This window comes from Sciurus vulgaris (genome assembly GCF_902686455.1).
Source record: "Sciurus vulgaris genome assembly, chromosome: 17".
In the NCBI taxonomy this organism is placed as follows: Eukaryota; Metazoa; Chordata; class Mammalia; order Rodentia; family Sciuridae; genus Sciurus; species Sciurus vulgaris.
Window position 1 is genome coordinate 53,480,639 of NC_136478.1, and position 58,524 is coordinate 53,539,162.

A 58,524-nucleotide genomic window follows, 5' to 3' on the forward strand; every position below is an offset into this window, starting at 1 on the left:
CAAGACTCCAGTCTTGAAGTCCCAGGCCTCTCTTAGTTCTGACCAACTAGCTCTCTTCTTGGATGCAATAATTTCCTAGAATGATTTGCAGAACTCAAGAAAAGTTTATTTTCTATTGTGAATCTATTACAACAGCTGCATGGAAGAGGTGCATAAGGTGAGGTCCTTGGGAGTTGGGGAGTCAGTGTGGAGTTTCCACACCCCCTCCAGGTGCATCACCCTCCCAGCACCTATCAAAGTGTACTGTATTCACCATCTTGGAAACTCTGAAGTATTAAAGTGATTTTTATGGAAATTTCACTATGTATGTGTGGTTGATGAAATTTACCCTTAGACTGATCTCCATCTGCTGCCCCTTCAGAAGACCCAGGGTGAGTTGGGCTGATGGTTCCAATTCTGCTGGAAATGTTGTAGAACAAGAAGTGTTGCTTTCACAACCTTGTGAATTTACCAGATGTTACTGCTATTGTACACTTAAAGGCTGATTTTATGAACTACACATCAAAAATATATATATATATATATATTTTTTTTTTTTTTTTTTTCTTGTAGTGGCGAATGAACCCAAGACCTGGCATATGCTAGGCAAGCATGCTACCCCTGAGATACATCCCCAGCCCCTTAAAGTGTTTTCTAAACATTGTGTTAAAATTATTTTTCATGGGCTGGGGTTGTGGTTCAAGGAGTGCTTGTTTAGCACGTGTAAGGCACTGGGTTCGATCCTCAGCACAATATAAAGTAAAAAAATTCATAACCTTTAAAAATAATTTTTATGGCCAAAAAAGAAAAGAAACAACCAGAAAGTGAAAAAGAAAACATATTAAAATATGAGCAAGAAAAAAGAATCAGGAATACATAAATAATACTTACATGAGGAGAAAAGACGGAAAAATCCAATAAAAGTGGGCAAAGAAAATTAGGACAATTTACCAAAAATGTAACAATGATCCTTGAAAACAAGTGTCCTATTCGATTTACAACATACAAAATTTACGAGGCAGATACCGTTCTGCCTCGTCCATTCTGTAAATTATGCTTTAGTCTCAACGTCTGATTATATTAAATAACTTCTGAGTCCCAAATTGTCATTGCCTATTAATTCCTTGAAGATCGTATCTTATTTATTCCAACAATAACCCTTCCAGGCTTGAGGTGTTTACACTTCCAGAAGTCCTGTCTATGGAGTAGTTTTGAGGACTCGGATAAGTGTGAGGACATCACTCAGTTCACATACTCAGCTGCTCAGGACTGAACCGCAACCCGGAGCTCCGGAGGGGCAACGCTTCTTAAAGTATTCTGGGAAATTCTTAGAGTACTCCAGAGCAGTCACGCCTGCCTCCCCTCGTAAAGGTGGGTCCCGGGAATTCTGGGAAATGTAGTCCAGGAGCTCGGTGGGGCCGCGGGCGTCTCTGCGTAGAAGACCGTTGCCGGGAATTCTGGGACATGTATTCCGGAAGATGGGCTGAGTCACAGTCGCTTCGGTTCCTTGAGTGAGAAGGAACTCACTGCCATTTCTTTCACGTGGTGGTTCAAATCAGTTTCTTGGGTCTTGAGAACCCTTCCGAATTTCCTGGACCCACGCCGGCACCTCAGTGACCCAGCCTTTGGTTTAGGGGAAAGGAAGCCTCTGCGGAGAGCGGAGGTTTGGAGCGGCGAGGGCCGCAATTTTCGTTCCCCCCGGCGGAGCCGGTTCGCGTTTGGGGCAGTCGGGTGGAGTCCCCGGGTTCGTGACCAGGTCAGGTCGCCTGTCGCCTGGTCTAAGGGTTTCCGGGGCGCTTGGCTCGCTTGACCAGCTCCCCTCCATCTCGCGCGCGGCCACTTCCCGGGTGGCCGACGTTGGGTTGTTACTCGACCTCCGTGGGTCTCATCGTCGGTCTTGAAAATGTACCATGCTAACGTCCTTGTTTGGGAATCGAAAGGTCGTGCAAAGCAAGACCTAAGGCCGTGCCTCGCACCGGGCGAATGGTGCCTTTTCTAGATAGTATTTATTTCCCGATGAGCGGTTGGGTCAGAGCGCCAGCCTCAGGTGTGCTGGCTCTTCTCAGGGATGCTTGCAGGACCGGTGACTTCTGGGCGCCACTTTCTTCCCTTTTAGGAGGGGTGAGGTTGTCTGCAGCTTGAGCAGAGGGAGGCGGTGATTGAGCTCTTCACGGTGTTTAACAGCATTCTTTTTCTCCCCAGGCTAAGTGGAGGTGGAGGTGGAGAATCCTTAACTGCTGGCAGCACCGCTCCCCGTGAGTGCGCCTTGACTTTTTTCTTTTACAGGGATACGCGAGTCTATTACAGGACATGCAGTGTGGCCTGACTTCTGACTATAATCCAGCCTTAATTGCCAGCTTCGTTTTAAGGACTCTAGACAAATAAATATATTTACGCTATCCTGTGACTCTGTAGAGGTAGTTTTGTTCTTACTTTAAAGACGAGGAGGCTTTAGGGCAGAGAGAATGTTATTTGATCATAGTCACCCAACCAAAATGAGTGGAAGTTAGGCAAGCTAGGTCTGCAGCTTGAGTTCATAACCTCTTGGATACATTCTCATTGAGCCATACAACTTGCTGGAATTAAGTAGACAGAGTAAATTGGGACTTGATGGTAGAGACCTTGGGAACAAGGCTCATGAGCTTTTTTTTTTTTTTTTTTTTTTCTTCATAAATACACAATTTTATTTGCTATTTTCAGGGGAAACTTGGGCATTAAATGGTAAGCTGATAAAATAGGGATACCTAAAAAAGTACAAAAGTATAAATATCCCTTAGAATGAATTTTAGTGAATTGTCTTTTTTTTTTTTTTTTTTTTTTTTGTTTTGGGACATTTTTATTGTTAAAACTAGTAGAGAAAAGTGCTGTGGTGTCTAAGGGTTAGGGATGTTCCTCAGCATCCAACAGTGCATATGACTCTGGAGCCCTAGCTCATCCCCAAGGAAAGATTGTCCACCCCATTTTGATAAGGTTGAGAAACCTTTCTCTAGGGATGGTAGAGCAATACCCTTCCCCCCATGACAATGAGGCTGTCTCACACATGTAGAATACTCACTTTAGTATTATGGGAGAAACACTTCCATATTCTATTTTTTTTTCTTCAGAATTTTTTTTTTAATTTTTAAGAAATTTTTGTAGTTTGTTTTATTTAGTTATACATGACAGCAGAATGCATTTTGATTCCTTGTACACAAATGCAGTACAGGTTTTCCTTTCTCTGGTTGTGCACGATGTAGAATCATACCATTTGTGTAATCATACACGTGAATAGGGTAATGATGTTTGTTTCATTTCACCATCTTTCCTTCTCCCCACCCCCACCCTCATTTTCATCTACACAATCCACCGATCCTTCAAACCCCTCCCCCCACTGTGTATAAGCATCCACTTATCAGAGAAAACATTCAGCTTTGTTTTTTTGGGATTGGATTATTCACTTAGTATGATATTCTCCAACTCCATCTGTTTACTACAAATGCCATAATTGTATTCTTTATGGCTGAGCTGTATTCCATTGTGTATATATACCACAGTTTCTTTATCCATTCATCTATTGAAGGGCATCTGGGTTGGTTCCACAATCCAGCTATTGTGAATTGAGCAGCTATAAACATTGATGTGGCTATGTTACTATACTATGCTGATTTTAAGTCCTTTGGATATACACCAAGGAGTGGGATAACTGGTCAAATGGTGGTTCAGTTCCAAGTTTTCTTTATTTATTGACTTTCTATTCTTTTGAGCTCAATGCAATGAACTTTCCTCTTAGCACTGCTTTCATAGTGTCCCAGATATTTTGATATTTCGGTGTTCTCATTTACATGTATTTTTTTTATTTCCTCCTTGATTTCTTCTTTTATCCATTCATCATTCAATTCTCCAGGTGTTGAAGTAGCTTTTTTTAAATTTTATCATTGATTTCTAGTTTCATTCCATTATGATCTGATAGAATGCAGTATGTTATCTCTGTTTTTTTGTATTTGCTGAGAGTTGCTTTGTGGCATAGCATATGGTCTGTTCTGGAGAAGGATCCATGTGCTGCTGAGAAAAAAGTGTTTTTGCTCGATGATGGATGATGATCGATGAAATACTCTATATATGTCTGTTAAGTCTAAATAATTGATTATTTAATTCTATAGTTTCTTTGTTTAGTTTTTGTTTGGAAGGTCTATCCAATGATGATTGAGGTGTGTTAAAGTCACATGGTATTGTGTTGTGGTCTATTTGATTCTTGAAGTTGAGAAGCATTGGTTTGATGTACATAGATGCTCCATTGGGGCATATATATTTATGATTGTTATGTCTTGTTGATATATGATTCCCTTAAGCAGTGTGAAATGTCATTCTTTATCCCTTCTGACTAACTGTGGTTTGAAGTCCACTTTGATATGAGGATGGAAACCCCTGCTTGTTTACACAGTCCCTTGTGAGTGATACGTTTTTTTCCCAACCTTTCACCTTCAGTCTGTGGATGTCTTTTTCTGGGAGGTGAGTCTCTTGAAGACAGCAAATTGTTGCAGCTTTTTATTAATCCAGTCTGCCATTCTGTGTCTTTTGATTGATGAGTTTAGGCCATTAACATTCAGGGTTATTATTGAGATATGATTTGTATTCCTGGTCATTTTGGTTTAGTTTTGGTTTTTAACTTGACTTAGTTTCTCCTTTAACTGACCTTTCCTTTAGTGTGGTTCCTCCCTTTGCTGGTTTTCATTGTTCTTTGTTTTTTGTTTTTTTTTTTTTTCCATTTCCTTCTCATGGAATATTTTGCTGAGAATGTTCTGTAGTGCAGGTTTCCTACTTGTGAGTTATTTTAACTTTTGTTTATCATGGAAGGTTTTTATTTCTTCTTCAAGTCTGAAGTTTAATTTTGCTGGATATAAATTCTTGGTTGGCATCCATTTTCTTTCAGAGCTAGATATGTTATTCTAGGACCTCCTGGCTTTGAGGGTCTGGTTGCAAAATCAGCTGAGATTGGATTGGGTTTTCCCCCTAAATGTAATTTGTTTTTTTTCTCTTGCAGCCATTAAAATTCTATCTTTATTCTGTATGTAAGTCATTCTCAATATAATGTGCCTTTTTGTGGGTCTGCTGTAATTTTGTACATCTGGAGTTCTGGAAGCCTCTTATAGTTGATATTCCATTTCATTCTTTAGATTTGGGAAGTTTTCTGATACTACATCATTGAAAAGATTGTGCATTCCTTTGGTTTGTATCTCCACACCATTGCCTATTCTGATAAATCTTAAATTTGGTCTTTTCTTGTTATCTCCTATTTCTTGGAAGTTCTGTTCATGGTTTCTTACCATCTTACCTGTGTGGTTGTCTTTTTTTTTTTTTTTTTTTTTCAAGACTATGTATTTTGTCTTTATTGTCTGAGGTTCTGTCTTCTAAGTGGTCTAGTCTGTTGGTGATACTTTCCATTGAATTTTTAATTTGGTTTATTTTTTCCTTCATTTCGAGGATTTCTGCTTGATTCCTTTTTATAACCTCTGCCTCTTTATTGAATTGATCTTTTACTCCTGTATTTTCTCTTCAATACCTTTCTTTATTTTGAAGATCAATCTATGTATTTTCTAAACTCCTTCTTTTACATTTCTTCTACTGTGTTGTCTATGGATTCAATCATTGGAACATCTTGGTTTGTTTGAGGCACTTTGTTCCCTTGTTTTTTTCATGTTGTTTGTGTGTCTTCTCAGCTAGTGGTATGGAGCTGAGGTATTCCAAATTCTACCCCGTAGTCTTTTTGTGTCCCTGAGGCTTCCATTATCTCACCTTTAAGGGGGAGACCAATATTAATAGTACCCAGTGCAAATGATAGACCACCTTAAACCAAATGGCTCCTATTAAGGCGTTTACAGTTTGTCACAATAGACAGAAATGAAATGTTCAATTACTGTCTATAATATAAATAGTAAGTTGGCTAAAAGGTTTTACTGTTTCAAATGATGATGGACAGGGAGGGAACAGAAGTAGTTAGATGTGATGTTTATGAGGGAGAAGGAGAGAAGATAGAGGTAAAAATTTATAGTAAGAGCAAGGGAGGAATTAATAGAGGTTGGCTGTTAGTATGAGAGAAGTGAGAGAATTTAGGGGGATAGGTAGATGAGAGAAAAAAGTATATACAGATTTTTTTTAAAAAAAAGTAAAAATATAGGGCTGGGGAGATAACTTAGTTGGTGGAGTGATTGACTTCTAAGTACAAGGCCCTGGGTTCAATCCCCAGCACTGCAAAAAAAAAAAGAAAGAAAGAAAGAAAAAGACATAAGCGTACAAAACAAAACTGTTATATACTATTCAGACATCCCTTTCCTCAGTAAGTTGACAATTATTAAAGGGCATCTGTGCGTGTACCTTGGTACTGTTTTGTGGAAAGAGCATCCAAAAATTGCACATAGGCTCTCACTGCTGTTCCACACAAGTGTCCTTGGAGGTTTTCGCCCAGGAAGAGCTGCATTCTGTGGTCCCCATGCCTGGGTCATTTGTGTTCAAGTGTTGCTTCAACAGCAAAACTGTGCACAGTGGCACCCTTGAGGGTTGTTTGTCAGTAGTCCTCTTGAGTACATGAAGTAGTTATGGGACTTTGTCATCATCACCATACTTCTGGTGAGTCACAGGAAAATCTGTGTCATTGTGGGGGTACAGATGGAGTGAGTTGACCAAGTTCAAAATCCAGAACAGCTTCCCACCCGTCCTCTGTGCCTCCCAGTAAACACTGAGAAGATTGAGGTCATGTGTGTTTGATGTTGTAGGAGATGGTGACATTTAAGGACGTGGCTGTGGTCTTCAGTGAGGAGGAGCTGGAGCTGCTGGATTCTGCCCAGAGGAAGCTGTACCGAGATGTGATGCTGGAGAACTTAAGGAACGTGCTCTTAATCGGTGAGTTTAGTGCCCCTTTCTGATGGTATGTCAGCTCCCAGGAGTGGTTTTGTATCTTTGGGTGTTCGAGTTGAGTATGCAATGAGAACCTCAATTCCTAGTAAATTTTATCTAGCTTTTAGCTAGCGTATGGTAAGCCTGTGTCTTTGTACGTTCCCAGGGCACCAGCCATTCCAAGAAGACACATTCCACTCCATAAGGAAAGACAAGTTTTGGACGGTGAAGACAGCAACCCAAAGGGAAGGGAATTCAGGTATGAAGCAAGCAAATGTGAGTTCTTGAACTAGACTCTTCCATCTGTTTTACTCTCTCAAGATGCTGGGCGGCAGCAATAAAGCCCAGGGCCCCATCGGCCATGCAATCATGAGAGTAAACAACCGAAACTGTTCAGTGTACTGTATTCAGTAAAGGATGTGAGGTAGTCAGTAGGTGATTTCTCCGGGGTGTAGATTAATGTTGGTTTTTCTGAGAATGTTCAATGTAGGCTAGGCTAAGCTCTGATGTTGAGTAAGGTAAGTAGATTAACACCATTTTTAACTTAACCATGGGCTTACCAAGCTTTAATTCCATTTTAAGTTCTGGAGCACCTGTATTTTTCTTTTCCCAATTCTTCTTCTTCTTATTATTATAATAATTCTTATTATTGGAATGTGATCTTGGGGAGGAGGAATTGTATCTGTTTTCTTTATGGCTATATCCTCAATTTCTAGAGTACTTTTGGTATTTTGCAGGTATTGGTAAATACTTAACCTGATGAATGAACTAATGGATTGGAGGACTTCACTGTCTCTAGGACTCATGGAAATAGTTAATAAGTTATACACAAACCATGTGAATGAGAATAGCTTGGGAAATATTTTTCTTTTCTTTTTTAATCTTTTCAGTTTTTGAATGACTGCTAATCCAATTTCTGTTTCCTTGGTTTTCCTTGACATGATTGTGTTGTACATGTGTTCACTTGACCTACTTCCCAGGGAAGCTTCTTGGCATTCTTTCAGTGACCACACTGAGTAACATGCTTTCACTGTGACTTTTCTGGAGCCTCCTATAGTTCATTTCTGGGAAGAAATCCTTCCTGATGTCCACTGTGAGGCAGCTCCCCTGTGTAAGAGAAAAGAAGTCTTGATTTTCTGAGGCCGTAGACCACAACCGGCTTTCTGGCTACCTTTCTCCTTTGAAAGGTTTCTCTTTCCACAGCCCCTTTGCTGCTCCAAACTCTAATGCCCTTCACTGCTCCCAGATTTTGCCTGCCTTTTGCAGGAAAGTGAGAAGAGGCACTCGACTGAATATTGCTATATTTCTGGTCAAATTGTTAAATACATGGTGTATATATCTGCATCTTTATTATATACAAATTAAGTTATTAAAAATGTGAAAGAATATAGAGTTCACACAATTTTTCCTTTATTTTATAGAAAACTATCGCTATATTTTGAACTGGTGAACTTTATAACCTGGAAGGAATTGAAATACTGCCCTCTCAAAACATAAACTTCCTGAAAGAGATTCTCCCTTCTACCCATACAATGCCTATTTCTATGTGTCAGTATATTAAATATAGTAGAGTTCTAGTGTATTTCAGTTGTTACATACTTACCTGTCAATATTTTCCAAGGTTCGCCATTGGAAGTTAACTTTCAGTTTTAATCACTTAATTCAGGTCTTGGTATCATCCTGACCAAAGTTTCCAGTGTTTTGTGAACATGAGGAATAGGTCTCTCACAGTAACCAGGTTGGACGTTTTCCACGTGTGTAGCTCTCCCTTGGGTAACTTCAGAAGGCATTTCGTATAATAACATTTTCCTGCTCGTCATGAAGCTCTGATTGTTTCTATTGTTGTTCTTTTTTCTAAGTGCTTACTGAAAGGTTTTAAATTGATTTCATAGCTCCCTAAAGGTTTGTAGTTTTCAGTTTGATTATAAAGGCCTAATTCCATTCTCAATGTTCTGCACTCTGTTTTGAGAGTCCAGTAGTTGCTGGCAGAACCAACCAGGGCATACCCCCTCATGCTTTGTTTCACCCCAGGTAATTCTCACCACTTTTGATATTTTTTCATTAGGAACATCACCTTTCTTACCTGTCTGGTATGGGATTTTATATTCTTGTCACAACTGATTTGCTGCACACCCCCCCACTCTGCCTTTCGTGTGTTTGTGTGTGTGTGTGTGTGTGTGTGTGTGTGTGTGTGTTGCCAGGGATTGAACCTGGGGGTGCTCTAACACTCAGCTACTTCCTCAGCCCTTTTTATTTTTTATTTTGAGGCAGGGTCTCCCTTAGTTGCCGAGGTGGTCTGGAACTTGTGATCTTCCTGCTTCAGTTTCCTGTGTTGGTGGGATTGTGGGTGTGCACAACTAAGCACGGTTTTTCTGTCCCTTTCTTATTTTAGAAAACCAAGTTATCATCTGTGTCAATATGGGAAGATAAGATTAAGTATACATGTTATATAAAATTCTTGTGTAGGGCTGGGGTTATAGCTCATTTAGTAGGGTGCTTGTCTCACAAGCACAAGGCCCTGGGTTTAATCCCCAGCACTGAAAAAAAAAAAAATCTTGTGCAGAAATACTTTGAAGATCTGAACACTCTCAGGTATTTGATATTTAGGATTGTGGTGAGTTTAACCGACTATAAAGTTCAGAGGGATGGTTTATACAAGATGCCACTCACTTTATATCAAACAAAAATTTGTAGTTTTCCATTAGTACCTTCACATTCAGTAATTCACACAACTTTCCTTTATTTTCGTAGACAACATAGGACTGTATTTTGATGTAGAAAGAATCAAAACTCACTGAGTGGTTTTACTTTTATGGTTATAGAATTTTACAGGGAAAAGATGTATATTATATTCTGCCTACAGGAGAATTCTGCACTGAGGCCAGAGAAGTACTGAATGAACTTTCCATCATCCTCTCCCCATAGAGTCTAGACATGTTGTTCTTGCAGGATAAAAGTATGACATTGTACAGAGACCTGGTATTCAGAGTAGTTGTTGTGGTTCCATTCCACAGGCTTGGTTATGTAAATATGATTGGTTGATAATTTCCCATGTGGTTAGTTTGTCTCCTGGCGAGCTGATTGCACTGACCTAAAGCCCCAGGTTTTAGTCTTTTTGACATGGGGAAGGACTGGGGTATAGCTCAATTGGTAGAGTGCTTGCCATGAAAGCTCAAGGTCCTGGGTTCAATCCCCAGTGCTGCAAAAAATGAATAAATAAATAAATAAATAAATAAATAAATAAGTAAATAAAAAGATATGGCACCATATCCTCCCAAATGTGTGGCTGTCACAACAGTAAATCATATTGTTAGATTATCTAGAGTGATCCATGATCCCCAGGCCAAGAAAAGATCCTTCTCAAGCTTGCTATTAGAAGGGCCTAGCGATTACCTCTCTGAATGAAGTCTAGGCCTCTTTTGGTAAGGTTTATTTCTTTCATTCATGAGAATATACAACAAAAATCCAAATACACAAAGTATTAGTGTGTCATTTCTTTTTCTTAATGTTTTGTTGACCAGTATTTCATGATATACATGATTTATTCTGATAATTTATAATTTAAGATTTTAGACTAACTAGGAAATTCAGTAGAAATGTCAACAGGTTAATTCTTTATCACATTACCATTTTTTTAAAGTCTTCCATTTCTTACTCATAAGTCACATGTGGAACTTGATGTATTCTAGTCTTGTACATACCAGATATCATGGTGTATAATGGAAAATGCAACATTTCTCTGTACATTACCTGTATTCATTAAAGTCTCATGCCCTATTTTCATGTTGAAAACTCTCAGCAGAGCCTTCCATTGTCCAAATCTCTGAATTCTCTGTCCTGATAGGAGGCAGGAGCCAAACTGAACTGGAGACTATTCCAGAAGCAGGACCATATGAAGAACTGTCCTGCCAGCGAACCTGTGAACAAATTGCAAGTGATTCAACCTTAGATAAAGGGTCAAGGATTCGAACCTCTGAGTTCCCTAAACAAGGTGATTCACCCTGCCAGGATGGGCCAGGATTATCTCCAATTCGCACAAGAAAGAAACTTAACCTCAGTGATGAACGTAAGCAGTCCCTCAGTGATATCTCCAATTTTGACCGTCAACGGTTACGCTCAGGAAAGAAGTCTCATAGATGTCTTGAGTGTGGAAAAAGCTTCAGTAATAGCTCAGGTCTTCATAATCATCAGAGAGTTCACATGAGAGAGAAACACTGCAAGTGTGATGTATGTGGAAAGAAATTCAATCAGAGGTCCCACCTGCAAACTCATCAAAAAGTACACACTGTAGAGAAACCATTCAAATGTGAGCAGTGTGGGAAAGGCTTCCGTCACAGATCAACACTCAGTGCTCATTGCAAAGTCCACACAGGGGAGAAACCTCACATTTGTCAGGAATGTGGGCAGGCCTTCATTAAGGCTTCCAACCTTCAGGAACATCAGAGAATCCACACAGGGGAAAAACCATTTAAATGTGATATATGCGGTAAGAACTTCTGTTTGAGATCAACACTTAGAGGGCACCTCATGGTGCACACAGGAAAGAAACCGTTCAGATGTGACACCTGTGGTAAGAGCTTTTATCGGAAATCAGCCCTAAATACTCACTGCATGGACCACACAGGAAGAAGCCATACAAATGTGAGGAGTGTGGGAAGAGCTTCACATGGTCCTCATTTCTTTTGAGACATCAGCGAGTCCACAGTGGAGAAAAACCTTTCAAATGTGAGAAGTGTGGGAAGAGCTTTGGCTGGGCCTCTGATCTTTTGAGACATCAGAGACTTCACAGTGGAGAAAAACCATCCAAATGTTAGGCGTATGGAATGGGATTTATTCAGAATTCACAGCTTCGTTACCATAGGAGAGTCAAAAAAAAAAAAAACAAGAGCCTTGAAAGTGTGAGGAGTGGGGAGAGCTTTAGCCGGACATCAGTTCATTGAAGCAGAGACTTCACACCAGAGAAGAACCATTCAAATGCGAAGAGTGAGGGAAGAGCTTGGGACACAGTTCAACATGGAAGTCCACCGTGGAAAAATACCTTACAAATCAAGGCCCGTGGGAGGACTGCAAGTGGAGCTCAAATCTTGATCTGTGTTTGAAGGTTCACATAGGAGATAAGCCATGCAGGTATGGAGAGGGTGGAATTGCTTCAGTCAACCTCGAATTTCAACTGCATTAAACTGCCCCCACCCCCAGAATTACCTTGGAAATGTGATACATGTGGTAAAGACGTTAGTTGATCTTCACAACTGGTCTTTTTTTTTATTCATCAATCAATTTTATATTTCCATTTGTTTTTATGATACTAGTTACTATTATTTGATTAGACTTGATTATCTCTGTTTAAGTCAATGATTTTTGATTTAAATAATGTTTAAAAACTACTAGAATCATAATTCTTCAAGCCATGCATTTAAATTTTGATGTGTACAAATTTATCTCAGTAAAATTTTTTTTTCACTTTTTAAATTTATTCTTTTTGTTATACATAACAATATAATGTATTTTGACATATAAAACACACATAAGGACTGGGGATATAGCTCAGTTCGTAGGATATTTGCCTGTCAAGCACATGGCCCTGGGTTCAATCCCCAGCATCACAAAAAAAGAATAAAACATACATACTTCCAATTCTTGTGATTGTACATGATGTGGAATTACACTGGTAGTGTATTCATATATGAACATAGGGAAGGAATATTATGTTTGATTCATTCTACCACCTTTCCAATTCCCGTCCCCCCTCCCTTTTCTCCCATTCCTCCCTGTTCAATCTACCTAATGTCCACTCCTCTGTCCACCCCCACCCCTTCTGTTTTGAGTCAGCATCCACATATCAGAGAGACCATACAGTTTTTGGTTTTTTGGGATTGGCTTATTTCACTTAGCATGGTGGTCTCCAGTTCCATCCATCACTAGCAAATGCCATAATATCATTTTTCTTTATGGCTGAATAATAGTGCATTGTGTATATGTACCATGTTTTCTTTATCCATTCATCTATTGAAGGGCACCTACGTTGGTTCCATAGCATAGCTATTGTGAATTGAGCTTGATGAACATTGATGTGGCATGCTGATTTTAATTCTTTTGGGTATATGCCAAGGAGTCGGATAACTGGGTCAAATGGTGGTTCCATTCCAAGTTTTCTATGGAATCTCCATACTGTTTTCCAGAGTGGTCACAGTCTGGAAAATTTGCAGTCTCACCAAGAATATATGAGTGTACCTTTTTTTCCATAACCTTGCCAACATTTGTTATTCCTTGATAATTGGCATTCTGACTGAGGTGAGATGAAATCTCAGTGTAGTTTTAATTTGCATTTCTCTAAGTGCCTAGAAGTGTTGGACATTTTTCATATATTTATTGAACATTTGTATTTCTTCTGTGAAGTATCTTTTGTCCATTTATTGTTTGGGTTATTTGGTATTTTTGGTGTTAACTTTTTTTGTTTTTTGTTTTTGGTACCAGGGATTGAACTCAGGGACACTCAACCACTGAGCCACATCTCCAGCCTTTTTTGTATTTTATCTAGAGACAGGGTCTCACTGAGTACCTTAGTGCTTCACATTGTTACTGGGGATGGCTTTGAACTCATGATCCGCCCACCACAGCCTCCTGAGTTGCTGGAATTACAGGTGTGCACCACCATACCTAGCTTGAGTTCTTTATATATCCTGGAGATTAATGCTCTAAGGTGCATGTGGCAAAGATTTGCTCCCTTTCTGTAGGTTCTCCATGTTCTTGATTGTTTCCTTTTGATGAGTTTAGGCCATTCACATTCAGTGTTATTATTGAGATATAATTTTCATTCCCTGTCATTTTTATTTATTCCTGGTTTTAATTTGAATTAGTTTTTCCATTGATTCACTGTTCTTTTAGTGTAGTTCTTCCCTTTGCTGATTTTTACTTTTATTTTTCATTTCTTCTTCATGAACTATCTTATTGAGTATGTTTTGTAGGGCAGGCTTTCTAGTTGTAAATTCTTTTAACTTTTGTTTATTATGGAAGGTTTTTAATTTCATCATCAATTCTGAAGCTTAATTTTGTTGGGTATAGTATTTTTGGATGGCATCCATTTTCTTTCAAAGCTTGGTATATATTATTCCAAGACCACCTAGCTTTGAGGTTCTGGGTTGAGAGATCAGCTGCGATCTGGATTGGTTTCCCTCTAAAAGTTACCTATTATTTTTCTCTGGCAGCTTTTAAAATTCTACCCTTGTTCTGTTTGTTAGGCATTTTCATCATAATGTGCCTTGGTGTGAGTGTGTTCTCACTTTTTAAATTTGTGACCCTGTAAACCTCCTGTATTTGATTTTCCATTTCATTCTTTAGGTTTGGGAAATTTCTATTTCTTTGAAAAGATTTTTCATTTCCTTTGTATCTCTGTGCTTTCAGCTCTCCCAATAAATCTTAAATTTGGTCTTTTCAGGTTATCCTATTTTTTTTTAGAACTTCTGTTGATAGTCTCTTACCATCTTTTCTCCTTGGTCAACTTTGTTTTCAAGATTATATATTTTGTTTTCATTGCCTGAAACTCTGTCTCCCAAGTGCTCTAGTCTATTGGTGATACTTTCAGTTGAATTTTTATTTTATTTTATCTTTCAAGGGTTTCTTTTCTTTTCTTTTCCAGAATCTTTCTTTATTCAAGTGATCTTTCACTTCCTGTATTTTCTTTCTGATTTCATTCCTTATACTGTCCTTTGCTTCACAGGTCAGTTTGACTATGTACAGTCCAAATTCATTCTCTGGTATTTCTTTCACGTGGTGTTGATGGAGTCTATTATTAGAGTATCTTGGTTTGTTTGGGGTGATTTGTTCCCTTCCTTTTTCATGTTGGTTGTGTGTCTGCCTAACAGTATGGATCTGAGAAAGTCGAGTTTCTACCCTGTGAACTGATAGTATCTCTAAGGCTTCTAGTACCTCACTCTCTAGGGGGAGACAAATAACAATCACCACCAATGCAAACAATATACAGCATTAAACCAAATAGTTACTACTGTGACATATGCAATATTAATGATCACAATAAGCAGCAGTGCACACAAAAACAGCAAGTTTGCAGAAGGTTTATAATTTTGAATGATGGACATGGAGAAAACAGCAGTGATGTTGGATGTGATGATTATGAGGGAGGAGGAGAGAAATAGAACAACAGTTTGTTAGCAGGAAAAAAGAGAAAAACCATCAAGGGAAACATAGATAAAAGAAAAATATATAAAGTAAAATTTAAATTAAAAAGAATACAAAACAAAATTAAAATATACTAATCAAACATCCTAACCCTCAAAAAGATGATCCATGAAAAATACTGGCTTCAATAATGCAAGAAGTGAGAAGAGAAAAAAACAAAAAAACAGGAGTATATACAAATGTCCATGTACCATTATGGTCACAAAGAGAGCAAAGAAAAAAGTCTTGAGGAAAAGTTAGAGAATTCTTTCCATTGGAGTTCAAGAGATTCTCAGCTGCTCTTCCCAGCAGTTTTCAGTGGGGTCATCTGGAGTGTGATGCTTCACCTTCCAGATTGCTGGAGTGACAAGTAATTCTGTAGACAGAATTCCTGGAGGCAAGGGTTAGGCTTAGGTGGGCTCCAGCCTCTTTACTGGATGCCAGTTGGTCTGGAGGTTTTAAACCAGCACACCTCCTGGGCCCAGTAATTGCTGGTCCACGCTGGTCCCCAGCGTGGACCAGCAATTACTGGGTTCCACTAGCATTGAGGAGTCAGTTCTTACCCTCTGTGTCACCTGTGGACCCCATGTTTAGTGTCTTGGGTTCAATCTCCAAAATCAATCTCTCTTATCCCCGCCTTTCCGAGTTCCTGGCTAGACACACCTTTTCCAGCTGGCAACTGGATTGGAAATGGAGGGGTAAAGCCAGGTGGATTTCCACGACCAGTTGTCCCCTGTGTACTCTCTCCATGTTTGATTTTCTACTGACCACGTAAGCACCCTCTATGTTGTGCTTTGTGCTGTATACTGTGCCTGTATTTTAGGGGAAACTGAGATTTTCAAAGAATTGGCTCCTTCAGCTGCCAGTCCCCGTGCTGCTGCTACAGAATAGTTCCTTCCTTTATCCTTTACACACCGCCTGGAGAAATGGTGGCTTCTTTCCTGCACAAGGATATTGTGCAGCACATTTTCAGTGTAGTCGGCAATGTTTGTGATCGCTAAACCCTCAGTACCCAGACACCCCTCAGGCCTCCTAAAAATGTGGATTCCTTTAATTCCCTTATCTCTCCACTTTGCTTGTGGAGGGACTGCTCTGGCTAATACTGACAGCACATCCCTGGCAGTGGCTGTGCTGCTGGGGGTTTTTTCCTTTTTATATCCAACCTCCTAACTCCTTGATCTGCTTTGAATGTCCAGTTTTAAATTCCAATAAAATCCCCATTTTTAAAATATTTTTGTTTACCCACCTTGCTGAGAAACTGCACTCTTTCTTTTTCATGCCATAGAGCAGCCAGGAAAGCAACCTCACACCTAGTCTTTAGTCTTTAATAAAACCTCACACCTAGTCTTATTAGAAACTTTAGAGAGGTGGATGTGTGGGGAACACTCAGTTGAAATTCCTACCTTATAATTGTTCACAGAATCCATGTTGGTGAAAAATGTCATCCTAGGAAGTTTACAAGGGAAAACATTCATTGAGGAAGGTTTCACCATAGTTTAATAAGTCCCAGTGGTCTCAGGACCATATAGCAGAGCACCCTTGTAAGTGGTGAAGTAAGGGTTCTATTCAGAAGTATTAAGAAGAGGAAACTTGCAGAAAATGACTTGGGGAACAAACATGAATTAAAATGCAGAGTGCACTCAGTGCTGCAATCCAGACCAGACCACTATTTTGAATGTTAACTTATTACACTTGACCCCTGGCCTCTCCCCAATCTGTGAATTTTGAACTTTTCTCATACTAAGATTGAGGCTTTGTTAACTGCAATAGCATACACTGCATATTCACAATTAAAATTTTCAACAGTGCTAATAAAAGAATTACAGTAACACTTTGAAAGTGTCTGATGTAGTTACTTAATCCTGAATTGGTCATGACTTTTAATTCTCTGCACTTCCAGGTAGGGTTTGATGTGATTGTCTTTTAGTTGCTGTACATTTTTTTGTTTTAATCCAACTTCTCAGGTGAGAACTATGCAAAATTGGAAGGACATTTGTCAAACTCCCTACCCCGTATTCTTTCTCAAGCTTTATGAAATAAATACTTCAAAAATGGAATTTGGTAATTTCATCAAATCTATTCATTATTGGGGCAGGATTAAAATGAATGTGGGCTTTGTTGCTGGCATTAAAGCATGTCTTTTGGAAAGCAGTATGTGTCAGAAAGTATAATCAGAAGTCAAAGAATGGGAGGTTATGATTATAAAGTTAAAATACCAAAAGGTAGAACACTGTATTGATGATGTCACCCCCTTTTTTCCCCCAAGTACTAGGAATTGAACCCAGTGGCACTCTACCACTGAGCTACATCCCCTATCTTTTTTTTTTTTTTTTTTTTTTTGTGGGGCTGGGGAGTGAACCCAGGGTCTTTTGCATGTGAGGCAAACACTCTTACCAACTGAGCCCCCCATCCCTTTTTAAGAGCTAAGACACCACTTAGGCTGAACTCCAACTTCTGATTCTCCTGCCTGAGCCTTCTGAATAGCTGGTATTAGAGGTGTATCCCACTGAACCTGGCTTGTAACTTCATTTTTATTTTTATTTTTCACTTTTTGGTAATGGGGATTGAACCCAGGGTGCTTAACCACTGAGTCACATCCCCAACCCTTTTTATTTTGAGACAGAGTCTCACTAAGTTGCTTAGGTCCTTGCTGAGTTACTGAGGCTGGCTTTGAACTTGTGATCTCAGCCTCAGCCTCAGCCTCCTGAGTCACTGGGATTATAGTAATATACCACCACACCTGGTGTTAAGTCCATTTTTATAAACAGAATAAGTATTAAACAATACAAATTTGTAGAGTTGTATTTATCTTATAATCAAATGAGGCCAATAAAATGCTGATACTGACATACAGTAAGAAGAATATAACAGGCTTTGTAAAATGATTGTATCCTCTATAGTATTTTCAAATTAGAAATATTTATAAAAAATGTTTGCATATACATAATTTATTGGTAAAGGAATAGTCATTGATTTTCTCTGGCAATGAGTATTTGCTGGCATTTTAAAATTTTATAATTCCATAAATTATTTTTAATTTCTCAATGAACATCAGTTTTACCAAAACAAAATTATGTACAGTGGAATTTGAAAAATAAGATTAATCATTTTACCAATAAGGTTGCTCTATAATATCAAGTGGCAGAAGTTCAGAATTAAGGAATAGAACTGTTGAAGTCCTTCCAGCATTTAATTGTGACAATACATGTAAACTATTGCAGAGGAAGCCCCTTAGTGATCAGCACCTAAGGTTCTCATTGGGACCGATCGTGCGGGTGCCATCTGCCTATCTTGTACCAAGGTCCAGCTATGAGAAGGTGTCCAGGATAAATCACACTACGCTTTCTGGCTCAGTGAACCACTCCTACCAGTTAATGTAATGGAGGGAACCCTCCAAAGTCCCATCTTCCTGAAACCAGCTGAAAACCAAGCTGGCAACTAGGCCTTTTTCTGTTTAGCAGTCTTAGGCCTGCTATGCTAAGTCTCTTCCGTGCATGTGATTTTCCAGCTGCCTCCATATCCCAGAATTGTTCATCTACAAGTTAATTTGTGATAGAAAACTCAGCAGATTAAACTGGAAATATTTGTCTGATATAACTGAAAAGACCTCTGCTAGGGCCTACATTTATCTCCCTGTGTTGCCCTGCATCATTGAATTAGAAATGGCATTAACATCTGGGACCAACTGGTTTGTGTGTTTTCTTTTTTTTTTTTGGCGGTGCTGAGGATTGAACCCAGGGCCTTGTGGTTGTGAGGCAAGCACTCTACCAACTAAGCTATATCCCCAGCCCTAGTTTCTGTTTTTTGTTCATACTGCTGTCTCCCACCATATGTGAAGCCATGATACCCACACTGAATATTGTACCCAGTTTCTGACCTTTGTGGGACCCATTTCCTGTCCTATTTTAACCATGGGCTTGACTTCCCTTTTCTATTGTAGACCTAGGTGACTTCCTTATCTTGATTTTGAACTTGGCTACATGGTAACTGGTGGGGATTATTACAGATGATCATCCTTTCTCTTGTGCTAATCATCCTTTCTCTTGTGCTGATACCACAGTGTCTGTCTACCTCCACCCCCAACACACTGAATTGATTCTAAAATAATTTTCATCTCTGAACCTCTGTTTTAATCATCTAGAGACTTGATATTTGTTGCATATTCAATACAAATATTTAATTCCTTTGGGTTTGATTTGTCATCCTGACTGGACACGAACTTACTAGAGAGCTGCGTTCGTTTTTGCTGATCATAGTAAAAAGTACTTTCACATTCTTTCAATTAATAATGTCTCCGCACGTTGAAAATACATTGGGCTGGGGTTGTAGCTCAGTGGTAGAGCATTTACCTAGCACATATGAAACACTGGGTTTGATACTCAGCACAATATAAAAATAAATAAATAAAATAAAGATATTGTGTCCATTTACAACTAAGCACATATATATTGTAAAAGAAAATACATACATTGATAGAGAAAAATCTTAGGAAGAAAGTGGAAGGAAGTAGAAATTCACTACTGTGAATATATGGGTAAGACTGCTTTAGTGTACCTATGCTCATAGGAAATAGTTATATAGAATTTTGGGAGACTAGAAACATACTATGCATACTAGTTTCTATGTAGATTATTATGCTAATTGAAACTATTGTTAAATGTATTTTTCAATAAATATATTTACAGCCTCTTTTCTAATGCCTCCATAGTATTCTGATGTACTGAATATTATTTTTCCACTAAACAGTTTTGTATTGATGATCTGTGTGATGACAAATTTATGTGCTCCAGTGTCTATAGTCCCCATTTATTTTTTAATTTTTTTTAAATTTATTTTTATTGTAAACAAATGGGATACATGTTGTTTCTGTTGGTACATGGAGTAATAGCATACCATTTGCATATTCATACATTTACATAGAGTAATGATGTTTGATTCATTCCGTTATTTTTTTCCTCCCCCCCACCCCTCCCACCTCTCTTTTCCCTCTATACAGTCCCTCCTTCCTCCATTCTTGCCCCCCTACAACCCCCCCATTATGTGTCATCATCCGCTTATCAGTGAGATCATTCACCTTTTGGATTTTTGAGATTTGCTTATCTCACTTAGCATGATATTCTCCAATTTCATCCATTTGCCTGCAAATGCCATGATTTTATTATTCTTTATAGCTGAGTAATATTCCATGGTATATATATACCACAGTTTCTTTATCCACTCATCAATTGAAGGGCATCTAGGTTGGTTCCACAGTCTGGCTATTGTGAGTTGAGCAGCTATGAACATTGATGTGGCTGTATCTCTGTAGTATGCTGATTTTAAGTCCTTTGGGTATAGGCCGAGGAGTGGGATAGCTGGGTCAAATGGTAGGTCCATTCCAAGTTTTCTAAGGAATCTCCACACTGTTTTCCAGAGTGGCTGCACTAATTTGCAGCCCCACCAGCAATGTATGAGTGTACCTTTTTCCCCACATCCTCTCCAACACCTATTGTTGCTTATATTCTTGATAATCGCTATTCTAATTCGGGTGAGATGGAATCTTAGTGTAGTTTTGATTTGCATTTCTCTACTAAAGATGTTGAACATTTTTTCATATGTTTGTTGATTGCTTGTAGATCTTCTTCTGTGAAGCATTTCTTCATATCCTTAGCCCATTTGTTGGATTGGGTTATTTGTATTCTTGGTGTAGAGTTTTTTGAGTTCTTTATATATTCTGGAAATTAGTGCTCTATCTGAAGTATGAGTGGCAAAGATATTCTCCCACTCTGTAGGCTCTCTCTTCGCATTGCTGATAGTTTCCTTTGCTGAGAGAAAACTTTTTAGTTTGAATCTATCCCAGTTATTGATTCTTGCTTTTATTTATTGTGCTATGGGAGTCCTGTTAAGGAAGTCTGAACCTAAGCCAACAAGATGAAGATTTGGACTTGCTTTTTCTTCTATAAGATGCAGGGTCTCTGGTCTGATTTCAAGGTGCTTGATCCATTGTGAGTTGAGTTTTGTGCAGGGTGAGAGATAGGGGTTTAGTTTCATTCTGTTGCATATGGATTTCCAGTTTTCCCAGCACCTTTTGTTGAACAGGCTATCTTTTCTCATTGCATATTTTCGGCGCCTTTGTCTAGTATGAGAAAATTGTATTTATTTGGGTTTGTGTCTGTGTCCTCTATTCTGTACCATTGATCTACCTGTCTATTTTGGTGCCAATACCATGCTGTTTTTGTTACTATTGCTTTGTAGTAGAGTTGAAGATCTGGTATTGCGATACCCTCTGTTTCATTCTTCCTGCTAAGGATTGCTTTAGCTATTCTGGGTTTCTTATTCTTCCAGATGAATTTCATGATTGCTTGCTCTATTTCTGTGAGGTACATCATTGGGATTTTAATTGGAATTGCATTGAATCTGTATAGCACTTTTGGTAGTATGGCCATTTTGACAATATTAATTCTGCCTATCCAAGAACATGGGAGATCTTTCCATCTTCTAAGGTCTTCCTCAATTTCTTTCTTCAATGTTTTGTAGTTTTCATTGTAGAGATCTTTTACCTCTTTGGTTAGATTGATTCCCAAGTATTTTATTTTTTTTTGAGGCTATTGCAAATGGGGTTGTTTTCCTCATTTCCCTTTCAGCTGTTTCATCGCTTGCGTATAAAAATGCTTTAGAGTTATGCGTGTTGATTTTATAGCCTGCTATTTTGCTGAATTCATTGATGAGGTCTAGAAGTTTTCTGGAGGAGGTTTCTGGATCCTCTAAATATAGAATCATGTCATCCGCAAATAGTGACAGCTTAAGTTCCTCTTTTCCTATTTATATTCCTTTAATTTCTTTAGTCTGCCTAATTGCTCTGGCTAGAGTTTCGAGGACAATGTTGAATAGAAGTGGTGAAAGAGGACATCCCTGTCTTGTTCCTATTTTTAAATGGAATGGTTTCAGTTTTTCACCATTAAGAATGATGGTGGCCAGGGGCTTAGCATAAATAGCCTATACAATGTTCAGGCATGTTCCTACTATCCCTATTTTTTCTAGTGTTTTGAGCATGAAGGGGTGTTGTATTTTGTCGAATGCGCTTTCTGTGTCAATTGAAATAACCATATGATTCTTGTCCTTAAGTCTATTGATATGATGGATTACGTTTATTGATTTACGGATGTTGAACCATCCTTGCATTCCAGGGATGAACCCCACTTGATCGTGGTGCACAATTTTCTTAATATGTTTTTGGATACGGTTTGCCAATATTTTGTTAAGGATCTTTGCATCTATATTCATCAAGGATATTGGTCTAAAATTTTCTTTCCTTGATGTGTCTTTGCCTGGTTTGGGTATGAGGGTGATATTAGCTTCATAGAATGAGTTCGGTGGGATACCCTCCTATTTCCTGGAATACTTTGAGAAGTATTGGAATGAGTTCTTCTTTGAAGGTCTTGTAGAACTCGGCTGAGAATCCGTCTGGTCCTGGGCTTTTCTTGGATGGTAGGTTTTTAATAGCTTCTTCTATTTCATTGCTTGATATTGATCTGTTTAAATTGTGTATGTCCTCCTGGTTCAGTTTGGGAGGAACATATGTCTCTAGAAATTTGTCAATGTCTTCGGTAGTTTCTATTTTGTTGGAATACAGATTTTCAAAGTAGCTTCTCATTATGTTCTGTATCTCAGTGGTGTCTGTCATGATATTTCCTTTTGCATCATGTATTTTACTAATTTGAGTCTTCTCTCTCCTTCTCTTTGTTAGTGTGGCTAAGGGTTTGTCTATATTGTTTACTTTCTCAAAGAACCAACTTTTTGTTTTGTAAATTTTTTGAATAGTTTCTTTTGTTTCAATTTCATTGATTTCAGCTCTGATTTTAATTATTTCCTGACTTCTACTACTTTTGCTGTTATTCTGTTCTTCTTTTTCTAGGGCTTTGAGCTGTAATGTTAGGTCATTTAGTTGTTGACTTTTCATTCTTTTCTGGAATGAGCTCCATGAAATGAATTTTCCTCTTAATACCGCTTTCATAGCATCCCAGAGATTTTTATATGTTGTATCGTCGTTCTCATTGACCTCTAAGAATTTTTTTATCTCCTCCTTGATGTTTTTTGTTATCCATGTTTCATTCAATAGCATATTATTTAGTCTCCAGGTGTTGGAGTAATTTCTGTTTTTATTTTGTCATTGATTTCTACTCTTAGTCTATTTTGATCTGATTGAACACAAGGCAGTATCTCTATTCTTTTGCATTTCCTAAGGGCTGCTTTGTGGCATAACATATGGTGTATTTTCGGGAAGGTTCCATGTGCTGCTGAGAAGAAAGTGAATCCGATCGTTGATGGATGGAATATTCTATATATGTCTATTTAAGTCTAGGTTATTGATTGTGTTATTGAGTTCTGTGGTTTCTTTGGTTGGATTTTGTTTGGACGATCTATCTAGTGGTGATAGAGGTGCGTTAAAGTCGCCCAGAATTATTGTGTTGTGGTCTATGTGATTCTTAAAATTGAGAAGGATTTGTTTGATGTACAGGGATGCAGCATTGTTTGGGGCATAAATATTTACTATTGTTATGTCTTCCTGATTTATGGTTTCCTTAAGCAGCATGAAATGTCCTTTTTTATCCCTTCTGACTAACTTTGGCTTGAAGTCCACTTTATCTGATATAAGGATGGAAACCCCCGCTTTTTTACTGAGTCCATGTACATGGAAGGTTTTTTCCCATCCTTTCACCTTTAGTCTGTGGATGTCTTTTTCTACGAGATGAGTCTCTTGCAGGCGCATATTGTTGGGTCTTTCTTTTTAATCCATTCTGCCAGTCTATGTCTTTTGATTGATGAGTTTAGGCCATTAACGTTCAGGGTTATTATTGACATATGATTTGTATTCCCAGTTATTTGGCTTATTTTTGGTTTTTAAGTTGGCTTGGTTTCTCCTTTGAGTCGTTTTTCTCTAAGGTAGTTCCTCCCTTTGCTGACCTACATTGTTGTTTTTCATTTCCTCCTCATGTACTATTTTGTTGAGAACATTCTGTAGTGCAGGCTTTCTACTTGTAAATTCTTTTAACTTTTGTTTATCATGGAAGGATTTTATTTCATCTTCAAATCTGAAGGTTAGTTTTGCTGGGTATAGGATTCTTGGTTGGCAACCATGTTCTTTCAGAGCTTGAAATATGTTGGTCCAGGCCCTTCTAGCTTTTAGAGTCTGGGTTGAGAAGTCGGCTGTTACCTGTATTGGTCTCCCCCTATATGTAATCTGATGCTTTTCTCTTGTGGCCTTCAAAATCCTATCTTTATTTTGAATGTTACGCATTTTCATTATAATGTGCCTTGGTGTAGATCTGTTGTGATTTTGTGCATTTGGTGTTCTGTAAGCCTCTTGTATCTGATTTTCCATTTCATTCTTCAGGTTTGGGAAATTTTCTGATATTATTTCATTGAATAGGTTGTTCATTCCTTTGGTTTGTATCTCTGTGCCTTCCTCAATCCCAATAATTCTTAAATTTGGTCTTTTCATGATGTCCCATAGTTCTTGGAGATTCTGTTCATGATTTCTTACTATCTTTTCTGTTTGGGCAACTTTGTTTTCAAGATTAAATATTTTGTTTTCATTGTTTTCATTGAGGTTCTAGAAGTCTTCCAAGTGGTCTAGTCTTTTGGTGATGCTTTCCATTGAGTTTTTTGTTTGGTTTATTGTCTCCTTCATTTCAAGGATTTCTGTTTGGTTTTTTTGAGAATCTCTATCTCTTTGTTGAAATGATCTTTTGCTTCCTGTACTTGCTCTTTCAGCTTATTGGTATTATCATTCATTGCCTGCATTTGCTCTCTTATCTCATCCTTTGCTTTGTGAATCATCTTAGTCATGTATAATCTGAAGTCCTTTTCTGACATTTCTTCTAACATCTGTCCTTGGATTCTCTTAATATAGAATCTAGATTTGTTTGGATCATTTTCTTCCCTTGTTTTTTCATATTGTTCGTGTATCTTCCCCTCTAACAATGCAGATCTGGGGTATTGCAGATTTCCCCCTATAGGCTTATAGTGGCCCTATAGGTTTCCAAAACCCTTTCTTTAAGGGAGATCAATATTAGCAGTGCCCAAATCAGACACTATGCAGTCCTAGACCAAATAGCCCCTATGGGGACAATAACAAAATTGTCATAGTAAACAAAATGAGTTCAAATATTATCTTCGGTAAAACAAACAGGTTTGCAATAAGGTCTGCAGTTTCTATTGGAAGACAAAGAGGATGAAGAGGGATGCAGAATGTGGCTGTTTAATGGGATAAGAAAAGAATATACAGAAGTTCTAGAAAATAGAAAGGGTGAGAGTATAATCAAAAGAAATCGGATGTTAGCATGCAAAAAAGGGAGAAAGAGACTCTGAGGGAACAGGTAAACAAAAGGAAAAGAGAGCAAGAAAAGTAAAGAAATAAAAACTTAAATTTTTTAAAAACGAGGAAAAAAAATCTACTGTATAACATTCACATACTAATAAAACCACCCAGTGTTCAGTAGCCTGATGCATGAGAGGTACCTGACAATGAGCTTCAAGCCCCCAGCAGGCATCGCAGGATGGGATTTGCCCCACCCAAAGATCGGAACTCCAGCTTCCAGGATTATGCAAGGCCGCTCTGGCTTCTAAATGTGTTGGCAAATGGGGAGCTCCAGCTCAGGGGTGGACGTGGTCAGCTGGAGGTCCTGGAGATGGGATGCGGTTGGTCTGGCAGGGGTCCTGGAGGTCCGGTGTGTTTGTTGTGGTTGTGGCATCCTGGAGGCCGGGTGCAATCAGTCAGTCTGGGGTCCCAGTGATGGGGCGCAGTCAGTTGGTCTGGGGGTCCTGGCGGCAGGGAGCAGTCAGTTGATGTGAGGGACCCAGGGGCAGGGAGTGATCGGTTGGGCTGAGGGATCCTGGAGACTAGGCTCAGTTAGTCCGGCCAGGGGTCTCACGGCGCCTGGCTGTTGTCTCAAAATGGCGGCAGCCACGTGTAATCAAACCTGCAGGTACTGTAACAGTGAACTTCCAGGCAACAGCATGCAGCTGGTGCTCCACTGGTGGTGTGCGGTCAGTTTGCTGACTGTTGTCGGATGATCGGGAGGTGAACCTTGTGCGTTGGGTGATGGATAGGTGTAAGGCAGGCGATGGACAGGCGAGAGGCAGGCAAATGGCGGATGATAGTCGCCTGATAGTGAGCAGTCTGCACTCAAAAAAGGCGTCGATATGCTGGCAGATGCAGGTCATCACAGCAGACAAATGGGGTAAACACCAGGGGATCGATAAGTAGCAAAAACTGCCTCACCGAGAAACATATCCTCTGCTTGAAACCGGAGTTACAGAGCTACAAAGAATGCAGCCTCCCTCTAGTCCGCCATCGTGGATCTCCCTATAGTCCCCATTTATTTAATGAAACACTAATACAGTATTCATTTGAAGGTATTTTGTATTGTTAAGTTCGTAATCAATTGAGTATTAAGTATTCTACATTAAAACACCTGCAACCGCTACTTGGAAATAAATCTAACCAAGGAGGTGAAAGTCCTCTACAGTGAAAAGTATGAAACACTGAAGAAAAAAATTAAAACCTTCAAAGATCTTGGATAGGCAGAATTAATATTGTCAAAATGGCTATCTTACCAAAGCATTTTACAGATTCAGTGCAATCCCCATCGAAATACCAATGACATTTTTCACCTAAGTAGAAAAAAAAAAGTCCTAAAATTGATATGGAAGAATAAGACTCAGAATACCTAAAGCAATACTGAGCAAGAAGAGAGACCCTGGAGGCATTACAGTACCCTCACACAGCTATAGTAGCAAAACCAGCATGATACTGGCATTGCAACAGACCAAAATAAGCAAACAAACCAACCCCAATGGTATAGAATAGAAGACAAACAATCCCATGTGTAAGAATCTGATACTTAAAAAGATGCTAAAAACATATGTTGGAGAAAAGATAGCCTTTTAAACAAATGGTACTGGGAAAACTGGATAACCATAATGTAGAAGAATGAAATTAGATCCCCATCTCCTCTTGACAAAAGTTAATTCAAAATGGATCAACCACCTAAGCATTAGACTAGAAACTTTGCAATTCCTAGAAGAAAACATAGGCTCAACACTCCAATGTAGGCACAGGCACCAACTTCCTTACCAAGATCCCCTAAAGCTCAAGAAATAAAACTAAGTATGTGGTACAGAATCAAATTAAAAGTAGCTTCACAGCGAAGGAAACAGTTCAGAGTGTGAAGCTCGAGCTACAGAATGGGAGGACATCTTTTTCAGCTACTCCTTAGGGGATTAATATCGAGACAAAAAATGCAAAAATGTTACCACAAAAAAAGGCCTATTAATAAATATCCAAAGAACTAAATGGATGCTTCTCAAAAGAAGAAATCCAAATGACCAATAAATATATGAAAAAAAAATTCATGCCTAGAATTCAAGAATACGTTAATCAAAACTACATTGGGATTGCATCTCACTTCGGTTAGAATGGCAGTCACATGAGTGCAAATCATAAATGTGCTGGCAAGGATGTGGGGGAGGGGAGGTAAACTCTTGTTATGTCCTGCATAACTTGGTGAGCCTGACCAGATGAACATTCTTAAGAGTAGACCTGAAACTTCACAAAAGAAAAAGTAATACCACCTGTCTCATGGGTTAGAGTTCTAAGGTAGCCTTCCTGATGTACTACCACACACATTTTGCAATTACTTAGCCAGTTCCACAGTTGCATAAGAGAATTTCTTGGAGTTAGGGGTGTAGAACACTTGCCTAGTATGCACAAGGCCCTAGGTTGGATCCCAGCGCTACAAAAGCAAAACAAAACCACACACACACACACACACACACACACACAATGGTTTCAATAAATGTTTATTTTCTACTGCAACTGTTCCTTGGTCAAACCCTGATCAAAAATGATTTTTTTTCCAGTAGTGATTCTAGAGGAGCAGAATATTAGGAATGTTTTCTCAGTTTTCTCTGTTCTGGAATTGGATTTCTTATCTTAAAATTTGATTTATTTACTTATTTGTACTGGGGACTAAGTTTAGGAGTGTTCTATCACTGCTAAATCCCCAACTCTTATTTTTTTATATTGAGATAGGGTCTTACCAAGTTGCTAAGGCTGCCCTTCAACTTGCAAGCCTCCTGCTTCAGCCTCCTGAGTCTCTGGAGATTACAAATGTGCACCACCATTTCCAGCTGATCTTAGAAAATTTAAGAGCCCCATTTACTTTATTGGAAAAAGGATATTACATTTTTGCTAAAAGGCAATTTTACCAAGTACATATAAAAATGAGCTCCAGAGCCGTAAAATAAGTAAAGCAAATACAGAACTGAAGGGTCAGGCAGACAGTTCTATAATAATAGGGAATTTCGGGGCTGGAGTTGTGGCTCAGTGATAGAGTGCTTGCTTAGCATGTGTGAGGCACTGGGTTTAATCCTCAGCACCACATAAAAATAAATAAAGGTATTGTGTCCATCTACAACTAAAATTTTTAAAGAGTAACAGGGAATTTCAATATTCCACTTTCAAATAGATAGACTAGCCAACCCAGATCAATAAGGAAAGAACTTGAAGAACAGTATATATCAGTTGAACTCAATAGGCACATAGAGAACTCTCCACCTGACAGGACATACACTTTCTCAGTTGCACAGAGAACATTCTTGAGGATAGACTAAGAAGAAACTGAACTGAAACCCAAAAGTACTAGAGATGAGAGTAATGATAAATAAAAATAGTAAAAAAATAAATAAATAAATAAATAAAAAATAAACTAAGAGCTGGTTATTCTAAAAGATCAATCAAATTGGCAGGGTTTTTCAAGATGGTGGCCTAGAGGGTAGCTGCATTTCATGTTGCTCCAGGACTCAGGATTCAAAAGAGGAGATATTGAGAGACTTGGGACCAACTCAAAGCAACCGGGAGAGTCTCTCCCATTGGGGAGGCGTCCCGGATGGGACGGTAGTCCCGGAACGCAGGGAACTTTGTGAAGCAGAGCTGCCGGCGAGACGCCCCTCCCCCCGCTGGAGCAGTGAACTCGGACAACTGGGAGCATCGGAGAGGAGGCCGCTCAGCACAGCGCTGGGACTCGGAGCAACCACTGGGGCTCCGGTGGCTGCCCAGGGGAGGAGCGGCGAGGAGAGCTGTGTGGACTCAGAACACCGGGCCCTGCCCTGAGGAGGAGGAGGAGGAGCGTGGCCGCTTGGATTCGGAGTGACTATACCAGAGCTACAGGCAGTTGCCAGAGGAGATGCTGTGCAGCGAGCTGTTTGGACTTAGAGCGACTGCTTCTGAACCCTGGGGCCTGCCTTAAGAACGAGGAGGAGGAGGAGCGCGGCCGCTTGGATTTGGAGTGGCTATACCAGAGCTACAGGCAGTTGCCTGAGGAGGAGCCGCGTGGCGAGCTGTTTGGACTCAGACCACTTCTGAACACCGGGGCCTGCCCGGAGGAGTAGGAGGAAGAGGAGGAGGAGCGTGGCGGGTCTTTTGGACTTGCAGTGACTGCATTAGAGCTCCAGGCGGCTACTCAGAGGAGAAGGCGATTGGTGAGTGGTTTGGACTTAAAGCGACCCCTCCTGAACACAGGGGGGCTGCCTGGAGGAGGAAGAGGAACGGGGAGGGTCACTTCGACTCGGAGTGATTGATTGCCCGGGGCTACGGGTGGTTGGTGGGAGGAGGAGGCACTCAGTGAGTTGCTTGGATTCCTAGTGACTGCACCGGAATACTGGGCAGCTGTCTGGAGGAAGAGGCGTGTGGTGGGTCTCTGGGACTCAGAGCGATTGTACAGGGCCCCAGGTGGCTGCTCAGAGGAGGGGCCGCATAGCCAGGCGATTAGGTGCAGAGCAGGGTCCCACGATCTAAGAGGCTTCTTGGTGGAAGAGCCCCACAGAGACACGCTTAGGGGTGGAGCGAAGGTTCCAGGGCTGCGGGCAGATCCTCTGAGGAGGGGCAGCCTAAGGAGATTCATCTGCGAAGGGTGAGGCTCCCAGGCCCAGGAGGTAGGGCCGGGACCCTGGGAACATTGCAGAGGAAGGCAGCCCAGCCCAGGCAGTAGCTGTAAATTGAGGGGAACCTCTAGGAGGGAACTGACCAGCGAGACCTCCCCACTGGGTGAGTCTTCCCTGCCAGGTGAGGTTTCCCCACAAGGACGGTAAAACCAGAGACACAGGCCCAAATAGGCCTAGCCTCAGCCCGCAGTCTAGTTCCCCTTTGAATGACCATTGGTTAACAAGTGGAGGCACCTCTGCCCACTAACAGGGAATATACCCCATCTGAAGGCCACCACTCCTAGAGAGGCAGCTTCCTTGTGGAGCACCGCATTATCAACTTCCTCCAAGATTTCAGCCTACTGAAGGCTAAGAGGGGATATATATAGAAATCTTCAAGGACATTGTAAGTCAATAGAGGAAATCTGCAATATCTCAGCGGTCCACGGATACCTGAACAATATGAGAAAACAAGGAAAGAAAATGCTGCAAACAAATCTAGATGTTACATCAATAAAACCTAATGACAGCATGGCAGAAGAAATGACAGAAAAGGAGTTCAGAATGTACTTAATTAAAATGATCAGGGAAGCAAACGATGAGATGAAAGAGCAAATGCAGGCACTGAATGATGAGATGAAAGAGCAAATGCAGGCGTTGAATGATTGCACCAATCGACAGTTAAAAGAGCAAATACAGGAAGCAAAAGATCATTTCAATAAAGAGTTAGAGATATTGAAAAAAAACCAAACAGAAATTCTTGACATGAAGGAAACAATAAACCAAATTAAGAATTCCATAGAAAGCATATCCAGTAGGATAGAACACCTGGAAGACAGAACCTCAGATATTGAAGACAAAATATTTAACCTTGAAAACAAAGTTGAACAAACAGAGAAGATGGTAAGAAATCATGAACAGAATCTACAAGAACTATGGGATATCATGAAAAGGCCAAATTTAAGAATTATTGGGATTGAGGAAGGCCTAGAGAAACAAACCAAAAGAATGAACAATCTATTCAATGAAATAATATCAGACAATTTCCCAAATCTGCAGAATGAAATGGAAAATCAAGTTCAAGAGGCTTATAGGACTCCAAATACACAAAATTACAACAGACCCACACCAAGGCACATTATAATGAAAATACCTAACATACAAAATAAAGACAGAATTTTAAAGGCTGTGAGAGAAAAGAACCAAATTACATTTAGGGGGAAACCAATACGGATATCAGCAGATTTTTCAATCCAGACCCTAAAAGCTAGAAGGGCCTGGAACAACATTTTTCAAGCCCTGAAAGAAAATGGATGCCAACCAAGAATCTTATACCCAGCAAAACTTACCTTCAAATTTGACGATGAAATAAAATCCTTCCATGATAAACAAAAGCTAAAAGAATTTACAAAAAGAAAGCCAGCATTACAGAACATTCTCAGCAAAATATTCCATGAGGATGAGATGAAAAACAAAGAAGCAAATCAGCAAAGGGAGGAATTATCCTAAAGGAATTGTCAAATAAAGGAGGAAACAAGTTGTGTCAAACAAATAAATAAATAAAATTTTAAAAATGAACCAAATGACTGGGAAACCAAATCATATCTCAATAATAACCCTGAATGTTAATGGCCTGAATTCATCAATCAAAAGACATAGACTGGCAGATTGGATTAAAAAGAAAGATCCAACAATATGTTGCCTACAAGAGACTCACCTCATAGAAAAAGATACCCATAGACTAAAGGTGAAAGGATGGGGAAAAACATACCATGCACATGGACTCAGCAAAAAAGCTGAAGTATCCATCCTCATTTCAGATAATGTGGACTTCAAGCCAAAGTTAGTCAGAAGGGATAAAGAAGGTCATTTCATACTGCTTAAGGGAAGCATAAATCAGCAAGATATAACAATGATAAACATCTATGCCCCAAACAGTGGCTCATCCATGTATGTCAAACAAATCCTTCTCAATTTCAGAAACCAAATAGACCATAACACAATAATACTAGGTGATTTTAACACACCTCTCTCACCACTGGACAGATCTTCCAGAGAAAAATTGAACAAAGAAACCATAAATCTCAATAACACAATCAATAATTTAGACTTAATGGACATTTATAGAATATACCATCCAACCAAGAGCAAATACACTTTCTTCTCAGCAGCACATGGATCCTTCTCTAAAATAGACCATATATTATGCCACAAAGCTAATGTTAGCAAATACAAGAAGATAGAGACACTACCATGTATTGTATCAGATCATAATGGTTTGAAGTTAGAAATAAATGAAAGAGTAAAACACAGAAACTATTCCAACATCTGGAGATTAAAAAATATGCTATTATATGATGAATGGATAACAGAAGATATTAGGAAGGAAATTAAAAACTTCTTAGAGGTAAATGAGAACCAAGAAACATCATATCAAAATCTCTGGGACACTATGAAAGCAGTACTTAGAGGGAAATTTATTTCATGGAGCGCATTTAATAAAAGAAGTAAAACTCAACAAATAAACGACCTAACACTACAGCTCAAAGCCCTAGAAAAAGAAGAACAGACCAGCACCAAAAGTAGTAGAAGACAGGAAATAGTTAAACTCAGAGCTGAAATCAATGAAATTGAAACAAAAGAAACAATACAAAAAATTGACAAAATAAATAGTTGGTTCTTTGAAAAAATAAACAAAATTGATAAACCTTTAGCCACACTAACAAAGAGAAGACGAGAGAAAACCCAAATCACTAAAATTCGGAATGAACAAGGAAATATCACAACAGACACGATCGAAATACGAAACATATTTAGAAGCTATTTTGAAAATCTATACATGACATGATTATATATTTAGAGGAACCTGGAAATTCCACCAGAAAACTCTTAGAACTCATAAGTGAATTCAGTAAAGTAGCAGGTTACAAGATCAATGCTCATAAATCCAACACATTTTTATACATAAGTGATGAATCTTCAGAAAGAGAAATTAGGAAAACTACCCCATTCACAATAACCTCAAAAAAAATAAAATACTTGGGAATCAATCTCACAAAAGAGGTGAAAGACCTCTACAATGAGAACTATACAACACTAAAGAAAGACATTAAAGAACACCTTAGAAGATGGAAAGATCTTCCATGTTCTTGGATAGGAAGAATTAATATTGTCAAAATGACCATACTACCTAAAGTGCTATACAAATTCAATGCAATTCCAATTAAAATCCCAATGACATACCTTACAGAAATAGAGCAAGCAATTATGAAATTCATCTGGAAGAATAAGAAACCCAGAATAGCTAAAGCAATCCTTAGCAGGAAGAGTGAAACAGGGGGTATTGCAATACCAGATCTTCAACTCTACTACAAAGCAATAGTAAAAAAACAGCATGGTATTGGTACCAAAATAGAAAGGTAGATCAATGGTACACAATAGAGGACATGGACACAAACCCAAATAAATACAATTTTCTCATACTAGACAAAGGGGCCAAAAATATGCAATGGAGAAAAGATAGCCTCTTCAACAAATGGTGCTGGGAGAATTGGAAATCCATATGCAACAGAATGAAACTAAACCCCTATCTCTCACCATGCACGAAACTAAACTCAAAATGGATCAAGGACTTCGGAATCAGACCAGAGACCCTGCAGATTATAGAAGAAAAAGTAGGTCCAGATCTTCAACATGTCGGCTTAGGACCAGACTTCCTTAACAGGAGTCCCATAGCACAAGAAATAAAAGCAAGAATCAATAACTGGGATAGATTCAAACTAAAAAGCTTTCTCTCAGCAAAGGAAACTATCAGCAATGCGAAGAAAAAGCCTACAGAGTGGGAGAATATCTTTGCCACTCATACTTCAGATAGAGCACTAATCTCCAGAATCTATGAAGAACTCAAAAAACTCTACTCCAAGAATTCAAATAATCCAGTCGACAAATGGGCTAAGGAAATGAATAGACACTTCACAGAAGATCTACAAGCAATCAACAAACATATGGAAAAATGTTCAACATCTGTAGTAATAAGAGAAATGCAAATCAAAACCACCCTAAGATTCCATCTCACCCCAATTAGAATGGCGATTATCAAGAATACGAGCAACAACAGGTGTTGGCGAGGATGTGGGGAGAAAGGTACACTCATACACTGCTGGTGGGGCTGCAAATTAGTGCAGCCACTCTGGAAAGCAGTGTGGAGATTCCTTAGAAAACTTGGAATGGACCCTCCATTTGACCCAGCTATCCCACTCCTTGGCCTATACCCAAAGGACTTAAAATCAGCATACTACAGAGATACAGCCACATCAATGTTCATAGCTGCTCAACTCACAATAGCCAGACTGTGGAACCAACCTAGATGCCCTTCAATTGATGAGTGGATAAAGAAACTGTGGTATATATATATATATATATATATATATATATATATATATATATATATATATATACAATGGAATATTACTCAGCCATAAAGAATGATAAAATTATGGCATTTGCAGGCAAATGGATGAAATTGGAGAATATCATGCTAAGTGAGATAAGGCAATCTCAAAAAGCCAAAGGACGAATGATATCGCTAATAAGTGGATGAGGACACATAATGGGGGGGAAGGAAGGGTGAGTGTTAGGGTAGAGTTAGGGTTAGGGAGGGGGGCAAGTATGGAGGAAGGAAGTACTGTATAGAGGGAAAAGAGGGGTGGGAGGGGTGGGGGGAAGGGAAAAAATAACAGAATGAATCAAACAACATTAGCCTATATAAATTTATGATTATACAAATGGTATGCCTTTACGCCATGTACAAACAGAGAAACAACATGTATCCCATTTGTTTACAATAAAAAAGAATTAAAAATAAAATTGGCAAACCTTTAGCTAAATTGAATAAGAAAATAGAGAAGACTCAAAATCAGAAACAAAATGGGGAAATTACCACTATGTTAAAAAATATAATAAATACTATGAAAAGTTGTGTGCCAACAATTTTCGTAACCTAGATGAAATAGACAAATTCCTAGGAGCAAAATCTGGCATTACTGAATCGTGAACAAAGGAAATCTAAGTCATTACTAATAAGAGATTGCATCGGTAATTCAAAAACTTCACGGACTGGGGTTCAGGGGTAGCACTCGGTCCCATCCACAGCACTATTTAAAAATAAATAAAATGAAGGTATTGTGTCTGTGTACAACTAAAAAAATGTTAAAAACAACTCTTCACAAACAAAAGACAAGAAAGCCAATCCACGACCAGATGTTCTCTGTACTGAATTCTACCAACATTTAAGGAACATTTAACCCTGAAACTACTCAAACTCCTCCCCAGATCACATGGGCAAAGACTCTTCCTTCTCATTCTATGAGATCAGCATTACTTTATACCAAAGCTGTAGACACTAAAAGAAAATTATAGATGCACATCCCTTATGAATACTGATGCAAAAACCACAGCAAAATAGTAGAAACCCAAATTCAGCAGTATATTAAAAGGATTATACTCAGTGACCAAGCGGATTTATACCTGGTAAAGAGATTCATTTTTCAACATACAAAACCCAATACACATGTGGTGTATAGACTACATGAACAGAATGAAAAATAAAAATTGCATGATCTCAGTGAGTGCAGAAGACACACTTGACAAAATTCAGCACTGTTTCATGTTAAGGAAGACAAGTCTCAATTAACTAGGAAGAGAAGGAGACCAGCACAAATAAATGAAAGCTACATATGGAAAACTTGCAGCTTATCGTTGTATTAAATGGTGGGAGACTGAAAGTTTTTCCTCTAATGGAACACAACAAGGTTGCTCTGCTTTCTCCAAATGCTGTAAATATATAAACATTCTACCGTGGGTGCGCTGGTACATGCCTATAATCCCAGAAGTCAGGAAGCTGAGGCAGGTGAATTGCAAGTTCAAGGCCAGTCTCAGCAATTTAGCAAGAATGCTAGGCAACTTAGCAAGACCCTGTCCCAAAATAAAGAATAAATAAATACTGGGATATGGCTCAGTGGTTAAGCAATCTGGGTTCAATCCTCAGTACCCAAAAACAAGCCAAACAAAAATAAAATTCCATAAAATCCACAAGAAAAACCTAATAGGAAATCAGGACAATGAAGGATAAAAGATCAACACCTTAGAAGCAGTGGTACTGCCCCACAGGAGCAGTTAACATTTTCCATATTAATAATAAGGGAAATCTTTCCATATGTAATAGAACTTAAAAGGATACTTAGGGCCAGGCGTGGTATTTAGTACACTAAATACTATAAAACCTTACTAAACAAATTAAAGAAGACACAAAAACAATGGAAATATATTTGATGTTAACAGACTGGGAAACTCAAAGGTACCAAAATGTTAATACCACCCCAAATAATCTAGCAATTCAATGAAATACCTATAAAAACTCCAATGACCCCACCTCCCAAACTGGAAATGGAAAAATCCACTTTAACATTTATATGGAATATCAGGAACACTCTATCCCATGATGTTAGATGTGGAGTCCCCCAAAAGTTCACATGTGAGACAATCCAAGAAGATTTGGAGGAGAAATGGGTGTGTCATAGCCTTAACTTAATCATTGAATTAACCCCCTGGTGGGATTAACTGAGTAGTAACTGGAGGCAGATGGGGTGTGGCTGGAGGAAGTGATTCACTGGGGGCTTGGCTATGGGGTATATATTTGTATTTCGCCAGTGGAGTCTCTCTACTTCCTGATCACTTTATAAGCCACTTCCCTCTCACACTCTTCTGCCATGTTGCTCCTGTCACACCTGGAGCCCTGAGGAATGGAGTCGGCTTTCTGTAGACTGAGAACTCTGAAACCCTGAGTACTCAAACTCTTCCTCCTCTACAGTTGTGCTGGTCAGGTCATTTAGTTGCACCAGAGAAAATCTGACTAGATCACATGGTAATATCTTAGGCTTTATCATTTCACTTAAAAGTCTGTTCCAGGACTGGGAATGTGGTTCAGTGGAAGAGTTCCTGTTTTGCATGCACAAGGCCCTGGGTTCAAGCCCCCAACACTTCTAAAGAGTGGGGGGAGACTCTTCCATAGCAATTAAAAAAATTATTATATATATATATTTTTAGTTGTTGATGGACCTTAATTTTGTTCATTTACTTATACATGGTGCCAAGATTCAAAGCCAGTGCCTCACACATCCAGGAAAGTAATCCACCACTTAGCCACAACCCCAGGCCTCTTTTGAAGCAATTTGAAATGAAGCACTACAATCTCCAATCACCTCTTCCTGCATTTCCAGCTCATTCCCTTCAGCAATCTCATATCAATAATCTTTCACCTCTCCAATACCTGTATTCCACAATGTCACTTTGTACTGTTCATTTTACGCCCGTGAATCTTCATAACCAGCTGTATGTATCTCATTAGGAGAGCTCAGCCAACTTCCGCTTTACTCACTTCCTAGAATCCTGTGCCATGAAAATTTCTAGATAGTAGAAGCAGAGAAAGAGAGGATTGGATTTTTTAGGCTTTGTGGATGTGATGGGAATGACAAAATTTGTTTGTAATGGAGGATGCAAGCACCAGTGGACAGGGTGTATCCTAAATAAGTACAGTCACCTATTGGTATGCATCTTTTCGTGGGTTGATCGGTTACAGGACCTTGTGCAGGTACCAAAATGTTGATGTTTAAGTTTTTTATATAAAATGGCACAGTATTTGCATATAATCAATACCCACCACACATTTTATATCACTCTAAGTTACTTAATGAATACAAAGTGCTATGTAAATAATCGTTATACCATTGCTTATGAATTAACGACATGTTCAGTACAGATGCGTGCATCTGTATGTAATGTGCCCCGGCCCCTGCAGTTGTTTGAATTCATGGACATGGAACATTTGGATATGGAAGACCAACTGTACTGAGTTAAGTACATTTACTGCAATGCTATTCCCAACTCTACCTCAGGAAAAGCCTGCTGCAAAGTTCCTCAGATGTTATTACAATAATGCCAACCTTACTCTGGTTTTGGTTTTTTGAATAAATGGCAGATTTTGTAATTGAGCAAATAAACTTTAGGTGCTTTGTAAATGATCACACTCTTGGTTTGGAAGCACTGCTTTAGAGGAGTACGGTACAGGAAATGGACGTACCCTGGGAAAAGGACCCCTGACCTGTGAACTGAGTGTGATGAGAGAGGGAATTGTGGGAAGCAAATAGGGCCCAGTTCCCTGGAGTCGCAGGCGCGTACACGTAGGCAAGGATCCCGGGGAATTCTGGGAGGTGTAGTCCAGCTCTGCTGGAGTCCAGGGCGATCGGCGGAAGTTTGGAAGTGTAGTCCAGATGTTCCTTGGGGTCGCGGGCACTTTGGCTTTGGCAGGCGGTTTTGGAGAAATCTGGAGGGTCCAGACGCTCTGTGAATCGTGGACACTTTCGCTCCGGATGGTCGAGGTCACTCGCTTTCTTCGCGTGGTAGTCGGAACCAGTCCCGCGTCTCCTGGGTCCATGGGAACTTCGTGGCCCTAGGCCGGCGGCCCCAGGCGAACTGGACCCCGCTTAGCGCAAAGCAAGCCTCGACGGAGAGCGGAGGTTTCCGTACCCCTCCCCGGAGCGCGTGGCTGTCGGCGGGTCTCCGGGGCTGTGTGGTCACATTTTGCCTATTTCCTTTTGGATGTCCATTAGCTGTCAACGCCAAATGTCACCGGAACATTCCTGTAACCAGAGACAGTATTTTGGCGCTCTACGGCAAGGAAGCCCCCATACCAGGGTATTCTTGGGGTGTTAGGTCTGGAGTAGGATTTCGTAATATGCTAGGTAATATTACCATTAACCATTAAGGATATATGGGATGACTGGTAGTCGCAGATATTTGTGTTACCTGATTTGGAGTGATCCCACAGGCTTTCTTTTTTATTCTTGACATTTTTTGAAGAGTACAACCAAGTTATTTTGGGGAAAAACATTCATTCCCGATGTGCTTGGTATATTTCACACTCTGGGTCAATGGAGGAGATGTGACCACATAAGTGGGGAAATGACCTTTTCATGGCAACCTAATGGACCAGATGTCAGTTTGTCCCTTTATTGATCAGGTTAACTTTGGTCGTTTGGCTAAGGTGATGTCTGTCATGTTTCTTCATTGTAAAGATACTATGTTTTGTAATTGATCAAATTTTTATGGGGAGATATATTTATTAGTGGGTTTTTTACTGTAAAAATGTTTTTCATCATTTGTTTATTCATTTATAAGAATATAAAATCAGTGTGGACTTGGACTTGTCATTTCAGTGATGTGTAGATTAATACTTCTTACTAACTTTATTGAAGTATATTTTATAAATCATATAATCTAGCCACTTCAGTTGTACAAAGAATGATTCTTAGGAATTTTGCTAAGTGGTTTAACCATTGCCATAATTCAGTTTAGAACATTTTCATCCCCACTGTTGGACTCCTTGGGCCCACTTTTAGTTAATTCTTATTCTTAGCCCAGATCAACAGCACCCACTAACTTGCTTTCTATAGAAAGCATTTGCTTATTCTGGATATTTCATAGGAATAGAAACATTCAATATGTGCTCTGTAGTGACTGACTTCTTTCACTTAGCGTAATGTCCTCAGGGTTCATCAATGTTGCAGCTTATGGCAGTGACCCATTACTTTTAGTTTCCAGTAACGTTTCATTGTGTATATAATTTTGTTTATGTTTGCTCATAGGAGGGCATTTTTGTTGTTTGGTTTTGCGTTCATGGATAATGCTGCTGAGAGCATTCATGTGCTAATTCACTATTTGGGTCCCGGCCACCCTTTCATGTCTTATTTTCTGTGGCACTTTCCAGGCACAGTTCTGCTTTCCTGGGATCTGCATGCCTTAGGACTCTGCATATTTCCAGGAGGAGGAGGAAACATGGTCACATTGGAGGTAAATTTTGCCTTTCTCACTGTTAAAATTCCGTCTCACTACTCAGATTGTCAGGTTTTCTTTCTTGGGAAGACTCAGAATAGGGATTTGAAGACATTGTGTGTGCTGTGGACTTTCTTTAACCCATTTGAGTTGACTCTGATTTTTATTTTTATTTTTTTTGTGTTGTGGTGCAGATGAGGCAAGCACTCTACCAAGTTATATCCCCAGCGCTGTCTTTGTTTTTAGTTCTTGTTTTCTTTTATTATTTCCTATTATATATAATAGAAACATCAGTAGGAGTGAATAGTTCTTTCACTTAACCCCTCCGCTCCTTACAAACTAACTTTTAAGTTTTTCTCATATTCTTTTTCTCACATGCATTCATAACTGTTCATGATCTATATTTCATTTTAAATTGTGATTAAAAAATTTTATCTATTCTTTTTTTTTTTTTTTCCTTCCTTTGTGCAGCTGGGGAGTGAACCTTGAACCCAGGGCCTTTTGCATGGTAGGCAAGTGCTTTACCACAGAGCTACATCCCCAGCCCATGATTTTAATAATTTAATACTAAATAATATCCCTTTTATGTTATGCGATAGTCCCACTGGATTGATTTACCTCTTTATTTTTAACTATTTCCTTCCTGTATATATATTTACTTTATGAAGAAACAGTTTGACCCATGTAGCTCTCCTTTAAGATGTCCAGTGATACTAGGAGACTGGCCAGTCCCATGTGTTTTTTACTGCATTTACTCAGGGTAGCAAAAGGAAGAGATTCTAACAAACTTGTGATATTTGAAGAACCTGCTCAGGTTCACTCAGGAGATCGAGGCCAGGAACATGGCTCATCCATTCTATCTAAGCGAAAGTAGAAATGAGGAAAGAGAAGCATTTCTACTTGAGAGACCTGTGCCCTGTGATGTGGGTGTCTGCAGTGCCCTGCTTAGTGGAGATAACCACAGATGGCACTGCTCCCATGCTGAAGCCCCTCCTCAAGGTGACCTCTTCTCTGCCTGACATGCCACCATCTCAGGTGCCCTGAAATGTTCAGCACTCCAGTTTATAAGACCAGCAGTTAGCAGAGTTGTTATATAAAAAAAAGTTACCTTACACAGAATTACCAGAAGACACACATACCAGGTGCACTAAAAAAAAAAAAAAAAACCCAAAATTGGTAATAGGAGTGTTAGCCATGTGAAGAGGCAAGTTCAAAAGAAGTAGAGATGGTCAATAGATATTTGAAAAGGTGATGGTATTCATTTTTTAAAAATAATCTGTTTTAGTTGTAGGTGGAAACAATACCTTTATTTTTATTTTTATGTGGTGCTGAAGATCAAACCCAGGGCCTCACGCATGCCAGGTGAGTGTTCCACCACTGAGCCCCAGCCCCAGCCCATGGTACTCATTTTTAATCAAGTCAGTGAGAGTAATATAATAAATTGTTCTTCCTAATCAGATTGCCCAAGCCATTGGAAAGTTTATAACCTGCTCTCAGCCATTATATGGAGAATCAGGACATTTGTATTCTCTCAAAAAGAATGGGGTAGGTAGGAGCTAAGATGGGAAGAAACCATGACATTATATGATCATAAATTTTGAGTGTACTTACATTTTGATGTTCTAATTTTTATTTGCAATTATTAAGTAGGCATGAATGTAAGATTTGGTAAAACAATGTTCCCTGCAGGATTGGTGATGATGAAAAAATGTGTAAAATTAAATTTTCATTATTTAGCATCCAGAAGTTGTGTGTAAGAGGAGGAAAGTAGGTGTCATCAAGTATTTTCAATTTCTAAATGTTTCTGGGGCAATTGGTAATATTTACCAAAAGTTAAAATGTGTAGCCCAGGATACATCATTTAGAGTTGTAGAGTGTTGCTTAGAATCAATGAGGGCACAAAGTAAAAGGACAAGGACTGCTGTCATTCTATACTATTGGCAAGACTGAGAAAAATCAGTGTGTAACATTGACAAAACAGAAGGAGAAGAGATGGGAAATCTACAAATTTATTTAAGTTCCTCAAAATTTGGACCAAAGTCCTACTCATACTCCAGATATTCTCATGTTATCTCTCTTCAAATGGACTCAATAGGATGGAGGTTGGTGTGTGTGATATTGTAGGAGGCAGTGACATTCAAGGACGTGGCTGTGATCTTCAGTAAGAAGAAGCTTGGGCTGCTGGACCCTGCCCAGAGGAAGCTGTACTGAGATGTGATGCTGGAGAATTTCAGGAACCTGCCTTCCTTGGGTGAGGACATGAACCCTCTGACACTAAATATTAGTCCCATAGAGTACCTTTGTGTCCTCAGTGTAAGGCTTTGGATATCTTGAATTGGTCTCCCACAAAGGTGGACCTCCCTGATATTCCTATCAGTAATTTTTAGTGAAATAAGGTAGAAGATATCAGAGTTTGTTAGGGGGAATGGAATATATTGCAGCAAAAACTCAGGCTAATTATGTGAGCTTTAATAAAAACACTTGGGTTAGGGGTTGTTTTTTATAGTCCATATTAATGTGTATGCTTCTGGGTCTTGAAATACTGTATTTCTTCAATAAACCATTTTTTAAAATGTTTGAAAAATTCTGCTTTTGATTAGTTGATCAGTATGTAGTAAGAATCCAAATTTCCATTAAATTGTTTTAAACGTGACTTTGCATGTTCACAGGGTGTCACCCCTTTAAACATAACATATTCCACTTAGAAAAGGAAAAAAAAAAGCCTGATACGATTAAGACAGCAACTCAAAGAGTAGAGAAATCAGGTGAGGACCAAGTGACTGGGAGTCCTTATAGATGTCTGGCCACCTGTTAATCTCTTTCTACTCCCATTGCTGTCATGTGTTTCCAAATTGCCAGATCTCTTCCCTGGATTGTCACAACAGTCTTTGTACTGGTCACCTTTGTCCTTCTCCCCCCACCTTTGAGTGTAAGGTCTGTTCTGTGTATTACAGCCAAAGTGACCCTTTGGAAATGTAAACCAGATTGTCTTTCAAAAGGGTTCAAGTGTTTGTAATAGTTGCCAACTCATTTAATATCTTTCTTTTTAAAATTTTTTTTTAGTTGTTGGTGGATCTTTTTATTTCCTTATATGTGGTGCTGAGTATCGAACTCAGGGCCTCACACATCCTAGGCAAGTGCTCTAGCATTGAGCCACAACTCCAGCCTCCATATTAATATCTTTCAACATGAAAACATAATTAGGTTTATATGTTGCAGAATAACCAGGTGTACTTTTGAATATGCAAATATAAATATCTTCAGGTATTTGCTAATTTGGACATATAACATGAGCTCAAACAGCAAAGTATTTGCTTATTTTACTTCTTTAAAGTTCTTTTGTTTCATATTTTATTATTCACATGATTTTTATATCTGTATAATTTATTGACAATATCACATACCATCCAAGATTCTACACTGACTTTGAAATTGAATAGAAATGGCAATAGATTAATGGTTTGAATCATAGTGTCAGTTTTTAAAAAATTAACTTCTAACATAACTAATGTAGGAGACTTGGTGTGGTCTTATTAATACTTGGTGGGGTGGGTGCTGGCACAGTGATGCACACCTGTAAGCCTAGCTGCTTGGGAGACTAAGGTAGGATAATTACATATTTGAGGCCACTTTGGGCAACTTTCTCAGAATATAAAATAAAAAGGGCTGGGGGATGTAGCTCAATGGTAATCCCCAGTACCAAAAAAACCAAAAACAACTTAGTGGGTAGTAGCCAACTAGACCATGTTTTGGTTTCTTTGGGCAGGCAAACCAGAGAATATGATATACAATGGAAAAGAAAAACCAAACCTCCAGATTCATTAAATCTCACTGTTTCCTAAATGTGATCTCTTGAAAACTTTAAACAGAGCCTTTAGTTATCCACATCTGTGAATTCTCTGTCCTTACAGCAGACAAGATCCAAAGTGAGATGGAGACTATTTCAGAAGCAGGACCACACAAAAAGTTGTCATGTTGGCAAATGTGGCAACACATTGTGAGTGACTTAATCAGATGTCAAAACTCCATGATAAATAGCTTTCAGTTCCCCATAGAAGGTGACCCACCCCATCAGGTTGGAGCAGGACTGCCTGTAACTCACACAGGCCAGAAGCTTGACCAATATCATGAGTTTAAAGAGTCCTCCAGTGATGTCTCCAGCTTTGACATTCATCAACTGTTACACTCAGGAGGGAAGTCTCATAGATGTCTTGAGTGTGGGAAAAACTTCTGTTACAGCGCAGGTCTTCGTATTCAGCAGAGAGTTCACATGGGAGAGAAACACTACATGTGTGATGTATGTGGAAAGGAATTCAATCAGAGGTCCCGCCTACAAACTCATCAGAAAGTGCACACTCTAAAGAAACCATTCAAGTGTGAGCAGTGTGGGAAAGGCTTCCCTCACAGATCAACACTCAGTGCTCATTGCAGAGTCCACACAGGGGAGAAACCTCACATTTGTGAGGATGTGGGTGGGCCTTCATTCATGCTTTGCATCTTCAGAAACATCAGATAATCCACACAGGGGAAAAAACCATTTAAATGTGATATGTGTGGTAAGAACTTCCGTCGTAGATCAGCACTTAATAATCATTGCATGTTCCACACAGGAGAGAGACCATACAATTGTGAGGACTGTGGGAAGCATTTCACTTGTAGCTCAAATCTTTATATCCATCAGAGGGTTCACACAGGAGAGAAACCTTGTAAGTGTGAAGAATGTGATAAGTGCTTTATTCAGCTTTCACAATTACAGGCCAATCAGAGAATCCACACTGGAGAGAAACCATATGTGTGTAAAGTGTGTGGTAAGGGCTTCATTTACAGCTCAAATTTTCAGGCCCATCCAGGAGTTCACACCAGAGAGAAGCCACACAATGCAATGAGTGTGGGAAGAGCTTTAGGATGAAAATCCATTACCAAGTTCATCTAGTGGTCCACACAGGAGAGAAGCCCTAATGGTGTGAGGTGTGTGGGAAAGCCTTCCGTCAGAGTTCTTATCTTCAAACCCATCAGAAGGTCCACAGCGTAGAGAAGCCTTACAAGTATGAAGAGTGTGGGCAGGGGTTCAATCAGAGTTCACGACTTCAGATTCACCAGCTGGTCCACACTGGTGAGAAACCATACAAATGTGAGGAGTGTGGAAAGGGATTCAGTCAAAGAGCAGGTCTTAAAATTCATTGCAGAATCCACACAGGAGAAAAACTATATAATTGTGAGGAATGTGGGAAGGTATTTAGGCAGGCCTCAAATCTTTTGGCCCATCAGAGAGTCCTCGTACTTGTTGATATGTTCAATATTTGTTCATTAAATATGAAGAACATATTCAAAAGAAGAACATATTCAATACTTGTGAAATTATTCATGGAAATGAATATTAGTTGAAAAGCAGAAAAACCACTGGATACTGCATCTTGCAATATTAATATGGTGTTATTTTATTTCATTTGCCTTTGGGCCTCCCTCTTCTTGACAGCCTCTTCAAGTTGGGTTTTTATTATTTGGAGGCCTAGCTAGTTTTCCAAGTGTTTTTAGACATTATAAGTTGAACTGTCTTTTAAAATTTTTTTTGGACAGTGCTGACTGAAAAAGCTTCATTTAACTTGCCAATAACAGGTTATTGAGTATTTTTTTTTATCCATCAGTGTTAAGCTAGGGGTTTAACCCATTAAGTCTCAAGCTTTTAATTAATTAATAATGAAATTTATTTTTTCAAAGTTGCCATAAGTAGTATATCTGGTGCTCAAGGTTTTATAGGTGTTCCATCAGATGATGGGACAAAATTTGGATGTGTCTGAAGTAGTTACCAATGACAAAAATTTCCTTATTGACCTTGAATTCTCTGAATTTTCATCTAGACTTTGAAATGATTGCCTTCTAGTTACCATAGTGTAACTATCAAAACTCTTATCAAAATTTCTCAGGTAAGGTCTATACCATATTCTTGCCCTATACCCATGAAGCAAATACCAAAAGAAAAATCATGGAAATCTGATAATTTTTATCAGATTGTACATCTTTTTAATCTAGAAATCATAGTTATGTTTCATACATGAGATATCACCCAAAAGCTCCTGTGTCTATGCAGGAATGCTCCCAGGTACAATGATTGGATTATGAGAGCTGGATGGACTACCTGGGTGGTAACAGGGCAGGTGGTATGTGGCTGGAGGAGGTCTGTCACTGGGGGAGTGCCCTGGAAGGACTTATCTTCCCTGTGGCTCCTTTTTCCTCTCTCTCTGCTTCCTGCCTACCATGAAGTGAGCAGCTTTCCTCCACCATGCCTTTTTTTAAAAAAAGTTTTTTGAATATTGATAAATATTTTTTGAATATTGATAACTATTGATAAATATTTTGTTTTTATTCATTTATTTATATGCGGTGCTGACAATCGAACCCAGTGCTGCATGTATGCTAGGCAAGTGATCTGCCACTGAGCCACAACCCTCGCCCCATCCACCATGCCTTTTTGCCATGATGTTTTACCTCACTTCCTGCCCAGGGCAATGGAGTCAGCTGATCATGAACTACCTCTGAAACTGTGAGCCCAAAATAAACTTTTCTTTCTCTACGTTGTCCTTGTTACATATTTTTGTCACAGCAGTGAAAACCTGACTGGCACATATAATTGGGGGATTTATAATTATCAGATTAAAATGGCAAAAGTAATATCAATGATGATTATACATGTGAACACTAATTATGATAAGACAAGAGTTGGGAACTATTCAGGACCCGTCAAATATATAGAGTGAGTAGATGATGGTATCTTTTCACACCACAATAATATTGATCAATAACAATAATTCAGTCATTGCTTCTCAACAGTTTGGATGAATGTCATGGACAGTGTTGAGTAAGTGAAGCCAGACAAAAAATAGTATGTATTGTCTGACTCCATTTACCTAAAGTACAAAACAGGGTAAACGACTGTATGCTGATCAAATTTATTAGAAATTGGAGAAACAATTGAAGCAACAAAATGTTACTATAAATTTAATTTATCAGCAAAATTTAGGATGATGAGTCAGTCACATAAAGGCCAGGAGGGGTTACACAGAAAATATCATATGCAACTCATGGTAATGTGGGTGTGTTTAACCATTCCAGATGTCAGTCTGGATAATATTACTAAATTTAAGTACATACATATACTATGAAATAGTTCACTCTTGGGTATGTATGTTTAGGAAAAAGCCAATCCCAGTATATGAGAACCAACTGCCAAAGGTGGAGGATGTTGAATGAGCAAAGAAAGAGGCACACGGGTCCAGGATTGCACAAATTGCAATTTGTAGGGAAAAATGAACTGAAGTATGACTTGGGCGTGGCGAGGCAGGAGGACCCCCAGCACTACAAGGTAGGAGGAAGGGGTTTGCATGCTAAGCTAGAGAGTAATGAACTACATCCAGTCTGAATGTACCAACCCTTTCTCAAGAAATATTAACATGTCCAACATTAGTTTTTATAAAAAAGTCCAGGCTTCAGTGGCTGGCACAAGATGCTTGGCTATCTTAAATGACTATCCTATAGGGTTTAGGATGTGTGCCACCTGGTGGGCAAAATGGCTGTTATATCCAAGATGGCTATGGTCAAATCATGCTAGACTCCTACAGTGTATTCCAAAGATATCCTCAAATACATATGAAGGAACTTTTATTGTTATTGGCAATGGGAAGTATAGATAGGTAAAGTGGGGGTAGAGAAAAATGGAATTTTATAGAATAAATAAATGGATGGATGAAACTTAAAAACCCCTTAGAAAGTAATCACCAGAATGAATTTTATGATGTCATTTATATAAATTTTAAAATATATACATATCACATTTTTCATAAGAACATATCCAAAAGGAAGCACAGGAAACAAAACAGAATGATTGTTTATGGAGTACTGAAGGAACTGAAGGGTGCCAAAGGAAAAAGGAAGTGAATAAATATTTTAAATTGTTACTTCAGCAAACTATATTCAGGCTTTTGATTTAGTGAAAAAAAATTGTTCTGTGTTGCATGTGTTGCCTTAAGCCAGGCATAGTTCTTGGAGGATGTTTTCAATAAGAACTTGGAACATAAAAAATTTAAAGACACCAAAATCTAATTATTGTTCTACTAGCTTATAGTTTTCAATATTGCAGATGTAATCAACCAAATCAGAGCTCTGATGTGTACGGGAAAATGTGATTTTCCATGAGTTTGGTGACAGTAAAAAGAAAGCACTATTATAGAACTATTATGATTTAATAGTTAGAACCAATACACCACACTGTGGATCTTTTTTTTAGATTTTATTTTAAAAAATCTGTCCTAAATATCTTCAAGACATTTCAGGAATTATTAACAGGATTTGGATATAAATTGTTAATAAATATTTTTTACTTTTCTTAAGTGGATAACTGCTTCAGTGGTTCAGACTTTTTAAAATGTTCTTATCAGTAAAAAATGAATAATAAAGTGTTTACGTGCTAATGACAACTAAAATTTTCTTTAAAATATTTTTACAAGAATAGTTCTTGAGAATGGGCTAGACCATATGAACAAACTTTGTGAGTGCAAGAAGGAGTGAACAGTATATATAAGGTGTATAAATTGGAAAGGAAGAAATAAAAGTCATTTCTGATTGGTATTACATATACTTTGGTATAGAAAATCTACATGTAATCCCAGTGGCTCAGGAGGCTGAGGCAGAAGGATCATGAGTTCAAAGCCAGCCTCAGTAATTTAATGAAGCCCTAAGCTACTCTGTCTCTAGATAAAATATTTTAAAAAGGGCTGGGTGGAGCTGCAGATGTGGCTCAGTGTCAAGCACTTGCCTGGCATGTGTGAGGCTCTGGGTTCAATTTCAGCACCACATACAAATAAGTAAAGAAAATAAAGATCCATTGACAACTAAAAAAGTTTTTTTTAAATAATAAAAATAAAAAGGGCTGGGGATGTGGTTAAGTGCCCTTGGCTCAATCCTCAGTATCAAAAAAAAAAAAAAAAAAAAAAAAAAAAAAGAAAAGAAAAGAAAAGAAAGAAATTGCAAATGATGTACCTATAATTAGTGATAATTGAATTTGGTAAGTTTAGTGGTATAAGATCCAGTATAATTTCATTGTAAATGGTTATAATAACATTGTGTTCTGATTTCCCATCTCAAAGGTGAAGTTTTCATCATTGCATCATTATTAAATTCTAATGCAATGTATTGTAGTTTTGTTCATTTTTTTTCTAGAAATATATCTATTTCCTAAATGTGCAAAGAAGTATTACAAAGTTGTTTGCAATTAGCCTATAATTTTCATTGATGTTCTCTTTTATATTTCTGGTCTTGGTAATTTTTTATGTCTTTTTTGCATGGTCAGTCTCACCACTTTTGCCAATTAAATGGTTTTCTCAATAGGTTGATCTTTTTTTGTTAATTTGGAATTTTTTTTATTAAAAATCATAAATTTACATAGGGCAATGTTGTTTGATTCATTGTTATTTTTTCCCTCCCCCAACCCTCCCATCCCTCTTTTCCCTCTATACAGTCCTTCCTTCCTCCATTCTTACCACCCTCCTTATCCCTAACCCTAAACCTAACCCTAACCCCTCCTACCCCCCCCATTATATGTCCTCATCCGCTTATCAGCAAGATCATTTGTCCTTTAGTTTTTTTTAGATTGGCTTCTCTCACTTAGCATGATATCCTCCAATTTCATCCATTTGCCTGCAAACGCCATAATTTTATCATTCTTCGTGTTGGAGTAATATTCCATTTATATATATGCCACAGTTTCTTTATCCATTCATCAACTGAAGGGCATCTAGGTTGGTTCCACAATCTGGCTATGGTGAATTGAGCAGCTATGAACATTGATGTGGCTGTATCTCTGTAGTATGCTGATTTTAAGTCCTTTGGGTATAGGCCAAGGAGTGGGATAGATGGGTCAAATGGTGGTTCCATTCCAAGCTTTCTGAGGAATATCCATACTGCTTTCCAGAGTGGCTGCACTAATTTGCAAGCCCACCAGCAATGTATGAGTGTACCTTTTTCCCCTGGGTTGATCTTCTTTTTGGTGTGTGTGTGTGCGCGCGGCACGCATGTGTACATGCGCGCCTGCGTGTGTGTTGGGTGGGTACATTCATTTAGTTTGTTTTGTAATTTATCAATCTGCTCTTCAGTATTTTGCCACTTCCTTTCTTTGGTTTTGTTGTGCTTTTTTTTTTTTTTTCTTTAAATTTTTTTTTTTTTTTTTTAGTTGTCGATGGACAAAATAACTTTATTATTTTTATGTGGTACTTAGGATCGAACTCAGTGCCTTACCTATGCTAGGCAAGTGCTCTACCACTGAGCCACAACCCCAGCCCCAGTTTTGTTACTACTTTATAAAACTTCCTGGGATAGATACTTTTCCCTAATTGATTGTCAATTTCCTTCTATTTAATATACCCATTTAAAGGCTCAATATTTCCCTCTGCACATCTGATTTTGTGTTTCTTTTTGTGGTTCTGTCCAGTTTTGCTTTGTAAAATATTAACATTTTATGGTAACTTGAGCCTTTTATCATTATAAAGTGTCCCTATGTGTGAAGTATTTTTTTTCTTAAAGTTCATCTGGTCAAGTGATAATATAAGAAAAATTTAAGTTACAGAAATTATTTGAAACCTAGAATGATAGTATCTTCTTTTTTTCCCCTGGGATGAGGGGATGTACTGGGGATTGAATCAGGGCACTCATCATTGAGCCACATCCCCAGTGCTATTTTGTATTTATTTAGAGACAGGGTCTCACTGAGTTGCTTAGGGTCTTGCTTTTGCTGAGGCTGGCTTTGAACTCGAGATCCTCCTGCCTCAGCCTCCTGAGCCGCTGGGATTACAGGTGTGTGCCACCGAATCCAGAGATAGTCTTTCTTGAGAGATTTATTTACTTTTGCGAGGGCCAGAAGATGCTAACAAAACACACCCACCTTCATGCAGTTTCAGGGATTTGATATTTTGGTATCAGTTCCTACTTGAGGGGACCCAATTCCCTTCTGCCATACTCCAGTGGAGATCTTTGAAGGTTGCCAAAGGAAATGGACTCATGTTCCCTCGAACATGTCTGTTTTAGTCCATTCCGGATCTTACACAACACCATAAACTCACTAGCTTAACAGATGTTTATTCCTCACGGTTCTGGAGTCCAAGCTCAAGATGCCAGCGAATTCAGGGTTTCCGGAGGGCTCACTTCCGGTTCATAAGTAGTTCTTTCCCGTGATGTTGTCCCTTCACTGAAGAAGCAAAAGAGCTCCCTCAAGGGACATTTTAATGAAAGCACTACCCCAATTCCTGGGGAAGAGCTCTCACTCCCAAAGGTCCAGCCTCCTAATACCATTAGCTTGTGGGTTAGGATCTCAACGCAGGAATTTGGGCAGGGTGTGTGACGCAAGCAGTGACACCACAGCATCTAAAGTCTATTCCGTTTCTTAGTCTTAAATTTTCCAGAATCTACAGTCTTCTAAGGCAGACACACTACAATGAACAAACTTGGCCCAAAACCTTCTCAGGGATTCTGGGAAGTGAAAATCAGGAAACTAGGGAAATGTAGGTCCAGGACTGAGGTAGAGCGGCTGGTTTCCCCCTAGACTTCTGGGACTTGTAGTCTAAGCTCCGTGCACTTCGCATACTTCCGATATACTAAGCCCGCCCTGTAAACGGTCCCTCTCCCCGGCGGAATCCTGGGAAGCGTAGTCCCGGAACTCCTGTGCTCGCGGGCTCTTCCCCAGTGAAGGAAGGCAGTTCTGGGGGGTTCTGGGCAGGGCAGTGTATGTAGTCCCGGAGCCTTTGGTAGTCGCAGGCACTTCCGCTCCAGGAGGGCAGCGTAGCAGCCATCTTTTCCCGGGCCGAAGTGGTTTTTGATCGGCCCCCAGGAATATTTCGAATTCCCCCCCATATGTACTTGGGACCAACCGCTTACAGTCTTTCGGTTGGGGAGGAACGGCTGACAGCGGAGGTTCGAGGATGGCGTTTTGCGTTCTCTAGGGCGGAGCTTCCTTGAGTTGGGGGCTTTCGGGGTCCGGGCGGTCCTGGTTCGTCTTCAGGAGTTAGAGGGCGCCCTGGGGTGCTCGCGCCTCCTACCCCACTCCCCCACCTGTGAGTCAGCCCTGCGGCCTCAGACCCTACCACCTCGGGCCGCCTAGTTGATCCTTCTGTACTTTTGTTGTGTAAAAGGAAATGACAAGTTACACCTTCATATAATGGAGTATTTTGAGAAAAACGTGGTATACTACAAAAGGTTTAAAATTGCCTGGTGCATAGATTTTTCTCGATAATACTAAAATTTTTTCGAGAAGCATGTTTCCCAGTGAGCATCCGTGACGTCAGGAAGCAACTGGATTTTCCCTAAGCCATTGCTCTTTTTAGGAAGAAGAGTGTTGCTTCTAGCTGGTTCTGAGAGATGCTACTGTGACTGATTGGAGGTGAAGACAACCTTGGTATTTCACAACCTCCTCTTCTTCCCCATTCCTGACTTGTCAAAAAGCACTGCACAGAGGAGAAGGCCGCAGAGTCCCACGTGAGTAAGACTTGTCATTCTACAAATGTCACATAAATCTGAGACAGTGTTACGGTTAAAGCGTAAGTTGCAGAGTTCTAAGGGCTTTATACAGAGGAAGCCCTTCAGAGTGCTTTATGAAATGGTACCGCTATTTTTCCTACTGTGAAGATGAGGAGACTGAGAAACAGGGAACATAACCTGTTTGCCCATGGTCCATAGCTGGTAGGTGGCAGAAATAGCACTAGATCCTGGGCAACCTGAATCCAGACCTGAGTTCATCATCTCTTTGGTATGTTCTCTGAGTCATAGGAATCTAGCTCCAATTGTGTGAAAATCTGGCCAGGGTATCTTGAGAGTAAGATGTGGGTTTCATTTTATTTCAAATAATACTCATGTTATAGAAATAACCTTTTAATCATGGGAAACAAATATATAAAAAAGCAAATCTTAATTACCATAATCATAGCATGTAAATATGACAAATATTAACAGTTTAGTGCCTTTTTGGCATTATTGTGTATGTTTCTGTTTATCAGAGGCCATTTTGGGGGACACTAATAGTCACTGCGGTGCATTTGAAACTGGGGTCTGCTAGGCATGATTGCACTCACTTATTATCCCAGCTGTTACAGAGACTGAGGCAGGAATATCACAAGCTCAAGACCAACCTCTGCAACTTAGACCTTGTCTACAAATAAAAATTTTAAAAAGGCTGGGGAGGTAGTTCAGTGGTAGGAAGCACTGCTGGGTTCTGTCCCTCATATGGCAAAAAAAAAAAAAAAAAAAAAAAAGGGTGGGGAGGAGTGGGGAGAAGAAGAAATGAGTCCACAAACCAGCAACATTAGGATCACATAGGTAGAAATATACAGCCTTAAGTCTCACCAAAGACTTTCTACTTTAGGATTTCTGTAGGTGGAACCCAGGAATCTGCATTTCAACAAAATCCCAAGGTGATTCCTACACAGGCTTAAGTTTGAGAAGCTCAGGAATGGGACCTGCTTGGAAACTCAGGCCTCGGCAAGTGATCTTGCCACATGTCACAGCTAAAACTGAGCTGGCCACACAAGCTTCCTACTCAGTCCCATGATTTTGTTCACTAAATGTTGCCAATTGTCAAGTCTTCTTGAAAAATGCTGACATGAGCAGAAGGCAGCTAGCTAGTCTAGAGTTGAATTGGAAGAGAATTAGAAGTGTGAAGATAAAGTTTTCCTAGGATTTGGGGAACGGACTCATTGCTGTCTTGTACAGAGGACTTTTGTCTAAAGTGGCAAGATTGACCACTATTTCCTGTTAATTAATGCTGGATACTCTTCTGTACTCATTGTCATCATTACTATTATTACTACTGTTGATATTACTGTGGTAGTTTCCTGATTTCATTAGTTTTTTATTTTTATATAAATTTAAAACTTCAGAAAAGTTGCAAAAACAGTGTAAGGAAATCTCATACTCAACTGAGATTCACCAGTTGTTTGCATTTTGCCTATTTTCTCTGTTGGTAACTGTCAGCTAGGAACATATCTGTTAACCAAAGGCATTTAATTTTAACTTGCTGCAAACAAGAGAACCCACTCACTGTAGGGAATCAGGCCTGGGGTGTCTTGATAAGAGGCAGTTAGGAGGAGCTGGTTGTAGGGTTTTCACTTGTACAAGCTGAGATGGGGGAGAAATGTAGGCAAGTGAGTTTGTTCCGGATTGGATGCTGTCAATAAGCAGAAGTAATTTGATGACCAAGGATTGTAACAAAACAGACTAGAGAAACAAAACAGACTAGAGTTTTCACTGGTAATGAAGTGGTCACTCATGTTAGCCAGGAGAGACAGTTATTTGGTTATTTTTGTTACTATAGAATGTGCCTCTGTGTTAAACTGTCTTCTTTTTTTCTTGTCCATCAATCACTAAATGGCCTTGCCTCATTCTTGTTGATCAGCTGAAAACATCAAGTGTTAGCTTTTGCCACTATTAGCTATTAGAGCTTTCTTTTTCTTTATGTATATGTGTGTATACTTATATATAACTTTTTATTTTTATTTTTGCCCAAGCACTTGAGAACAAGCTGGAGGCAGTGATCAAAATGAAATTAATTATATCGATAGCATACTGTCATCTAACCCACAGTTCATATTTAAATTCATTCAACTTTCTCAATGAAGTATGCTCTCAGAGTCTTTGAGAACTCTCCATCTCAGGTCAGCGACTGGCCCCGTTGTATGCATTGCACGTAGTTTTTGTTTCATTAGTCTCTTTAATGTAGAATGATTCCTCAAACTTTTCTTTTTTGCTTTTTGAAATTTTCGTAAACTATTGGCAAATTATTTGTGGGATGTCCCCACTTTTTTGGTTTATTGGTATTGTTCATGATAATCAGGCTGTGCGTTATCAACAGAGGTGCCATAGACGTGAGCAGGCTTCCTTCGCCAGGCATGATGTAGGTCAGATGTCACTGTTCACCCAATGGTGGTCTCAGCTTTGTTCTTTTGGCTAAGGAATTTGCCAGGTTATCTTTTTCCTCAATTAATACTTGAGATTTTTGTAGCTATATTTTTTCCTCACAAACTTCTGCCAACTTTTAGCATCCCATCAGTGATTTTCTAGGTATCTTTCATTCTAAATGTGTTAGTGTATATGTTGTATAGAAAGGGCTTTTTCTGTTCTCTCCTATTTATTTGTTACACATTATTTATAACAATATGAACTCAGATTTCTGTCTTCCTCATTTAAATTGAGTGTAGATTGTCACACTTTTTTATTACAGTATCTTGATTTTATCAGTTTTCTTTACCTCTGTGCCTGTGTGCTAAAGGGTATTTCCTTCTTTAAAAAGAAAACAGCAAAGGCTGGATTGTAGATCATGAGTAGAGCATGTGCAGCTGTCAATTTCTGACAACACAAAACCAAAAGGGAACATCACAGATTTGTATACCTTTTAAAGTTTGTCTATGTCAATTTAAATACTGTTGTTGGGATAGGCGTGTACCTTAGTGGTAAAGTATTTGCCTAACATTCATGAAGCCTTGGGTACAATCCCCAGCACAGCAAAAATAAGTTAAATAAAATGAATGCATATTATTGTTGGGGCAGCAAAAAGTTATCAAAGACAACCAAAGATTTTTTTAGAAGTTTTAAGAGATTTTCACATCAAAGAGCAACAACCTGTGAGCTCCATGTATCTTAAAATGTTCTGTCATTGGTAGAAATCAGGTGTGTGTGTGTGTGTGTGTGTGTGTGTGTGTATTTTTACTGGGAATTGAACCCACAAGCACTCTACCACTGAGCCACATCCCCAACCCTTTTTATTTTTGAGATAGGGTATCACTGAGTTGCCAAAGCTAGGCTCAAACTTGTGATCATCCTGCCTTAGCCTCCCAGGTTGTTGGGATCATAGGCATGCACCACTGTGCCTAACTAATTTTTAAGGCTAATTTTAAACTGTAGATTATAACCTACTTATTGCAGTTCCCAAGAAAGAAATTCCAATAGTGTTCCAAGAGCTCTCTACCTTACACCTATCCTATGGGTTGACACTGTTATTCTTCCCACTTGGAGATGACAGAACTGAGATGAAGAGAAGTTAGTAATTTCCCCAGCATGACAGTTCTAGTGAGTGAGTAGCCATGACAGGATTTCAGCCCATGCATATCAGCTCTCTTGTACCATACCCAGAGTAAGACTTTCTGCTGTACCGGCAGGCTGGTGACCAGACAACTGTGTATGGATGGGCACATTCTGTGAACAGCTCCCAAAAGGGGTAAAGGAAACACCTAGTGTCATGTTGATTTCTCATAAGCCACTAGGAGCAAGCACCTTTGCTAATTCACAAGGAGCAACCACATGGGTTAGCAACATACTTTCTCAGTTTCCATTTTCAAAAAGAAGAAAAAAAAAAAAAATCTACACTACAACAGTCATAAAATATTCAAACCTTCCAGTTTTCAGTAGCCTGATGCATGAGAGGTACCTGATAATGAGCTTCCAGTCTCCAGCAGGTGTCTCAGGATGGGATTTGCCCCACTTAAAGGTGGGAGATTTCACTTCCAGGATAATCCAAGATGACCTCACTGGCTTCCAAACCTATTGGCAAATGGGGAACTGCAGCTTGGGGAATGGGTGTGGTTGGGCCCCTGTGTCCTGGGGCAGGGTGCGGTTGGTTGGGCAGGGGTCCTGGAGGTGGGGTGTGGTTGGTCTCGTTGAGGAGTCCTGGAGGTGGGGCTCAGTCAGTCACTGGGTGTCCTGCAGGACCTGGCTATTGTCTCAAAATGGGGGCAGCCACGTGTAACCAAACCTGCCGGTACTGTGATAGTGGGCTTCCAGGCAACAGCAGGCAACTGGTGATCCGTTGGCGGTCTGTGATCAGTCTGCAGGCTACCAGTGGAAGATTGGCAGGTGAACCTCAGGTGTAGTTAGGTGATGGGTAGGTGAAAGGCAGGCGGTGGGCAGGCAAGAGGCAGGCAAATGGACAAATGGCAGATGATAGGCAGCAATCTGCTCTCAAAAAGTAGTCGATATGCTGGCAGACTGCAGGTGATCCAGGTGGACAAATGGGGTAAACAGCAGGGGATTGATAAGCAGCAAAGACTGTCTCACAGAGAAACAGATCTCCTCTTCTTGAAACCGAGCAACAAGGAACACAGCCTCCCTGTAGTTTGCCATCTTGGATCCTCCTCAGAACTCAGTTTCCATTGATTTCTCTCTTTTCTCAATTCTTCTTAGGACTCTGTGCTCCCCAGAAAGAAGAATTAAAGATGAGCACATTCAAGGTGAGTAGAGCTTACCTTTCTCACTACTAAATTTTTATTTTATTTTATTTTTGGTGGTGCTGGGGATTGAACCCAGGGCCTTGCGCATGCAAGGCAAACACCTTTTCTCACTACCAAAAGTGCCACTTTAAGTGCTCAGAGGGCTGTGGTTGTGGCTCAGTGGTAGAGCGCTTGCCTAGCATGTGTGAAGCATTGGGTTCGATTCTCAGCACAGCATATAAATAAATAAATAAAGGTCCATTGACAGCTAAAAAAAAAAAAAATGGTGCTCAGAGATTAGAAGTGTTTCAAGGCGAGTCAAGGCATGCAGAATGTACCAGGCACTTGTTTGTTCTTTTTAAGTTGGTATTAGTTCTTGTTTTGTTTCATTTTTTTACTTTACAAATAAAAGTATACAGATTAATGGACAGGTACACTCATAATTATATGTTTCAGTTCATAACATAGGTAGATTTTTCTTAATCTTATATATTCTTTTTCTGTTCTATGAGTCAAACCCAGGGCCTTATGCATTATAGGCATGCTCTCTGCCACTGAGTTATATCCCAAGATACTTCATTTTCTTTGTTTTCATTTAATATACAAATTCATTTTTAATTACTGTACTAAATTTCCACCAAATTTATATACCCAATTCTTAAACTATTCTCTCTGTAGACATTTATTTTAGTTAGGACTTCCACTGTTTTAAGAACATTACAGTACGGTGTTCCTGCATTTAGCTTTTTCTGAAAAAGTCAGTTTTGAAAACTGCATTTTTTATATTCTTAATATACTAATTATTCAGAATTGAAAAGATATGTCTACACATATGTTTTTGGTAGAATATTCAAATATAGCTCAATGTATCAGATTTGACTGCTGCTTCACATAGAAAAATATTGTTCAACATTTTCTTACCACAAGATCTAGATTCTGTCTTTCCTATGCCAGAGTTATACCCTGGGTGTATTTCATTTACTGATCTGTTGCATTTTTCCTCTGTGGGTTTGGTATTAGGGATTGAATCCAGGAGTGCTTAACCACAGCGCTACATCCCCAGCTCTTTTTTTATTTTTTATTTTAAGGCAAGGTCTTGCTAAGTTGCTGAAGCTAGCTTTGAATTTGGAATCCTGCCTTAGTCTTTTGAGTTACTGGGACATGTGCTGCTGTACCTGGAGTTTTTATTTTATTTATTTATTTTTTATTTTTATTTGTCAAAGTAATATGTGACATTAATATAAAAAGTCTAGTGGTACTAGAGAACTTTCCAGGTACTTACGATTTATCACTGCATTTATGCTTTAGAGCAACTGTGTGAGGTACTGGGTTTCCTCTTCATTTTAAACATAAAGAAAAGTGGCTGTGAAAGTATTCACATGGAATACTAAAGACCTAGAGTAAATATCAGAGA

The 58,524-nt window shown here is 39.2% G+C and overlaps 2 protein-coding genes across 8 annotated transcripts in view; both read left to right on the forward strand.

The window, feature by feature from the left end:
- The first annotated feature begins 1,449 nt into the window (after positions 1 to 1,449).
- On the forward strand, positions 1,450 to 44,396 carry LOC306648708 (zinc finger protein 223-like). Of its 6 annotated transcripts, none has more exons than XM_079118992.1 (4): positions 1,450 to 1,857; positions 6,729 to 6,855; positions 7,016 to 7,108; positions 10,694 to 13,385. In XM_079118992.1, exons 2-4 carry the CDS (start codon positions 6,732 to 6,734, stop codon positions 11,533 to 11,535), a joined length of 1,059 nt encoding a protein of 352 aa, XP_078975118.1. In that variant the 5' UTR covers positions 1,450 to 1,857; positions 6,729 to 6,731; the 3' UTR covers positions 11,536 to 13,385. The 6 variants fall into 6 exon arrangements, 5 of the variants coding, with proteins under 5 accessions (XP_078975118.1, XP_078975119.1, XP_078975121.1 ...); XM_079118993.1 differs by lacking the exon at positions 1,450 to 1,857 and adding an exon at positions 2,008 to 2,233; XR_013760458.1 differs by lacking the exons at positions 1,450 to 1,857; positions 10,694 to 13,385 and adding exons at positions 39,812 to 39,894; positions 41,211 to 44,396 and having other exon boundaries at positions 6,326 to 6,855.
- Positions 44,397 to 51,593: 7,197 nt separating this feature from the next.
- The window catches only part of LOC306648730 (zinc finger protein-like), a 15,136-nt gene continuing 8,205 nt past the window's right edge, over positions 51,594 to 58,524 (forward strand). The window contains exons 1-2 of one of the 2 annotated variants that reach the window (XM_079119036.1): positions 51,594 to 52,392; positions 57,085 to 57,131. In XM_079119036.1, coding sequence (XP_078975162.1) covers positions 57,117 to 57,131 — 15 coding nt within the window. In that variant the 5' untranslated portion in view covers positions 51,594 to 52,392; positions 57,085 to 57,116. The remainder of the gene's footprint in view (positions 52,393 to 57,084; positions 57,132 to 58,524) is intronic. The other variant, XM_079119037.1, reaches the window with a different exon arrangement.

What these genes read in the sequence shown, in the direction of transcription:
- LOC306648708 (XM_079118992.1), top strand. Translation starts at nt 6,732, where the DNA reads ATGGTGACATTTAAGGACGTGGCTGTGGTCTTCAGTGAGGAGGAGCTG. An exon ending in AAGGAACGTGCTCTTAATCG is followed by an intron (nt 6,856 to 7,015) that starts GTGAGTTTAGTG and finishes GTACGTTCCCAG; the next exon opens with GGCACCAGCCATTCCAAGAA. An exon ending in CCAAAGGGAAGGGAATTCAG is followed by an intron (nt 7,109 to 10,693) that starts GTATGAAGCAAG and finishes CTGTCCTGATAG; the next exon opens with GAGGCAGGAGCCAAACTGAA.